This window comes from Leucopleurus acutus, assembly GCF_964270905.1.
Source record: "Leucopleurus acutus genome assembly, chromosome: 9".
Taxonomy (NCBI): Eukaryota; Metazoa; Chordata; class Mammalia; order Artiodactyla; family Delphinidae; genus Leucopleurus; species Leucopleurus acutus.
Genome location: NC_139144.1, coordinates 19,741,651 through 19,813,739, shown reverse-complemented (window position 1 = coordinate 19,813,739; position 72,089 = coordinate 19,741,651). Strand labels below are relative to the sequence as shown.

General features: G+C 42.3%; 1 protein-coding gene across 1 annotated transcript; it reads left to right on the top strand.

Moving 5' to 3' along the window:
- Positions 1-38,511: 38,511 nt before the first annotated feature.
- Positions 38,512-69,190, top strand: PIK3CG (phosphatidylinositol-4,5-bisphosphate 3-kinase catalytic subunit gamma; the record flags this gene model as incomplete). Its single annotated transcript, XM_082845938.1, has 10 exons — positions 38,512-40,518; positions 43,618-43,683; positions 43,796-44,021; positions 45,514-45,617; positions 48,078-48,224; positions 49,615-49,705; positions 50,620-50,750; positions 51,724-51,835; positions 53,045-53,202; positions 68,912-69,190. Exons 1-10 carry the CDS (start codon positions 38,524-38,526, stop codon positions 69,188-69,190), a joined length of 3,309 nt encoding a protein of 1,102 aa, XP_082702064.1. The 5' UTR covers positions 38,512-38,523.
- Positions 69,191-72,089: the final 2,899 nt, after the last annotated feature.

Below are 72,089 nucleotides of genomic sequence, written 5' to 3'. Positions count from 1 at the left end.
AATTGCTTTACAATGCTGTGTTATTTTCTGCTTTATAACAAAGTGAATCAGCTATACATGTACATATATCCCCATATCTCCTCCTTCTTGTGTCTCCCTCCCACCTACTTTTCCCAATTCTTTATGGTAGATACTTAGTGTATATATTACTGTACGTACTTAAATTGGGAAAAGGGAAAAGGAAAAATACAGGAATAAAATAAATATATGTTTTTAACCCAAACGATATCCTACTGCAAGAGGATGCAGGAAATTAGGTAGTATTAGGTCATCCAGACATGACATGGTGGCACCCTGGACTGGGGTGTGGCTGTGCGGCAGAATGAAGTAGATGTATTCTGAAAGTTATTTTGGCATTCGAATCAACAGAACCTGAGGTTGGTTGGGTGCAGCTTGTGAGAAGCAGGAAGGGTCAAAGAGCAGCCCCAGCTTTCTGGCTTATGCATCTGCGAAGATGGCAGGGTCGTTTACTGACATAGGGAACACACGAAGAAGAGGAGGTTTGCACATGAGGAATGATGTGTTCAGCTCTGGACCATTGGTTTTGAGATGCCCGTGGGACATCTCAGCAGACTTCGAGGACACAGCTGCAAATCAGAGGAAGAAGTGGCCAGCTGTACCAGGAGTGACAAACTATGCAGCCCTCTGTTCTCTGCAGCCAGGGAGGCCTCTTAAAGACATACTGACTATCCCACTCCTGGGCACATATCCAGAGAAAACCATGGTTCGAAAGGATACATGCATCCCAATGTTCATCACAGCACTATTTACAATAGCCAAGACATGGAAGCAGCTTAAGTGTCCACTGACAGATGAATGGATAAAGAAGATTAGTACATATATACAATGGAATATTACTCAGCCATTAAAAAAATGAAATAATGCCATTTGCAGTGACATGGATAGACCTGGAGATTATCATACTAAATGAAGTAAGTCATATAGAGAAAGACAAATAACATATGATATTGCCTATATGCGGAATCTAAAAAAATGATACAAATGAACTTATTTACAAAACAGAAACAGATTCACAGGCTTAGAAAACAAACTTACAGTTACCAAAGGGGAAAGGTGGGGAGGAGGGATAAATTGGGAATTTGGGATGGACATATACACACTACTATATTTAAAATACATAGCCAACAAGAACCTACTGTATAGCACAGGGAACTCTGCTCAATATTCTGTAATAACCTAATGGAAGAAGAATTTGAAAAACAATAGATATATGTATATGTATAACTGAATCACTTTGCTGTACACCTGAAACTAGCACAACATTGTTAATCAACTATACTCTAACATAAAATATAAAATAAAATAAAGATACATGCTTCCCTATGTTCATAGCAGCACTATTCACAATAGCCAAGGTATGGAAACAACCTAAATGTCGATCAGCAGATGAATGGATAAAGAAGATGTGATACACACACACACACACACACACACACACACACACACACACACACACAATGGAATACTACTCAGCCATAAAAAAAGAATGAAATAATGCCATCTGCAGCAACATGTATGGACCTAGAGATTATCATACTAAGTAAAGTAAGTCAGACAGAGAAAGGCAAATATCATATGATATCACTTATATGTGGAATCTAAAATATGACACAAATGAACTTATCTAAGAAACGGAAACAGACTCACAGACATAGAGAACAGACTTGTGGTTGCCAAGGGGCAGGAGGAGGGAAGGATTGGGAGTTTGGGATTAGCAGATGCAAACTATTATACAGAGAATGGATAAACAACAAGGTCCTACCATTATAGCACAGGGGACTATATTCAATATCCTGTGAGAAACCATAATGGAAAAGAATACGAAAAAGAATGTATATATATGTATAACTGAATCACTTTGCTGTACAGCAGAAATTAACACATTGTAAATCAACTATACTTCAATAAATTTTTAAAAACATACGGGTCGACTGATTGGTAATTATGTACACTAGAGTGGAGGCATGCATCTCCTTGAATGGCTGTTGCCCGTTAACACACTCTGCAGCCCTCTTTATTTCCACTGCTCTCAAACAAATAGCACATCTGGAAAGATCAAGCCAATTTCCTATCCATCTGAAAATCAAAACTTTGGTAACATGTAGAGTGAAACAAAATGGCACTCAAAGGTGCATAAGTGATTCTTCCATGCTAAGTGACGCTATTCATGCATCTCCGTCATTGCTCATTAACCACAATTCTCAACCCTGGGCTAGGCAGCGCTGTGTCACCTTCCAGGGGAAATCACAGACACAATCAGAAATGGTGCTGATTAATAAACTCATTGCAGTATATCGTCTATCACATCATCAACAGCATTTGTCCCCATTTGATACACTGCCTGACAAAAAGAACCTCCTTTTCTCCTGAAATTTGAAACGAATATAAGGCGGAAAATATTTTGATCACCTTTCTAGGGCAGAGATATCAATATTTCAGTGTTGCAAACCAACCTAAGTTAATTTGATCAATCAACAACTGTCAGATTAGAAGGAAATAAGGTTCTCACCTCTGCAAACTCACTACCAGCTGGACGTTATAATAGAAAGCTCAGACCAAATAATGCCCAGTGGAGCAAAACCTGATAACTCTAAGAGAAGTCCCTGTTCTCTGTCCTGAATAATGTACTCCAACAAGCACCCTGCAAGAAGGGTGCCCTCTGAGGTGGAGGCAATGATAACCCAAGAAAAAAATCAGCAAACCTTCTAGGGCTATCAGGTGGCATCCATTAAGCAGAGACCAGGACAAAGGGTGTTCTAGATCTTGTGTTCTAACTCCAAACATGTTTTCCTGCTGGTCCTGATGATTCTTGTGGTTTACTTATTCAAGGGAGATAGGGTCCATTAAATCTTTCTTACTAACCACATATTTTTTAAACTGTTGATGACACCAATGAAATATTATTCCTAACATCCCCTATGCTAATTAACAAGTTCCATGGTGCATCTTAGATGCCTATATATATAACACTAGTGGGAACCTCCTTGAAATATGGACTCCTAGTTAGTGGGCTTTAGGACTAACTAACCAACCTTGCCTGGAAGGTGTATTTTTAGTTAAAGCATCTCCAAATGTTAGTTTAAGGCCCCTAAGATTTAGGTTAATGTTAACTTAAACCTATATATAATCACAAACTGAAATATTTTAAAGTAAAAATCACACAAAGACAATATGACATTCTGGTTCTTAATTTTGTTATTGCTTTGATGTTAAAAATAAACCCAAAACATCAGAGCATGGGCTATGTTCCAGTTATCTTTTGCTATATAACAGACCATCTCAAAACTTAATGGACTCTCATGTACAGCATGGTGATTATAATTAATAATACCATATTGTATACTTGAAAGGTGCTAAGAGAGCAGATCTTAAATGTTCTCACCACAAAAAGAAATGGTAATTATGTGACCTGATTTATGTGTTAGCTAAGCTATGGTCATCATCACTTTGCAATAGGTAAGTGTATCAATTCAACGCTGTACACCTTAAACTTACACAATATTATGTGTCGATTACATCTGTTTAAAACAACTTGAAGAGTAAAATAACAATCAATTCTTTTGTTCACAAATCTACAGTTTGGTCATGGCTAGTTGGGAGCTGCAATTCCCCTCTGCAATAGGACATCTGGGGCCTCAGCTGAGGAACCGGAAATAATGAAAGGGGGAGGGGTGCTGAAATCCCAGGAAGGCTCCTGGACTCACCGGTTTGGCACCTGGACTTGGATGACTTAAATATGGACTCAGCTGGAACTGCCGAGATGAGCAGCCATACGTGGCCTCACCATGTGTTCTGGGTTTCTGATGGAATGGCAGCTAGACTCCCAGAGGGAGCTTCCCCAAAGTGAGTGCTACAAGAGGCTCAGATACTGCACAGCCTCACTTCCACAATGTTCTACAATGACAAGCGAGTCACAAGCTGTCCCAGATCCAAGGGGGGGAAATTAGACCCCACCTCTAGAAGGCTGGTGGCAGGTCACACTGCAGAAGAGAAGATGGGATGGGAGACGTCATTGTGGCCCACCCATCTTTGGAAAACACAATGTACCACAGGCTAGGACACAAAAATGGGTAACACAGAGTTGCTGGGTCCTTATCCTCAAATAACTCATGATTTAGTTGTGCAAGCAGAAAAATCAATTGATACTTGTAATATGACACAAGATGACAATAGATTGAGGCCAGCAAACTGCAGCTCACTGCCTGTTTTTGTAAATAAACTTTTATTGGCACACAGCCTTTCTTATTCATTTACGGATTGTCTACAGCTGCTCTCATGCTACAATGGCAAAGCTGAGTCATTATGACAGATACCTTATGGCCCACAAAGCCTAAAATATTTACTTTCTGGTCCTTTAGAGAAAAAAATGTGGTAACCCTTGCAGCAGATTCTAGTACAAAATGCTTTGGCAGTATTGAGGAGAGGAAAATTAAACTTTTGTGGGAATTTCAAAGATGTCACACCAAAAAGGCAAAATTTAAACTGATTTTTATTCAATGATTTATTCTTATTTGCCTTGCTTGAGGAAGGATTTAAGGCTGTTTCTAAGGATGTGGAGAGGACAGCAGAGATGTTGGGAAGGGGGCATTCCAGGCTAAAGGAAGAACACACATAAAACATGTCTAAGGAAGTGAAAAGCGTGGTATGTTCAGAGCATTAGAAAGAGTTCCGTGTACTGGACCATGTGGTGGACGTCCCAGGGCCAGGAAGGAATGAGAGGTCACATGAGACCCAGGAATATGAAATTTGAAGCATGGAACCCAAAAACTTTCAGGAGAGCAGTGATGAAGCCTGGACCCAGGCAGGGCCGCTAAGAATGCAGAAGCAGGGCTATGTCCAGACACTCACAGGGATCACTTCCTTACCTGCTCAGACGTCTGTTCATTTGTGACCTCATCAGAGAAGCCTTCGCTAATCACTGTATCTAAACTGGCAGCTCCCTTCTATGAGTTTTTGTCCCCTTACCCTGCTTCCCTTTTCTTCCTAGCGCTTAATACCAGCTATAGTTATTTGTCCACCGCCTATTTCCCCCTATTATACAGAAGTTCTAAGAACTTGGGCTTTATCTGTTTTGTTCATTGCTGTGACCCCAGTACCTGGCACACAATAGACTCATGTGTTGACTGAACAAATGAACGAATGAATAGAAAAATGTCAAAGGGCACAGTAGTCACAATTCAGAGACAAATTAGATGTGGGAGGTGGGCAGAGGAAAGCACCAGGGATCACTCCAAGTTTTCTAGCTCAGGTGGCTGGGTAGATGCTGCAGCCATTAAGCAAGGGGAGAAGACCAGGTTTGGAGGGGAATGAGGCACTGGGTGAAGAGATGCAAGTTTGATTTTGGACATATTGAGTTCAAGCTTCCTCGGAAGCCCCTCCGAGGAGCTGTTCGATAGGCAGCTGGGAATATATTGAATGAAAATGAAGTTTAGGGGAAAGGAACAGGGCAGGTAGATTTGAGATCACCTGAGCACAGGAGACAGGGGATGCCACGAGAGGATACAAGGTCTTGCACAAAAAGGCGTCGAGAAAGAAGAGAGCTGGTGACTGTAGCCAGGAGGAGGAAGCGCCCTTTAAAGGGCTGCCAGAGAAAAAGGAAGCAAGGAGACTTAGGGGACAGTCAGAGAAGAAGGGAACCAGAGAAGAGCTTGTGTCAGATGAACCAAGGGAGGATATTTTCAAGAGAGAGAATGGCCAACACATGCAGATACAGCAGAAGGCTTGTGATAGGAGGACTAGTGAGGGGATGCCCCAAGGAGTTTCTAAAATGTTCCCATTGTGACATGTTTAGCAGTGTTTACAATTCAGAGAATTTGCTGTAATTTCTATGACTTGAGTCCTTGTTTTCTGCCAGCCTTAGAGTAATTAGATCCACAGATCTAGAGACCAAAATTCTATTTCTATAGTTGACAGCCTCTGTGGTCTCTATGAACAGATTAATCCATGGTAAAGGGGATATTAATCCAAGCCATTTTAATAATACCACAACTATAGACTACCCCAGCTGATTATTAGGCTGTACGCTCACTGGCTAATAAAATCCTGTCTTGGGTAATTAACCAAAAAAATGGAGTCTTTGTTTTGAGTATGAATTACAGACGCTAATAGATTGACTTCAATCTATTAGTGTCTGTAATTGACACTAACAGATTAGTTGATTGAAGTAAATGAGGCATTTCAAGGGAGCCAGCAGTGAACTCTTGGTTAAAGATGCTCAAAATTTTCTCGGAATTTCAGCCAATGTTTTTATTCCCTCTCCTTCATCCTCTCCTAACCACTGTCACCTCGATGTGACATCTATCACCCCCTGAAACTGTTCTCTCCACATCAGAACCAAACACTTCTGACCGAATTCAAAGATCCCTTCGAAGTTTTCATTGTCTGCTTCTCACCTGCTTGGCCACCATCTACCTTTACCCTCTCCTAGAATGCTCTCCTCCTTTGGTTTCTCTGATACCAGGTTCTCCTGTTTCTCTATATATTTCTTCTTTATTTCTGTGAATGCCTGGATTTTTCTTCTTCTTCTGCCCCTAACTGTAGTTGTTTCCTAAAATCCCGTCTTCGATCTTCAATTCTTTTCCTAAACTCATCCTTGTCTCCTCTGCTTCTCTCTTCTACAGTTTTCTCCCTGGTCTTATAGTTTATATATTCTTTGAAAGATGTAGTTATACAGAACATTAGCACATATAGTTATTCAATATATTATACACAATGTATTGGTAAGGACGCTGCCTGTTGAAGTCAATGGTCAGTTTAGAGAATCCCTTTATATTGGAATTAAAGAGGATATTCTGACCTAGGATATAGATAAACAAAGCATCTTGAGAGAGGCTATCTGAGGATTATCCAAAGATGAGATTGGGCAGAGTTTAACTCAGACTGAGGACTAGACTAGTTCAATTAAGAAAACACTTATACTCTATTATAATTATATTATACTAAAATTAAATTTTATTAGGATTAAATCGCTAATTTGGGGGCACTATGGTAGGTGCTAATGGACATATATAAAAAAGACAGTCACATTGAAGCTAATTAAAGCATCTCTACAATAGAATTCATCACAGAGGTTAAAGGTACATTATTTATTACACACATTTTCTTTAATAAGAATTTAATTTGTTTAATACTGCATAGGCTTATTTTCCTATGTATTTAAAGTTTATCATTTGCCGCAAGCATGAAGATTCTTAAGTCTTTCAATAAATCTTTTAGAATCTAAAGTATAAGTATACATTATACATTGATAATATTACCAAATTTTCCATCCTTCCTATCAAATACTAAGTTGATCCCAGCACATGCTGTCAACCAATCCCTAGAGACAAAGTGAAACATTTATTTGTTTCAAGGAATGGATGAAGTCAGTTGAGCCCAGTTAAAAATAAACTTGAAGCCCAAATACAGTAAGTGATGTGAAAGAAGTTGGCCCTTCAATTGAATCCTTTTCCAACTTTTCAATTTCTGAGAAAAGTATCATGATTTGACTGGTTCTCAGGCTTGACACCCTGGAGATTCCTTTGCCTCTGCTCACGCCTTTGTTGCTTATCTCTGGCTTGTCTCCAATTACCACTCCTGCTCTTTCTTTATTTTCCGAGCCACTACCTGATCTAGACTGTGTACGTCAACGTGGAGAGTGAAACGGCTTCTTCATAGCCCTCCTGCTCCCAGTCTCCCACTGCTTCAGTTATTTCTTGCCTGGTGAATCTCTCATATGATCGCATAACTCCCCACGTTTAAGAGTCATCAAAGGCTTTCCTACAGTATGACCCAGCAATCCCACTCCTGGGCATATATCCGGAGAAAACTCTAATTCAATAGGATACATGCACCCCAATGTTCATAGCAGCACTATTTACAATAGCCAGGACATGGAAGCAACCCAAGCGCCCATCAACAGACTAATTCATAAAGAAGATGTGGTATACATACACAATGGAATACTACTTAGCCACAAAACATACACAATGGAATACTACTTAGCCAAGTATATTAGGAATATACTTAGGAATGAAATAATGCCAGTAGTAGCAACATGGATGGACTTAGAGATTATCATTCTACATGAAAGAAGTCGGAAGGAGAAAGACAAATACCATACGATATCACTTATATGTGGAATCTAAAATATGACACAAGTGAACTTATTTACAAAACAGAAACAGATTCACAGACATAGATAACAAATTTATGGTTACGAAAGGGGATGTGGGGATAAATTAGGAGTTTGAGATTAAGAGATACAAACTGCTATATATAAAATAGATAAGCAACAAGATCCTGCTGTATAGCATAGGGAACTACAGTCAATATCTTGTAACTTATAATAGAAAAGAAACTGAAAAATTATGTATATATAAATAACTGAATCACTTTGCTGTACACCTGAAACTAACACAACATTGTAAAGCAACTATACCCCAATTTAAAAAAAAGAAAGAAAGAAAGGAGAGCTGCTTAGAGTAGAGCACACAAAGGAACAAAATCCTACCACTGCCACCACTGCTTTTTCCCCCTGCCCAGCAGCCTCCACAGAAAAATCACTGATCGGGAAGATCTCTAAGTTCCTTTCTTGCTGTTGTAATGCTCTAGGATTCTCTCCTGAACTTAGATTCAATGTCCTCTATCACAAGGTCTTGTCTTCCCTTACCAAACTCAGGTTCCTCCATCCCCCTCAGCGTTCAGGACACAAGCCCAAACTGCCCGTGGACAGGGTGGAGATTCAGGCAACTCAGAAGTCCAACCTCATCCAAAGAATTTCTTTCCATTTTTCCAAAGAAGCTACAAATCTGGCTCTTCCTTTTAAAATCTAGAGGGTTGTTTTGATGTTGGTAGCTGTGATGGTTAATTTGTGTGTCAGCTTGGCTAGGCTATGGTACCACATTGTTTAGTCAAACACTAGTCTAGGTGTTGTTATGATGGTATTTTGTGGATGTGATTAACATTTACAGTCTGTTGACTTTAAGCAAAGAGATTACTCTCAATAATGTGAGCGGGCTTCATGCAATCAGTGGAAGGCATTGAGAGCAAAAATCTTCAGTTTCCTGGAGAAGAAAGAATGAGAAATTCTGCCTCAAAAACGTATGGGATGGGAAATCCCATCTGAATTTCCAGTCAGCTGGCCTGCCCTACAGATTTCAGATACCATCCCCACAATCACATGAGCCTATTCTTAAAAATCAGTCAGTCTCTTTATATACACACACATGTATACACACACACAAACGTACACACATCTTGTTAAATAAACAAAATAAGAAATGAAAAAGGAGAAATGTCAACCGATACCGCAGAAATAGAAAAAAAATAAGAGAATACTATGAACGATTATATGCCAACAAATTTGACAATCTGGAAGACATGGGCAACTTTCTAGAAACATACAGGCTACCAAAACTGAATCAAGAAGAAACCGATAATTTGAGCAGACCAATCACTAGAAGTGAAATAGAATCTGTAGTATATACATATTCTTGGTTCAGTTTCTCTGAAGAACCTTGTCAGATAAAGTAACTGACTCAAATTTTTGTCAAACTCTATAGGCCAAAGAAAACATACGCATGAACCCTACTTGCAAGCCACCGCCACGTAACTCAGTTTCCTACGACACAGCCCATCTCCTCGGGAGCCACTGCTTCACACACACCCGGTCGTTGTTACTGTTGTGCCCTTTTCCCACCAGGCCTTTCTTCCCATTTTATCTTCCCAACCAAATGCAATGCTTTTTAAAGGCACTAGGCTCAAGGCTCTTCTCTTTCAGGAAGCTTCTATGGTAATTTGATGCCATGGTGATCTCCACGCCTTACTTTTAATTCCGTCTACATTTAATGTTCATAAATAGGACATACTATGTTATGTTAGATTTATGATTTTTTAAATTGCTCTCAAAATGTTACCCACCTTGTCTTTCAAATAATAATAAAGATCTCACCTTTAGAGGCTGTCTGCCATCATCCTGCAGCTTGAACTTAAAACAAGTCACTGTGGAAATTAGGAGACATGAGTTCCAGTCTCATCTCTTTGGGAAGGTCACCGAGCATCTCTAGGCTGGATTTCCTTCATCTGTAAAACAGGAAAGAGCTAGTTAATGGCGAAAATTTACTTACTGCTTACCATGTGCCTGGCACTGTTCTATGAGCTTAACATATATTCATTCACTTAACCCTGAAAATTTTATGAGGTAGGTACAGTTATACAGAATAAACTAAGACTCAAAAGTAGGAGGTAACTTGCCCAAGGCAGACTTGCAAGCACTGGAACTGGGATTTAGACGCAAGCAGTCTGGTTCCTAAGTCCATGCTCCTAACACGAAACAGACTCATAGTACATATTGCATAATTCCCAGCAGCTCTAAAACACTATGATTCTAATATCGCCTTCAGTGTGCTCTTTATTATAAGCCACAATAAGGACTCATTAAATGTTTATTTAAATGAATCAACTACTTTTCAGTTCATTTGCATTTCATTACCATGATGGCCTGTCACGTTGTACAAGCGTGAGGGAGTAGATTTGACTGAGACCATTTCACTGGTCACTAGTGATACGTTCTAATCACAAGGGCTGACTTGGCCATCAAATGTCCTCTCTATGCTTCATCCTATATGTAGACTTTAAATCACTCATAGCTCAGATTTTTTTTGAACATGACTGTTTCCTGCAACGCAAGACGAACAGATGTCTTTAGAATTAATCTGTGAGCAAGCCTTTCAAAATGCATCACTACTGATCATACAGTCGGGATCAAAATAGGCAGTTCCAGCTGGTAACATAACCGCAGAACAAGAGGTAACTTTCTGCCAATAAGAGCAGAAACAATGACCTTAAGAGATGGGAGTTAACTTGGATATAGCAGACACTGCCAATGACCCACTCGTATGCCCTTGGCCCACCCCCGAGGTCTTCAGGAAATAGTTCCCCAACACCAACAGCTTCCAACCACAGGTACCTGTCTCTCTCTGCCCAAAGACATGCTCACCCCAAGCATGGCATAGGCCAGAAATGCCAAAGAATTGATGTGGCCAGGAGCAACCCTCAACCAATGAGGGATAAATAAACAACTTCCTCCTCCGTCAGTAGGATGGCGAGGGGGCAAGTTCTACACATTTTCTTGGAGCAGCCCAGAGGGTTTGAGCCCCCATGCCCACGGTGGTCATCAGTATAGCGCTTACTGATTTCCCCCCCTACTCTGCCTGCCCATCTCGTTCTTTCACCATGCTTCCTGGGATCATCTTCCAAATAAACTATTTGCACCCAAATCTTTGTCTCAGTTTTGGAGGCTGCTGTTTTGGAGGAACATAAGTTAAGATATTGAACCTTCCATTCCAAGTTTCTTCACTCCATTATCTCGGTTCCTAAGGCTGCAATCTTCAAATCAACATGGCATCATACTCCCCATAGCAGCCGTCTAACAGTCAATCCTTTGAGTCTCCCATTTGGGGAAGCCAACAGTTGTGCATGACAATGCTTTGTGGGGTTTTTGTTTTGTTTTTTAACATTTTCATTAGAGTATAATTGCTTTACAATGGTGTGTTAGTTTCTGCTTTATAACAAAGTGAATCAGTTATACATATACATATATCCCCATATCTCTTCCCTCTGGTGTCTCCCTCCCTACCACTCTCCTTTTCCCACTCCTCTAGGACGTCACAAAGCACCGAGCTGATCTCCCTGTGCTATGCAGCTGCTTCCCACTAGCTATCTATTTTATGTTTGGTAGTGTATATATGTCCATGCCACTCTCTCACTTCGTCCCAGATTACCCTTCCCCCTCCCCATATCCTCAAGTCCATTCTCTAGTAGGTCTGCGTCTTTATCCCCGTCTTGCCCCTAGGTTCTTCATGCCCATTTTGTTTGTTTTTTAGATTCCATATACATGTGTTAGCATACGGTATTTGTTTTACTTTCTCACTTACTTCACTCTGTGTGACAGACTCTAGGTCCATCCATCTCACTACAAATAACTCAAATGCGTTTCTTTTTATGGCTGAGTAATAGTCCATTGTATATATGTGCCACATCTTCTTTATCCATTCATCTGTTGATGGACACTTAGGTGGCTTCCATGTCCTGGCTACTGTAAATAGAGCTGCAATGAACATTGTGGTACACAACTCTTTTTGAATTATGGTTTTCTCATGGTATATGCCCAGTAGTGGGATTTCTGGGTCGTATGGTAGTTTTATTTTTAGTTTTTTAAGAAACCTCCATACTGTTCTCCATAGTGGTTGTATCAATTTACAATCCCACGAACAGAGCAAGAGGGTTCCCTTTTCTCCACACCTTCTCCAGCATTTCCTGTTTGTAGATTTTTTGATGATGGCCATTCTGACCAGTGTGAGATGATATCTCATTGTAGTTTTGATTTGCATTTCTCTAATGATTAATGATGTTGAGCATTCTTTCATGTGTTTGTTGGCAATCTGTATATCTTCTTTGGAGAAATGTCTATTTAGGTCTTCTGCCCATTTTTGGATTGGGTTGTTTGTTTTTTCTGATATTGAGCTGCATGAGCTGCTTGTAAATTTGGGGGATTAATCCTTTGTCAGTTGCTTCATTTGCAAATATTTTCTCCCATTCTGAGGGTTGTCTTTTGGTCTTGTTAATGGTTTCCTTTGCTGTGCAAATCTTTTAGGTTTCATTAGGTCCCATTTGTTTATTTTTGTTTTTATTTCCATTTCTCTAGGAGGTGGGTCAAAAAGGATCTTGCTGTGATTTATGTCATAGAGTGTTCTGCCTATGTTTTCCTCTAAGACTTTGACAGTGTCTGGCCTTACATTTAGGTCTTTAATCCATTTTGAGTTTATTTTTGTGTATGGTGTTAGGGAGTGTTCTAATTTCATTCTTTTACATGTAGCTGTCCAGTTTTCCTAGCACCACTTACTGAAGAGGCTGTCTTTTCTCCACTGTATATTCTTGCCTCCTTTATCAAAGATGAGGTGACCATATGTGCGTGGGATTCTCTCTGGGCTTTCTATACTGTTCCATTGATGTATATTTCTGTTTTTGTGCCAGTACCATACTGTCTTGATTACTGTACCTTTGTTGTATAGTCTGAAGTCAGGGAGTCTGCTTCCTCCAGCTTCGTTCTTCTTTCTCAATACTGCTTTGGCTATTTGGGGTCTTCCGTGTTTCAATACAAATTGTGAAATTTTTTGTTCTAGTTCTGCGAAAAATGCCATTGGTAGTTTGATAGGGATTGCATTGAATCTGTAGATTGCTTTGGGTAGTAGAGTCATTTTCATAATGTTGATTCTTCCAATCCAAGAACATGATATACCTTTCCGTCTATTTGTATCATCTTTAATTTCTTTCATCAGTGTCTTATAATTTTCTGCATACAGGTCTTTTGTCTCCTTAGGTAGGTTGATTCCTAGGTATTTTATTCTTTTTGTTGCAATGGTAAATGGGAGTGTTTTCTTAATTTCTCTTTCATATTTTTCATCATTAGTGTATAGGACTGCAAGAGATTTCTGTGCATTAATTTTGTATCCTGCTACTTTACCAGATTCATTGATTAGTCCTAGTAGTTTTCTGGTGGCATCTTTAGGATTCTCTATGTATAGTATCATGTCATCTGCAAACACTGACACTTTCACTTCTTCTTTTCCGATTTGGATTCCTTTTATTTCTTTTTCTTCTCTGATTGCTGTGGCTAAAACTTCCACAGCTATGTTGAATATTAGTGGTGAGAGTGGGCAACCTTGTCTTCTTCCTCATCTTAGTGGAAATGGTTTCAGTTTTTCACCATTGAGGATGATGTTAGCTGTGGGTTTGTCATATATGACATATATGCCTTTATTATGCTGAGGTAAGTTGCCTCTATGCCTACTTTCTGGAGGGTTTCTATCATAAATCGGAGTTGAATTTTGTCAAATGCTTTCTCTGCATCTATTGAGATGACCATATGGTTTTTCTCCTTCAATTTGTTAATACGGTGTATCACATTGATTGATTTGCATATATTGAAGAATCCTTGCATTCCTGGGATAAACCCCACTTGATCATGGTGTATGATCCTTTTAATGTGCTGTTGGATTCTGTTTGCTAGTATTTTGTTGAGGATTTTTGCATCTATGTTCATCAGTGATAGTGGCCTGTAGTTTTCTTTCTTTGTGACATCTTTGTCTGGTTTTGGTATCAGGGTGATGGTTTCCTCTTAGAATAAGTTTGGGAGTGTTCCTCCCTCTGCTATATTTTGGAAGAGTTTGAGAAGGATAGGTGTTAGCTCTTCTCTAAATGTTTGATAGAGTTCACCTGTGAAGCCATCTGGTCCTTGGCTTTTGTTTGTTGGAAGATTTTTAATCACAGTTTCAATTTCAACTGCTTGTGATTGATCTGTTCATGTTTTCTATTTCTTCCTGGCTCAGTCTCTGAAGGTTGTGCTTTTCTAAGAATTTGTCCATTTCTTCCAGGTTGTCCATTTTATTGGCATATAGTTGCTTGTGGTAATCTCTCATGATGCTTTGTATTTCAGCAATGTTAGTTGTTACTTCTTTTTCATTTCTAATTCTATTGATTTGAGTCTTCTCCCTTTTTTTCTTGATGAGTCTGGCTAATGGTTTATCGATTTTGTTTATCTTCTCAAAGAACCAGCTTTTAGTTTGATTCATCTTTGCTATTGTTTCTTTCATTTCTTTTTCATTTATTTCTGATCTGATCTTTATGATTGCTTTCCTTCTGCTAACTGTGGGTTTCTTTTGTTCTTCTTTCTCTAATTGCTTTAGGTGTAAGGTTAGGTTGTTTATTTGAGATGTTTCTTGTTTCTTAAGGTAGGATTGTATTGCTATAAACTTCCCTCTTAGAAATGCTTTTGCTGCATCCCATAGTGTTGGGTCATCGTGTTTTCACTGTCATTTGTTTCTATGTATTTTTTGATTTCCTCTTTGATTTCCTCAGCGATCTCTTGGTTATTAAGTAGTGTATTATTTAGCCCACATGTGTTTGTATTTTTTACAGTTTTTTCCCTGTAATTGATATCTAGTCTTATAGCATTGTGGTCGGAAAAGGTACTTGATACAATTTCAATTTTCTTAAATTTACCAAGGCTTGATTTGTGACCCAAGATATGATCTATACTGGAGAATGTTCCATGAGCACTTGAGCAGAAAGTGTATTCTGTTGTTTGTGGATGGAATGTTCTATAAATATTAATTAAGTCCATCTTGTTTAATGTATCATTTAAAGCTTGTGTTTCCTTATTTATTTTCATTTTGGATGATCTGTCCATTGGTGAAAGTGAGGTGATAAAGTCCCCTACTATGATTGTGTTACTGTCGATTTCCCCTTTTATAGCTGTTAGTACTTGCCTTATATATTGAGGTGCTCCTATGTTGGGTGCATAAATATTTAAAATTGCTATATCTTCTTCTTGGATTGATCCCTTGATCATTATGTAGTGTCCTCCTTTGTCTCTTGTAATAGTCTTTATTTTAAAGTCTATTTTGTCTGATATGAGAATTGCTACTCCAGCTTTCTTTTGATTTCCATTTGCATGGAATATCTTTTTCCATCCCCTCACTTTCAGTCTGTATGTGTCCCTAGGTCTGAAGTGGGTCTCTTCTAGACAGCATATATACGGGTCTTGTGTTTGTATCCATTCAACCAGTCTATGTCTTTTGGTTGGAGCAATTAATCCATTTACACTTAAGGTAATTCTCGACATGTATGTTCCTATTACCATTTTCTTAATTGTTTTGGGTTTGTTATTGTACGTCTTTTCCTTCTCTTGTGTTTCCTGCCTAGAGAAGTTCCTTTAGCACTTGTTGTAAAGCTGGTTTGGTGGTGCTGAATTCTCCTAGCTTTTGCTTGTCTGTAAAGGTTTTAATTTCTCCGTCAAATCTGAATGAGATCCCTGCTGGGTAATCTTGGTTGTAGGTTTTTCCCCTTCATCATTTAAAATATATCCTGCCACTCCCTTCTGGCTTGCAGAGTTTCTGCTGAAAGATCACCTGTTAACCTTATGGGGATTCCCTTGTATGTTATTTTTTGTTTTTCCCTGCTGCTTTTAATATATTTTCCTTGTATTTAATTTTTGATAGTGTGATTAGTATGTGTCTTGGCGTGTTTCTCCTTGGATTTTTCCTGTATGGGACTCTCTGTCCTTCCTGGACTTGATTAACTACTTCCTTTCCCATATCAGGGAAGTTTTCAACTGTAATCTCTTCAAATATTTTCTCAGTCTCTTTCTTTTTCTCTTCTTCTTCTGGGACCCCTATAATTCGAATGTTGGTGCATTAAATGTTGTCCCAGAGGTCTCTGAGACTGTCTTAAATTCTTTTCATTCTTTTTTCTTTATTCTGCTCTGCAGAAGTTATTTCCACTATTTTATCTTCCAGGTCACTTATCCATTCTTCTGCCTCAGTTATACTTCTAGAGAATTTTTAATTTCATTTATTGTGTTGTTCATCACTGTTTGTTCGCTCTTTAGTTCTTCAAAGTCCTTGTTAAACGTTTCTTGTATTTTCTGCATCTATTTCCAAGATTTTGGATCATCTTTACTATCATTACTCTGAATTCTTTTTCAGGTAGACTGCCTATTTCCTCTTCATTTGTTAGGTCTGGTGGGTTTTTACCTTGCTCCTTCATCTGCTGCATGTTTCTCTGTCTTCTCATTTTGCTTGACTTACTGTGTTTGGGGTCTCCTTTTTGCAGGCTGCATGTTCACAGTTCCTGTTGTTTTTGGTGGAGGAGACTGGTGCCTGTGTTCTGGTGGATGAGGCTGGATCTTGTCTTTCTGGTGGCCAGGTCCACGTCTGGTGGTGTGTTTTGGGGTGTCTGTGGCCTTATTATGATTTTAGGCAGCCTCTCTGCTAATGGGTGGGGTTGTGTTCCTGTCTTGCTAGTTTTTGGCATAGGTTGTCCAGCACTGTAGCTTGCTGGTCGTTGAGTGAAGCTGGGTGCTGGTGTTGAGATGGAGATCTCTGGGAGATTTTCACCATTTGATATTATGTGGAGCCAGGAGGTCTCTGGTGGACCAGTGTCCTGAACTCGGCTCTCCCACCTCAGAGGCACAGCCCTGATGCCTGGCTGGAGCACCAAGAGCCTGTTATCCACACAGCTCAGAATAAAAGGGTGAAAAAGAAAGAAAGAAGATAAAATTAAATTAAATTAAATTAAAATGTTATTAAAATAAAAAATAATTATTAAAAAATTTTTTTAAATAATAAAGAAGAAAGAAAGAGCAACCAAACCAAAAGACAAATCCACCAATGATAACAAGTGCTAAAAACTATACTAAATAAAAAAAAAAAAGGACAGACATCCCTAGGACAAATGGTAAAAGCAGAGCTATACAGACGAAATCACACACAGAAACATACACATACACACTCACAAAAAGGGAAAAAAATATGTATATCGTTGCTCCCAAAGTCCACCTCCTCAATTTGGGATAATTCGTTGTCTGTTCAGGTATTCCACTGATGCAGGGTACATCAAGTTGATTGTGGAGCTTTAATCCGCTGCTCCTGAGGGTGCTGGGAGAGATTTCCCTTTCTCTTCTTTGTTCGCACAGCTCCCGGGGTTCAGCTTTGGATTTGGCCACGCCTCTGCGCGTCGTAGGTCGCCTGAGGGCCTCTGTTCTTCGCTCAGACAGGATGGGGTTAAAGAAGCCTCTGATTCGGGGGCTCTGGCTCACTCAGGCCGGGGGGGAGGGAGGGGCACGGAGTGCGGGGCGAGCCTGCGGCGGCAGAGGCCGGCGTGACGTTGCACCAGCCTGAGGCGCGCCGTGCATTCACCCGGGGAAGTTGTCCCTGGATTCCGGGACCCTGGCAGTGGCGGGCTACACAGGCTCCCCGGAAGGGGCGTGTGGATAGTGACCTGTCCTCGCACACAGGCTTCTTGGTGGCGGCAGCGGCAGCCTTAGCATCTCATGCCCATCTCTGGGGTCCGCGCTGTTAGCCGCGGCTCGCGCCCGTCTCTGGAGCTCCTTTAAGCAGCGCTCTTAATCCCCTCTCCTCGCGCACCAGGAAACAAAGAGGGAAGAAAAAGTCTCTTGCCTCTTCGGCAGGCCCAGACTTTTCCCCGGACTCCCTCCCGGCTAGCCATGGTGCACTAACCCCCTGCAGGCTGTGTTCACGCCGCCAGCCCCAGTCCTCTCCCGGCGCTCCGACCGAAGCCCGAGCCTCAGCTCGCAGCCCCGCCCGCCCCGGCGGGTGAGCAGACAAGCCTCTCGGGCTGGTGAGTGCCGGTCAGTCTTGATCCCCTGTGCGGAATCTCTCCGCTTTGGCTTCCGCACCCCTGTGGCTGTGCTCGCCTCCGCGGCTCTGAAGCTTCCCCCCACCCACCCCCGGTCTCCGCCCGCGAAGGGGCTTCTAGTGTGTGAAAACCTTTCCTCCTTCACAGCTCCCTCCCACTCGTGCAGGTCCCGTCCCTATTCTTTGGCTCTGTTTATTCTTTTTTCTTTTGCCCTACCCAGCTACGTGGGAAGTTTCTTGCCTTTTGGGAGGTCTGAGGTCTTCTGCCAGCGTTCAGTAGGTGTTCTGTAGGAGTTGTTCCACATGTAGATATATTTCTGATGTATCTGTGGGGAGGAAGGTAATCTCCGTGTCTTACTCTTCCGCCATCTTGAAGCTCCTCCCCAATGTTTTGTAAGATTATAAAACTACACATGGTGCACACGCACAGAGGTTGAAACCAAGCAGGACCCGCAGGGCCTTCCCTGGGACAAACCCCTGTGTCCCCTGCCTCTTGTCTGTTGAAAAGCTTTAGCCTCCTAAAGCTTTTCTTCCCTGATTTCTAAAAGTATGTTATCAGAGAAGTAAGAAAATGCGGAAACAAAGGAAAATAAGCAGGACAAAATAATAATAGTTTAGCCATTAAAAGAAAGTCAAGGGCTTCCCTGGTGGCGCAGTGGTTGAGAGTCCGCCTGCCGATGCAGGGGATACGGGTTCGTGCCCCGGTCCGGGAGGATCCCACATGCCGCGGAGCGGCTGGGGCCGTGAGCCGTGGCCGCTGAGCCTGCGCGTCCGGAGCCTGTGCTCTACAACGGGAGCGGCCACAACAGTGAGAGGCCCGCGTATGGCAAAAAAAAAAAAAAAAAAAAAAAAAAAAAAAAGTCAAGGACCTTTAGTTCCTCCTCAAGGACTATAGATAATATTCTGAGCCACGTTCTTTGAGCTGTTTGGCAGGTACTGAAGCCCCCACCAGGTGGAAGAAGTTAACTGTATGCTGCCCACAAGCATGTAGACCCCAGACTGGTTTGAGCCAGAAAACTGATAATTGAGATTTGCTAAACATCACCCTGTTACCTCATACCAATCAATCAGAGGAATGTCCACGAGCTGATCAGGCACCCTGTGACCCTCTCCCTCACACTGTGTTGAAAACTCTTCCCTGAAAGCCATCAGAGAGTTCTGCTCCTTTGAGCATAAGCTGCCCGTTCTCCTTTTGGCCCCAGTTTGGACGCCTTGCAATAAACGCTGTACTTTCCTTCATCCCAACCTGGTATCAGTAGATTGGCTTTATTGTGCGTGGGCAAGTGGACCCAAGTTTGACTCGACAACAGGAAGATGCAAAATAATGTGGGGCAACATTTCCCAAAATGTACTGCAGAGAACAGTAGTTTCTGCAGAATTTTAATAAATTTTACTTGAAAAAACATTTTAATGTCAAATATATTTTGGAAATTCTGGGTTGTTTACAAGGTACGGGAATATATTTATAGACCATGATTCTGTTGTGCAAAGAAAAAAAGGTATCTCGTTCCTATAACTGAATTATTTTGCCTTTGAGCGTCTACTTCCACCAACAGGGAAAAACTAACTTGCCAATTAAAGTCCCTCAGTCTTATCAATTGTAAAAAGTCTCCTTTGGGTAAATATTTAGTTAACTCGAAGCTCAAACTCCCTATCAGAGAGTCTCTCCTCTTGAAGAGTCTCACCATCTCTCACATCCCAAATGGCTTATGGGCACATGGAAGTGCCCTTATCCTCACCACAGAGGAAGGGCAGGGAGGGCATGCTGCCCTGTGCTGGCCTCTGGGGTCCTCTCTGGCCTTTGCTGAGATGGACCCAGCTGTCCACCAGAATCAACTGGAGAGATTGTTAGAAATGCACATTGCCAGGTCCTTTCTCTGGAAGTTTTGGTTCACGGAGACTGGAGTGAAACTAAGAACCCACATTTTGAACAAGTCTCCCAGAGGGTTCTGATGTTTTCTGACCCTTGGATAACACTAGTATAGCCCTGTTTCCTGCCAAGTTTTGAACTTCCTGCTGTCCTGTAAAATAGGAAGGTCTCATAACCTACTGCCTCACACTAAGGTGGATGCAAATGGTTTAGTATTGTCATCATCTCTGCTATCGTGAGGCATTTTGGAGCAGAGGATATAAGGCATCCATGGTGAATCTTGGCACTGGTGGCTAATAGACTGATATTGCAATTTAAATATGGTAATCATAGAATTTTTAAAGTAGAATTGAGGAAACAAAAGAAGAAGAAGAGCCTCTGGTATGAATTCCAGTTATTTCAATACCATTAAGAAGGAGGAGGTTCTAAGAAAAGCCACACAAAATCTCTGAGGAGAAAGAGGAACAGTAGCTTAAAGAAAGACAGAATTATATGAAATCTACTTTTACTAAAATCTACATTGAAACCTCTGATGATTATATCTTATTTTAAAACAGCTAGAAATAGAAATCAGCTACTTTTTGTCTATAACTGTGTAGCTTAAACATTAGATAAAATGTTTGCTCTTTCTCTGATATTTTATATAATAAAGAAGTTTAGGAGGACCTCCCTGGTGGCGCAGTGGTTAAGAATCCTCCTGCCAATGCAGGGGACACGGGTTCGAGCCCTGGTCCGGGAAGATCCCACATGCTGCGGAGCAACTAAGCCCGTGTCCCACAACTACTGAGCCCACGCTCTAGAGCCTGTGACCCACAACTACTGAGTCCGCGTGCCACAACTGCTGAAGCCTGCACACCTAGAGCCCACGCCCCGCAACAAGAAAAGCCACTTCACTGAGAAGCCCGTGCACTGCAACAAAGAGTAGCCCTCACTCGCTGCAACTAGAGAAAGCCCATGCGCAGCAACAAGGACCTAACGCAGCCAAAAATAAATAAATTAGTTAATTAAAAAAAAAAGTTTGGGGACTTCCCTGGTGGTGCAGTGGTAAAGAATCTCCTTCCAATGTAGGGCACGTGGGTTCGATCCCTGGTCGGGGAACTAAGATCCCACATGCCGCGGGGCAACTAAGCCCCTGCTCCACAACTATCGAGCTCGTGTGCCTCAATGAGACAGCCCACACGTGCCGCAAAATACAGAGCCCACGCGCTCTGAAGCCCGTGTGCCATAACAAAAGATTCTGCATGCCTCAAAGAAGATCCCGTGTGCCGCAACTAAGACCCAACACAGCCAAAAAAATAAGGAAAATAAATAAATCAAAGCTAAAAAATGAAGTTTATAGCATCACTTTTGAAGCATTTTAAAATGAAATATTGTATTTTAATGAACAAATAGGACTGGTTCATACCACTTAACGTTGATATCAACAAAGTCTTCCACCCAAAGCAAGTTTAGATTTCAAACCCCATAGAGTGATGTTTAACCTTTTAAAATCTGATGCAAAATCTTATGTCAGCCTATTTTTTCAAGAAGAGCCTTTACCTGATGTAACAGTCAGAACATACTAGGTTGGACTGCAGTTACAAACCACTCCGAGATTTCAGCAGCTTGACTCACCACGAGGGAACTGGAGAGTTCTGCTGATCCCAGTCTTTCAGGGGCCGGGTTGACAAGGTTCCATCTCGACATGTGCTTCCAAGTTCTCCACAGCACAGGGAAGGCAACATGGCAACCTGTGACAGACTTCTGCCCACATTCCATTGGTCAAAGCAAATCAGTGCTCATCCTAACTTCAAAGGGGGTGGGGAATATCATCTTACCGGCCGCCTCCTAGGAGACTGGAGTGTTTGTCACCAGCCCGACTATCACATCTGCTTTTGCCTTTTACCTCCTTTGGACCTTTGCGCCGCATAACAATACACACTATCTATCCCCCTGTTTGGGACCCATATTATCAATCCAACAAATTCATATTGTCAATCCAATGACAACAGAGCATTTCATTCTTTTAGAACCACAGTATTCAAGCAAGGTCTCTGTTGTTTCTTGAAACCATCATCCTTAGTACAGCTCATTTTGTCAGGGCAAGGGTGCTGTGTGTACGTTTAAAGAAAGAGAAGCTGGTAGCCCCACTGTGGCAGAGGTGACGTGCTCACCAAAGACTGATGACCCTCCCTCCACCACATAGGATAGAGTTGCTGAGTTGCAACAGGGCCTGTATTTCTCAGACCCTTGCAATAGGTGGGGTTACATGACTGAGCTCTGACCAATGAAATGGAGATGGAAATGTCATTTACCACTTTCAGGTCCAACCCATAAACATGCACCGTCCACTGCTCTCATCTTCTGGCAGGATGTTGATGCTTGAGGCAACCTAGAAAGCCCCATGTTGGAGGTGGCAGAGCCTTCAGCCTGGTCTTCAAATGACTACACGACCCAGACCTTCCACCAATCACCCACCCTGTTGATGATACATATAAACTTTTTATTAAAAATAGTTTTCTTTTTCAAGTTTATGAAAATGAACTTTTATTATGAGAAGTAAACTCTAATAGTGATGGGGTAGTAGGATAAATGGACAAAACGCTACTCCAAAAATGTGAATTTTTTGGTTGACCTTGACAATGACAAAGTCAGCTAATATAATTCCTTAGCTTTCTACTGATCTCTCCCCAGTCACCTCTGTGTATCCTCTGGATTACTGCCCTGTCTGATTAGAAGAGAATTTCCCAGAGAGTGAAGAAGGAACTGAATTATTATAGAGGAATTTGGAGACAGCAAGAGAGAGAACTGCCAGTTTCTGGTTCTGTAAAAGCCTTTAGTTATCACTAACCACTCAACATAGAAACAAGATATAATCACAACATCAATGACTGCCTAAGGCTGATGGGTCATATCCTAAGTGTCTCATGATAGAAATCATTCATAATGCATGAAATTAGATATACGATAGCACTTAAATTTTATCATGCTCATCAAAGCCCTGTCATCTCTAATATATTGTGGCAAACATAGTGCTATGGCTTGGCCAAACCTACTTTCTTTCCCCCCGGGCACACGGATAGGCTGTATGTCCCAGCCACCCTTCGTGTTATGTGGCTCACATGACAGAGTGCTGGCCCATGGAACGTGGGCACAAGAGATGCGGGCCATTCTCAGACCCAGTGGAGGACTCAAGACCCAAGGCGAGAGCACAGCCATGAGCTGGAAGGAGCTGGGTCCTGAACGAATGCTTAGAATAGCACCTGCCCCACCCAGCCAGCTTGGGGCTATGATGTGAGAAAGAAACCACTGAGATTTTGTTAAAGCGACTAGCACAGTTATCATACCCACATGGATACATCAGGACTGCTGCATTTGCATCAGAGAACCATGGGAAAGGTTAAAACTGAACGGGATGCTGTGTAATCAAGTAACCCTCAATAAAGCTGTTAATCGAAAGAAGAAAGACCAGGGGCCCCTAAAGATGTATTCTAACCCTGCCCCTCCCCCGACCCTGTTAAATATGGCTCTTCCCAATTGTTTTAACACCTTCTCCAGAATGTTTCTTGCCAGGGCCAGGGCAAGAGTACCACGACTTGGCCGCAACTCACCCTCTCTTGGCCTCTTCTCCCATTCTGGACTACTTGAGGAAATGTCATTCTTCTGAGCTTTGACCGCCATATATTATTCCTTCTGCCGGACGGCTCTCACCCCCCACCTCTGCCTGTGAGCTCTACCCGTTCTGCCTACCACCCCGAATGAGGCCTTCCCTTTGGAAGGCTTGGTTGGAAAAGACAGGCTCCTGCTGCCAACTGCTATTACCCTTTTCCTGTGCAGCTCTGAGGGTCCAGCTCATGTTCCCCGCTGCATGATGATGACAGGTGGACATCCTGTCTGCCTGCTAGGTTGCAAGCTCCTTGCAGACAGAAATCCATGTGCCAGCATTTGGTTGACATTCGATAATAAATGTTGAATGAACGCATGAACAAATGGCAATGAACGTACAAGTCAATGAATAATTAAGTGGAATTCCACACAGCAGCTTGGATCAGAGACCCCTTTCCCTCCAAATGAGTCCACATGGGACCATGTTTCCCTTATGACATTCTGCCCTGCCCGAGGGCCCTCCACTATATAAAAAGATGGAGTGTTTGGGCAGAGGTCACTGCTTTGAGAGGCAGACACGATGGTCCAGCACCGGCCTCCAGCTGAAATATCAAGATTCAGATAGAGAGGAGTCTGCAAGAATGTGGAGAAAAAAGAAGGAAATAAACCCCCAGTAATTAAGAAAATAGGGGAAGTCACTTAAACTTTATACATTTTTAAGTAAAAATAATTTCAGGTAAGTACTAATTTTTGAACTTTTACTGATGTATAACACACACACAGAGAAGTGACCAGCCTGGGGACAGTCCACAAATTGGGCACACCATGCATCCAGCACCTCATCAAGAAACAGACCATTATCAGCGGCACAGAAGCCCCTCCCTCTCGAGTCAGTAAATACTATTTTAAAAGAAAAGGAAGGAAGGAAGGAGAGAGGGGAGGGGTGGCCAGGCATCCACTTTAAAAGAAAAGGAGAAATGCTGCGGCGGGTGGGCGGGGAGCCTAGGCGACGCTCGGGGGGGGGGGGGGGGGGGGGGGGGGGGGGAACTCACAGCCTCACTGAGATACACCCATCAGGGCTTCTCCCGATCTGCTGAAAACTGTCGTGGCATTAAACATACCCACAACATGGGTAACTGCAGCAAAAGCTGGCTGAGCTTTGGAAGGAAGAGGATTCCTCCCAGGTACAGAGCAACGGAACGCGTGCCACCGTGTCCCTAGCCAGGAAGAAGCTGGCTCGGGACCCACGCCCCCAAACCCTTCCCACCCCCAGTCCGTGCCCCTCCCTTTCTCTAAACCTGGAGAGGCAGGGCACCCTCTGTGCTTCCTTCCAGTGGGATGTGACTCCTGCCAGACTCTATGCCAGGATCCAGGGCTTTGGAAGGAACAACATCCTGTATAATGGCCAGAGAAGCAGATTCTATTGATAGTTTGTCACCTCTGGAGCCTCAGGACCAGGGCTTTGAGAGCAGGCTCCATCCAAGCCGGTCTACTAAGTCTTCCCCTCTCCTAGGACTCTCTGCTCTGCCCTTGAACAGGAAAAATCCCAGGAATGAAGGAACCGTCCCTGGCTTAGAAACTTCACTCCCTGTTTATTGCAAACAGCTTTGTCTCTGTCAGGATCATGGGACGTGTCGAAGAGGTAGGTAGAGAAGAGGTAGGTGATTGGACAGGTGTGTAGGCAGACAGATTAAAATTATAGACAGTCTGCTGGTAATTCAGAAGGCAGGGTCCCAGGAATGGGTCTGGGTATCCATTATATGGGAGGATTTCTTGCTCACAAGGATGTGGTACAGGCAGTTTTCAGTCTTATATTTCTGTCACAATTAATAAGGGAACAACAAAGAGAACTAATAAACTGGATCAGGCAAAGGGGCTATAAAGGGAATATTTCTCAAGCATTGTATTGAACAGTTCCTTATAATTAACATTAGTCAAACTGGGGTCCTTCCCAAGTTCCATACTCTACACACCATTATCCTCACAAGTTTTCTGTGCTGAGGTTTTAAGAGCAGGTAGATTACAGGGCTTTGGGTTAGGAGTTTCCATGGGAGGGAGGGGATGCCTGGGTTTCTGCTGATCTGGGAGGCTTCAGGGGTATCATCCAATATCCCTGTTGCTTCCTGTAAATTCAAGGGAATCCACTGACTTTCCAAGAAGAGATATTCCCTGCAGATTATCTAATCCACAAATAGTTACTGAGGCCATCACTTTGCATGTGCCAAGCACTATGTTAGGCCTGGGAAATTCCGTGGTGAACAGAGCGCTCACAGCCCCCAAGAACTCACAATCTCGTGGAGGAGGCAGCCCGGTAAACAGCTGTCACCCCGGAGAAGCGCTATGACAATGACCTCTTAGCAGCTGTGGGACCTGGGGCAAGCCACTGAACTCCCCTGTGCCTTACTTTCAACATCTGCCCGTGGGCGTCATAGTAACGTCCTTTTTCTTGGAATGTTGTGAGCATTAAATGAATTAATATTAAAGTGCTTAGAATAATATAAGACACGTGGAAAGAGCTACGGAAGAGTTTGTTCTTGGTAGTGTTGATGTTACTGTTACTTCTGTGGTGATCACAAATGGAGGAAAGCTTTCCTAACCCTAATCTAGAAAGCCCTCCCAGGGGAGGTTATGCAAACTGCATACAGTGGTCTGTCGGTATCCTCAGGGCACCGGTTCCAGGACCCCGGAAGATCCCACACTCCAGGGATGCTCAAGTCCCTTAGAGAAAATGGCGTAGAACAGTCGATAGACTCTAAGGGATAGGTCATAAAGGGTCTGATGTATCACGCCAAGGAATGTGGACTTCTAAAAATCAATTTACAGAAAAATCTTTTCTGGAAATTTGTCAAGGGCTTACTAAACTTTATCAGCCAAGTTGAGCTGAACAAGGAAACCGAGAAAAGTGCCCTCAGTGGTCAATTTCTGATAATAAGAATGGAATGTCCCCACAAGCACCGGGATCTGACTGTAGATCCCTGGGGTTGCACTGACTGTGACTGATTTCCTGTGGCTTCTTTTCTCTAAACTTTTATTATGATTTTTAATCACAGTCTCAATTTCAGTGCTTGTGATTGGTCTGTTCCTATTTTCTCTTTCTTCCTGGTTCAGTCTCAGAAGGTTGTGCTTTTCTAAGAATTTGTCCATTTCTTCCAGGTTGTCCATTTTATTGGCAATATAGTTGCTTGTAGTAATCTCTCAGGATCCTTTGTATTTCTGCAGTGTCAGTTGTTACTTCTCCTTTTTCATTTCTAATTCTGTTGATTTGTCTTCCCCCTTTTTTTCTTGATGAGTCTGGCTAACGGTTTATCAGTTTTGTTTATCTTCTCAAAGAATCATCTTTTAGTTTTATTGATCTTTGCTATCGTTTCCTTCATTTGAAACATCTGAGGCTGAACTAAAAAATATGAAAAGATGAATTCCAATCCTTTGTCAAGCTGCGAGATACCCACATGTCTGAGTCAGATAGCTACTCTACCCAGGAACAATAACCAATAACAGCTTCCCAACAAGTGTGCCTCAAAGGCAACCCAGGCCCTTGGAGATACAGGCATTGTCTCATGCTTTGAGAAACCTCTTCACTTTATCCCAGTGTCACAGTCAGTTCTGGCTGCTATAACAAAGTCCCATAGACTGAGTGGCTATAAACAACAAATTTATTTCTCACAGTTCTGAAGGCTAAGAATCTGAGATGAGGGCACCAAAATGGCTGGGTTCTAGTGAGGGTCCTCTTCTGGGTTGCAGACTGCTATATTCTCCTTGTGTCCTCACAGGGCAGAAACACAGCAAGAGAGCTCTTTGGGGACCCTTTTATAAGGGCACAACCCTCATGACCTAATCACCTCCCAAAGGTCCCCCCCTCCTAATAGCACCACATTGCGGGGTTAGGATTTCAGCATACAAATTGGGAGTTGGGGGGACACAAACATTTAATCCACTGCACCCAGTGTACCACACAAATGTTGTTACTATTTACATGTGCCAAGACATGAAACAAGTTTGAGAACACAGGCCTGCCTTCCTATGTCTTTCCCATATCTCCCAATGCTGTCTTTCAAAAACCCTCCAGTTCAGGGAACTGATCAGTTCACTGTCCCTCAAATACTTTTTGGCTTGAAGACTTTCCCCGCTGATTCCTCTTGCCTTAAATCCTGGACCTCCCCTTGCATATTTAAAATGCTTGAAATCCCACCCCAAGTGACCTCCTCCAGTAAACTCTTGTATTATGTAAGGACCGTTACATAATACACTTTCAAAACCACTCGGCCTATACATACTATCACATTGTACATTATTGTTTTCATCTGCATATCTTGTCTCTCTAACTAGACCACTTTCTCTGAAGGCTGTCACAACGCAGACTTCCTCATAGCAAATAATTCATTCTTCATCTGTTTCTAGACTGTTGTCACCTCTTACTCTGTTCTTATTTTCTAATCTGTTTGATCTCATTGTTCCCATGATGGCTGGATGTGATAAAGATGGTCAGGCTATTTGATTGCATTATTTTCAGTCAAAATGTTGTGTATGTCTACTACATGGAAAGCATGGTGCTGGATGTATGGAGATTCCCAGAAGAGAAAAAAAGAAGAAAAGAGAAAAACACAGTAATAAAACAAGATAGTGATAAGGCTGAGGGGTTTTCTAACCTGAAAAATCTGGGGATACAAGAGGCCCCAACTAGTAAAGAATTCTTCTGCATGGAGGAAACATCCACATACAGGAATGAGAATCTGGCCATTATTTCTCCCCTGAAACATTTACTACATATAGTCAAATTTTAGTGGCTATATTAGGATTTGGGGAAGAGCAGGGTACTTAATCTCAAACCACCAAAAAAGCATGAAGTATCTGCAAGCTTAGTCATAGAACGGACAATCTTTGCATAATTGGACTTAGCTAAGTAGTTCCTACAGAGGCAAGGAGACCCAAGAGCTGGAGTCTAGCATTTCTGAAATAATTAGCGTGTGTGTGTATGTGGCGTCTGGTTGGGACTTGGCCTCCTGGGTGTGACAGAGCCAGGGCAGGGAAGGAATCTGTTGAATGATCTGTGGAACAGAGCTGGACAAGCTCATGGTCCTGTGGTCAGCCCTACCAGCCCCAAACTCCCACCCAGCCCACCCATCCCTCCCATTCTGGGTGAAGTACAGCTTGGCAAACTTCTAAGGTGTGGCTCCCTAGTCCCTCCCTTGAATCAACCAAGAATGCCAACTCTGAGGCTTCTAAAGCCGCCAGTTGCCTAAGCGTGTATTCCTATATACTTTATACTTTATACTGGTATACTTTATACTTTATACTTTATACTGGTATACTTTATACTTTATACTTTATACTGGTATACTTTATACTGGTAAGATCCCTCTAAATATTTGGGAGGGAGGCAACCTTTGAGTTAAATAGTTTGCCTGCTGATGTCAACTATTACAGCACTGTTTGTAGAAGGCTAAAATCCAAGAGGACTACTGTGAAAGGAAATAGATCAGATGAGACAATCATTTATCTTGATGTCAGAATAACTGAGAGCAACTCTTAATTATCCATCTCCAAGAAACCAGTGAGGCCAAGACCATTCTCCCTGTTGTCCCTGGGCCTCAGCTGGAGTTCATAAGAGCCTAGGTTGGAGGATGAACTCTAGTATAGGAAATCCTGGGATGGAGGAGAGGGGATACTGGCTCAGGATCCAGAAGGAACAGAGGTCACCTGGGAGATACAGAGCGGCTGTAAAAGTGATGCAGGATGGCTTTTCTATGGATGCTCTACTCGCCTGGGAATCAGGATCCCATCTCCCAGTGACCCTCTGGCTGACAGTGGGGCAGTGCTCAGCCCCCAATCCCCGGGACACCAAGAAACCTCCTTCTATTTTGTCTGCAGTCAATCATTGCTCTCAGTAAGTCTCCACCCCTGGCAGACACACAAACACATGCACACTGTACTTTCAGTCTGAGCCAGTGATATTTTGGAGACCAAATGCTTTGAAAAAATAGAGAACTGTCTCACCAGCCTAAGGAAGTGAACTTCCAGACTTTGTATTTGAAAACGTTCAGCTTCATAACTCAATCCCCCAGATCACTAGGTTTCTCTTCCCTTATCCCTCTGTTACAGGGATGAATAAGGAGTCACGTGCACTCCCATGAGGGAAAATTAATTGATGGGCTTTGCAGGACTAATGGGTTTAATTTGGCTCTTTAAAAATATTCCCACACCCTCCCCATAAGGATAACAGCTGATCTTTCAGCAAAAACTCTGCAAGCCAGAAGGGAGTGGCATGACATATTTAAACTGATGAAAGGAAAAAACCTACAACCAAGATCACTGTACCCAGCAAGGATCTCATTCAGATTCAACGGAGAAATTAAAATCTTTACAGACAAGCAAAAGTGAAGAGAATTCAGCACCACCAAACCAGTTTTACAACAAATGCTAAAGGAACTTCTCTAGGCAGGAAACAAGAGAAGGAAAAGACCTACAAAAACAAACCTCAAACAATAAAGAGAATGGTAATAGGAACGATATATCAATAACTACCTTAAATGTAAATGGATTAAATGCTCCAACCAAAAGACATAGACTGGCTCAATGGATACAAACCAAGACCCATATATATTCTGTCTACAAGAGACCCACTTCAGACGTAGAGACACATACAGACTGAAAGTGAGGGGATGGAAAAAGATAGTCCATGAAAATGGAAATCAAAAGAAAGCTGGAGTAGCAATTCTCATGTCAGATAAAATAGACTTTAAAACAAAGATTGTTACAAGAGACAAAGAAGGACACTACATAATGATCAAGGGATCAATCCAAGAAGAAGATATAACAATGGTAAATATTTATGCACCCAACATACGAGCACCTCAATATATAAGGCAAATGCTAACAGCCATAAAAGGGCAAATCGACAGTAACACAATAATAGTAAGGGACTTTAACACCCCACTTTCGCCAATGGACAGATCATACAAAATGAAAATAAATAAGGAAACACAAGCTTTAAATGACAAATTAAACAAGATGGACTTAACTGATATTTATAGGACATTCCATCCAAAAACAACAGAATACACTTTCTTCTCAAGTGCTCAAGGAACATTCTCCAGAGTAGATCATATCTTGGGTCACAAATCAAGCCTCAGTAAATTTAAGAAAACTGAAGTCGTATCAAGTATCTTTTCCAACTACAACTCTATGAGACTAGATATCAATTACAGGGAAAAAAAAACTGTAAAAAATACAAACACATGGAGGCTAAGCAATACACTACTTAATAACCAAGAGATCACTGAAGAAATCAAAGAGGAAATCAAAAAATACCTAGAAACAAATGACAAAGAAAACACAATGACCCAAGACCTATGGGATGCAGCAAAAACAGTTCTAAGAGGGAAGTTTAAAGCAATACAATCCTACCTCAAGAAACAAGAAAACTCTCAAACAACCTAACCTTACCCCTAAAGCAATTAGAGAAAGAACAACAAAAAAACACCCCAATGTTAGCAGAAGGAAAGAAATCATAAAGATGAGATCAGAAATAAATGAAAACAAAATGAAGGAAACAAGAGCAAAGATCAATAAAAATAAAAGCTGGTTCTCTGAGAAGATAAACAAAATTGATTTTCTTGACTCATCAAGGAAAAAAGGGAGAAGACTCAAATCACCAGAATTAGAAATGAAAAAGGAGAAGTAACAACTGACACTGCAGAAATACAAGGCATCATGAGAGATTACTACAAGCAACTATATGTCAATAAAATGGACAACCTGGAAGAAATGGACAAATTCTTAGAAAAGCACAACCTTCTGAGACTGAACCAGGAAGAAAGAGAAAATAGGAACAGACCAATCACAAGCACTGATGTCAAGACTGTGATTAAAAATCTTCCAACAAACAAAAGCCAAGGACCAGATGGCTTCACAGGTGAATTCTATCAAACATTTAGAGAAGAGCTAACACCTATCCTTCTCAAACTCTTCCAAAATACAGCAGAAGGAGGAACACTCCCAAACTCATTCTAAGAGGCCACCATCACCCTGATACCAAAACCAGACAAAGATGTCACAAAGAAAGAGAACTACACACCAATATCACTGATGAACATAGATGCAAAAATCCTCAACAAAACAGTAGCAAACAGAATCTAAGAGCACATTAAAAGGATCATACACCATGATCAAGTGGGGTTTATCTCAGGAATGCAAGGATTCTTCAATACACGCAAATCAATCAATGTGATGCACCATATTAACAAACTGAAGGAGAAAAACCATATGATCATCTCAATAGATGCAGAGAAAGCTTTTGACAAAATTCAACACCCATTTATGATAAAAACCCTCCAGAAAGTAGGCATAGAGGGAAATTTCCTCAACATAATAAAGGCCATATACGACAAACCTACAGCCAACATCGTTCTCAATGGTGAAAAACTGAAACCATTTCCTCTAAGATCAGGAACAAGACAAGGTTCTCCACTCTCAGAACTATTATTCAACATAGTTTTGGAAGTTTTAGTCACCACAATCAGAGAAGAAAAGGAAATAAAAGGAATCCAAATCAGAAAAGAAGAAGTAAAACTGTCACTGTTTGCAGATGACATGATACTATACACAGAGAAACCTAAAGAGGCTACCAGAAAACTACTAGGACTAATCAATGAATTTGGTAAAGTAGCAGGATACAAAACTAATTCACAGAAATCTCTTGCATTCCTAAACACTAACGATGAAAAATCTGAAAGAGAAGTTAAGGAAACACTCCCATTTACCACTGCAACTAAACGAATAAAATACCTAGGAATAAACCTACCTAAGGAGACAAACGATCTGTATGCAGAAAACTGTAAGACACTTATGAAAGAAATTAAATGATACAAATAGATGGAGAGATATGCCATGTTCTTGGATTGGAAGAATCAACATTATGAAAATGACTACACTACCTAAAGCAATCTACAGATTCAATGCAATCCCTATCAAACTACCAATGGCATTTTTCACAGAACTAGAACAAAAAATTTCACAATTTTTATAGAAACACAAAATACCCCAAATAGCCAAAGCAATCTTAAGAAAGAAAAACGGAGCTCGAGGAATCAGGCTCCCTGACTTCAGACTATACTACAAAGGTACAGTAATCAAGAAAGTATGGTACTGGCACAAAAACAGAAATACAGTCAATGGAACAAGATAGAAAGCCAAGAGATAAACCCACGCACATTCGGTCACCTTTTTTTTTTTTTTTTTTTTTTTTTTAACTAAACAAAACATTTTTATCTGGTCCATTGGAGCCTGAGTCTGGAAACACCCATGGAGAATCATCCTACAGGGATGGTACTGACAATTGATAAAATAGCCTCTGTGTCAGAAGAGCTGCCGTATGTACAGGGTTAAAAATATCCACAGCTCAGAGTAGAAGGAGGAATATAAAGGAGGCCCAAAGGGGAGTCTAGTGCTCTTGGGTGCTTCTCCAGGTGTAAACCCACCCCCCCGCAAGCCCCATGGGAAGCAAGAGGCCATAGATTTGGCCACCTGCTGCCTAGGGGCTGCAGGGCAGTGAGGCCAGGTGGCCCAGGAAGCCGGCCTCAGTCATCCTGGGGCAGACACAGAACTCAGGGCTGAGCAGCCACAGGGAGGATGCTGGGCTTCTGAGGTGGGGCGGGGCTGGAAGGGGCTACACCCTGCATGTGCCTGGACAGGGCTGGCCAAGGATTTCTCCTGGACTGTTCCTCCCAGCAGAGGTCAGGGGATGCTGAGGACAAACCCCCTCACCAAGCACAGGGCTGGGCCCAGGCTCAGGTCCACCTGACCCGCTGCCACAACCCCAGCCTGGGGCATGGCTTCGATCCTGGCTGGCGCTCCAGGAATTGCATAGTGTCCCTCCCCACCCCTGCTTGAGCCCATGGTCACCAGGCGCCTGCCTCCTGGGACACTGCTGGGACTCCAGGAACCCCTGCTTGCCTCATGAGGGCTTGGGGGGAGATGGGACCTAGGGGCAAACTGGGGAGAAAAGGCTCCTGACCTCGTGCCCCACAAAGGGGGTGGTCCCTGTTCTCACCTGGAGTTCTGGCCTCTGACCTTCCCAAGAGGGTGGTCCTTGCTCTCATCCTGGGGTCCTGGCCTCTGACCCCCCAAAAAAGGGACTGTCCCTGTTCTCACCTGGGGTCCTGGCCTGACCCCACAAGGTGCGGGGGTGGTCCCCGCTCACCTCAGGGTGCTGGCCTCTGACCCCCCAGATTTGGTTTTGTGAATGGAGCTCTTGGTTGCCTCACCCAGGCAGGAGGCCCCAGGCCATGGGAAGGGGCAGTCTTACCTTGGCCCTGGCAGTCTGAGCCAGACCTCAAGGTGGGCTGGTCAGAGGAGCTGGCACACAGCTCCCTCGAGCTAGAGGCCGCTTCGAGGTATTCTGCTTGGTGGCTGTGAGGCCCTGGGTAGGAGGGAGGGGCAGGAAGGAAGGCCCAGGAGAAGCTGTGCCATGCCACTGGCGCTCCCGGGGTGGGATCCTGAGATTCCGGTTCAAGCATCCTGTGTTGGGGTCTCCCTCGTAAAGTGTGTATGGAGGCAGGCAGGGTGGTCACAGGGGCCAGGGCCCATGCAGGCCAGCGACCTTGGGCGTAAATGGGGGGCTGTGGCTGCCCTCGGAGGCCGTCTAGTCACTGAGGGAGACCTGGGCCGCCTTGCAGTGCACCAGGCAGTGGGTGATGGAGAAGCCGGCACACTGTCCTGGGTGCACAGGCTGCCACGCGTGGACACCATGTTGAAGCTGTCTGAGCAGTAGCATTGCACGTGCAGGTAAGACTTGGGGTGCTGGTTCTCCACCACCATGATGAGCCCCACCGAGCCGTGCGTCAGGTCACCTTATCTTTGATAAAGGAGGCAAGAATATACAATGGAGAAAAGACAGCCTCTTCAATAAGTGGTGCTGGGAAAACTGGACAGGTACATGTAAAAGTATGAGATTAGGTCACTCCCTAACACCATACACAAAAATAAACTCAAAATGGATTAGAGACCTAAATGTAAGGCCAGACACCATAAAACTCTTAGAGGAAAACATAGGCAGAACACTCTATGACATACATCACAGCAAGATCCTTTTTGACCCACCTCCTAGAGAAATGGAAATAAAAACAAAAATAAACAAATGGGACCTAATGAAACGTAAAAGCTTTTGCACAGCAAAGGAAACTATAAACAAGACGAAGAGACAACCCTCAGGATGGGAGAGAATAGTTGCAGACGAAGCAACTGACAAAGGATTCATCTCCAAAATATACAGGCAGCTCGTGCAGCTCAATATCAAACAAACAAACAAACAAACCAGTACAGATTTGGGCAGAAGACCTAAATAGACATTTCTCCAAAGAAGATATACAGATTGCCAACAATCACATGAAAGAATGCTCAACATCACTAATCATTAGAGAAATGCAAATCAAAACTACAAAGAGGTATCACCTCACACCAGTCAGAATGGCCATCATTAAAAAATCTAGAAACAATAAATGCTGGAGAGGGTGTGGGGAAAAGGGAACCCTCTTGCACTGTTGGTGGGAATGTAAATTGACACAGCCACTATGGAGAACAGTATGGAGGTTCCTTAAAAGACTAAAAATAAGACCCAGCAATCCCACTACTGGGCATATATCCTGAGAAAACCATAATTCAAAAAGAGTCATGTACCACAGTGTTCATTGCAGCACTATTTACAATAGCCAGGGCATGGAAGCAACCTAAGTGTCCATCATCGGATGAATGGATAAAGAAGATGTGGCACATATATACAATGGAATATTACTCAGCCATAAAAAGAAACGAAATTGAGTTATTTGTGGTGAGGTGGATGGACCTAGAGTCTGTCATACAGAGTGAAGTAAGTCAGAAAGAGAAAAAGAAATACCGTACGCTAACACATATATGGAATGTAAAAAAAAAAAAAAGGTTTTGATGAACCTGGAGCAGGACAGGAATAAAGATGCAGACGTAGAGAATGGACTTGAGGTCACGGGGTGGGGAAGGGTAAGCTGGGATGAAGTGAGAGAGTGGCATGGACATATATACACTACCAAATGTAAAATAGATAGCTAGTGGGAAGCAGCCGCATCACACGGGGAATCAGCTCGGTGCTTTGTGACCACCTAGAGGCGTGGGTTAGGGAGGGTGGGAAGGAGATGCAAGAGGGAGGGGATATGGGGATATACGTATGCATATAGCTGATTGACTTTGTTATACAGCAGAGACTAACACAACATTGTAAAGCAATTATACTCCAATAAAGATGTTTTAAAAAAATAAAAATATAAGTAAAAATCTTCCCACCGGGCTGTTTCTCTAATATTGTGGCTATGAGGCCTTTCCTTCTACTGTGAACCAGCCAGAAAGACATTTTGTGTGTTTGTGTCTCATGAATGTATTTTTGATTTAGCTCTACATCATTTTAATTCATTTCCACTCCCACACTTTTTACAAAATTAGTTCAAAGAGTAAAAAATATAGAGTCAACTTAGCTCACGTTCGTGCTGGGCTGTGTGTGCTTCAACAGGAAATGCATTTCTGACACTTTTTAAATGAGCAATCACACGTATAATCAACTTGGTTAAAACTTCCTTCCTGGTAACTGCAACACTTCCTCTGCATCTGGATGTGAAGGGAGACCCAGAAAAGCGGAAGAGTTTAGAAGCACACTGGGTAGGTTTGAATTTGTTTTGTTTTCAGAAATTAAACAAATGATCCTTCAACATCATCACCTCCGCTGCTTTATCAGGTATTGCTTCCTTCTATTTTTTGCCCTTTGTTGGGTCTGACTCGGCATAGTGACACTTCCTTCTCAGCCAGAAGATTTGTATCTGGAACTGTTGTCGTTCATCTGATGATACTGCCACTGAATGTCTGTTTCATTGTCTAGTCCAGCCCTTGTGTGTGGATATCCACAAGGTTCCGGCAATAGCTTTGCAGGTGCATCGGTCCTTTTTTGTTTTTGTTTGGCAGGAAGAGGGAGGGCACGGGGGGCTGTGTCAGCAGCCTTCACGGTCTTACAAGTGCACTCTTCGCGATTAGTGTACTGAACAGTGTTTCTAACATCTTCTCGTAAAAGGAGAAGCTTCACAGCCTCAACCATGAAGGAAAGCAGTGAGTATTGAGTCAGCCAGTTTTCTTCTGCACCTCGTATCTTGTAAGTCTACTTGATGTCATGGAGGCAGAAGTGATTGCTGTGTATTTGCATGTTGCCTAAACTTGGACCTATTTTATTTCAAGTTAGTGCCAATATTCACATAACTTACAGTTCTCTTCTTTGTTATTATGTAAAGTAGCAAAAGAGCAAATAGTGAAGGTCTTAAGCTGTAAGAGACAGTCCTTTGGGACAGTTGATTTCAGGTATTTACTAAGCGTAACTTCATAATATTTTAAGAGAGGGACTACTGACTTTAAAAGTAAGTTCAAGCTGAGTACAGAAGTTTGGATCTAATGAAACCTGCCTTTCTTACCCTTTAATCAAACTCTCCTTTCTGGTATGTGTCAAATGCTCCACTACCTCTTAAGGAAATAAGTATATATGAGTGTCACTAACATTAGTCCTTTAAGAAGTAAATAATATTTTCTGAAACATTAATTTTTGTTTCACTAGTTGATTCTTATTTAGAACATCTTACAAAATATTAAAGGATACTAAATAGTAAAGTGAAAATACCTTACTCATATCTCAATTTTAAGATGTTTAGCATGTCAATCATTATTTGAAGAGTTTCTTACTGCAATAAGTCACATTTATACTTAAATGCTTTGTGAAGGTACAGTGGCTAAATTGTTGAGAATAAATTGGTGAATTCTCGTTATAGAGATGAAAATATTAGAGCAAAAAGAAGTTAAATAATCGATTGGGGCCCAAAAGCAGGTCCTTCCTTCCATCCTGTGGTTTCTCCAGAGGCAGATGGGATGAACTGGTTACAAAGTTAAAATTATCTGAGTGTTCATATTTGGAAAGTACAGCCCTGGGGACTCCCCTAAGATACTGCCCTAACGGAGCAGTGACAGCCACGATGCTTACACATTTCATGATTCACAGTTTTAAATATCTGCAAATGTTCTTGAGCGCAACTTCACCAATTCTGATCTTTCTGAGTTTTATCAATGAAATGACTACCTCTCCTAACAAGAAAGAAAAAAATGAAAAGAAAACAAAAACAGGAAGTTGACTAGGGAGCAGATACCTGATCCAGAAAGTTTGAAAAGGGACTGAGAGGCCAGTTGGGTAAGGTGTCTGGGTCCCCTAGGAGACAAATGAGACTAAACGAAGAGGAAATAAGTCAAAGGCCTCTTTTCAGAGGGGGGTTTTCAGCACCTCACGTTGCACCTTATAAGCCAGGACATGATCCTTTAACTGGATAATCTGACTCATCCATGCAATTCAGCATGCTTAACAACAATTACCACTGAGAACTACTACAGCAGGTCAGACACAGCGCTAGATCAGTGCTTTACCTCTCTCTTTTAAAATTCAATTTTCAAACGAAATGAAAGCAGAGAGAATGATTAATGACTCCCCATCGACCCATGGCCCATACTCAACAAGTATATCACCTTATTTAACTGTCACCTTACTTACCCCTCTGAGGTACTGCTAACCCCATTTGACAGAGAGGAAACAGGCTCAGGGATGATTTAAAGGGCTCATCCCCCAGATTCTAAGTGTTGGGGACCAGGATTCCTGGGCCCCGACTCCAAAGCGCCGGTATCCTCGTGCGCACGTCCTTGTCATTCGTCTACACCTTCTCCTTCTGCCAGCTCGCGGGAAACCATAAAGGGCAAGTACCTGCCCGGTGACCGAGCCCTCTGTTTCTCTGCTCCCAGGTCGCAGAGGGCATGGAGCTGGAGAACCATGAACAGCACGTGGTGCTGAGAGAGGACAACCGCCGCAGGCGCCGGAGGATGAAGCCACGCAGCGCGGCGGCCAGCCTGTCCTCCATGGAGCTCATCCCCATTGAGTTTGTGCTGCCCACCAGCCAGCGCAACACCAAGACCCCCGAAACGGCGCTGCTGCACGTGGCTGGCCACGGCAACGTGGAGCAGATGAAGGCCCAGGTGTGGCTGCGCGCGCTGGAGACCAGCGCGGCCGCCGACTTCTACCACCGGCTCAGCCCCAACCACTTCCTCCTGCTCTACCAGAAGAAGGGGCAGTGGTACGAGATCTACGACAAGTACCAGGTGGTGCAGACCCTGGACTGCCTGCGCTACTGGAAGGTGCTGCACCGGAGCCCCGGGCAGATCCACGTGGTGCAGAGGCTCGCGCCCTCGGAGGAGACGCTGGCCTTCCAGCGCCAGCTCACGGCCCTCATTGGCTACGACGTCACCGACGTCAGCAACGTGCACGACGACGAGCTGGAGTTCACACGCCGCCGCCTGGTGAGCCCGCGCATGGCCGAGGTGGCCGGCCGCGACGCCAAGCTCTACGCCATGCACCCCTGGGTGACGTCCAAGCCCCTCCCCGAGTACCTGCTGAAGAAGATCACCAACAACTACATCTTCATTGTCATTCATCGCAGCACCACCAGCCAGACCATCAAGGTCTCAGCCGATGACACCCCGGGCACCATCCTCCAGAGCTTCTTTACCAAGATGGCCAAGAAGAAGTCCCTGATGGATATCCCTGAAAGCCAGAACGAACAGGACTTTGTGCTGCGCGTCTGTGGCCGGGATGAGTACCTGGTGGGTGAGACGCCCATCAGAAACTTCCAGTGGGTGAGGCAGTGCCTCAAGAACGGGGAAGAGATTCACCTGGTGCTTGACACTCCGCCGGACCCAGCCCTGGACGAGGTGAGGAAGGAAGAGTGGCCGCTGGTGGACGACTGCACGGGAGTCACCGGCTACCACGAGCAGCTGACCATCCACGGGAAGGACCACGAGAGCGTGTTCACCGTGTCCCTGTGGGACTGTGACCGCAAGTTCAGGGTAAAAATCAGAGGCATTGATATCCCTGTCCTGCCCCGGAACGCGGACCTCACGGTTTTTGTGGAGGCAAACATCCAGTATGGGCAGCAAGTCCTTTGCCAAAGGAGAACCAGCCCCAAACCCTTCACGGAGGAGGTGCTGTGGAATGTGTGGCTTGAGTTCAGTATCAAGATCAAAGACTTACCCAAAGGGGCTCTGCTGAACCTCCAGATCTACTGCGGCAAAGCTCCAGCTCTGTCTGGTAAGGCCTCTGCGGAGACTCCCAGTCCCGAGTCCAGAGGCAAAGCTCAGCTTCTGTATTACGTGAACCTGCTGCTCATAGACCACCGGTTCCTCCTGCGCCATGGGGAGTACGTGCTCCACATGTGGCAGTTATCCGGGAAGGCGGAAGACCATGGCAGCATCAATGCTGACAAGCTCACGTCTGCCACCAACCCGGACAAGGAGAACTCAATGTCCATCTCCATTCTTCTGGACAATTACTGTCACCCCATAGCCTTGCCTAAGCATCGGCCCACCCCCGACCCGGAAGGGGACCGGGTTCGAGCAGAAATGCCCAATCAGCTTCGGAAGCAACTAGAGGCGATCATAGCCACTGATCCCCTTAACCCTCTCACAGCCGAAGACAAAGAGTTGCTCTGGCATTTCAGATATGAAAGTCTGAAGGATCCCAAAGCGTATCCTAAGCTCTTTAGCTCAGTGAAATGGGGACAGCAAGAAATTGTGGCCAAAACATATCAACTGTTAGCCAGAAGGGAGGTCTGGGATCAAAGTGCTTTGGATGTTGGATTAACAATGCAACTCCTGGACTGCAACTTCTCGGATGAAAACGTAAGAGCCATTGCAGTTCAGAAACTGGAGAGCTTGGAAGACGATGACGTGCTACATTACCTGCTGCAGCTGGTCCAGGTAGGCGGGGGGGGGGGGGGGGGGGAAGCACTCATCTCAAGGGATTTATCTGCATATGCACAGGTGCCCCATTCAGCTGTCTTCCAACGCCCCTTGTCTAGAGAGTCACGATAAGTCAAAGGAGATCTAATGAAACTACCTCAAAATTAGTAAGCTGTCCCACTTACTTTTTTACTGTCTTTGAGGGCTTGTTGACAAGCATTTTGATGACATTAATATTGCTGCTTTTTAGGAGAACCGTTCCTGTGGGAATACTTTGTTCTCATTTACTGTATCAATGATAGACTTGACTTATCGAATGCTCCCTTGTGCCAAGGCTGCAGGTGACCTACATGCTTTTCGTGTATTAGCACATTTAACTCTCCCAACAACGATGATAGAGGTCAAGTTAATATTTGCATTTTATATATCAGGAAACTGAGGCACAGAGAGGCTAAGTAATGTGCCCAATGTCACATACTTTGAAAGTCAAATTCAAACCCAGGAGGTCTGACTCCTGGCCCTGCTCTTTTCACTGCGTCCCAGTATCTGGCATCAACCCAGCAGTGTCAGGATAGTGTGTCCTAGAGGAAACACGTCATACTCTCTGATTGTATTTATCACAATTCATAGAGTAACATCTCATATCTGCATGGGACCTTGAAAGCCGCTCTCTTTAGATAGGTCTGGTACTGTGTGTCCACTGCTCTCCACATGCCTTTCCCTGGGGTCCAGAAAGACTAAATCATTTGCTAAACCCTCGACTAAATCAAGGGTTTCCTTAGGACGTTAAAGAGAGGAGGAAGAGTTCTCTTGCTCACGATAGCCATGCTCAAATCATATTGTGCTGCTTGACAAGAGGAAGGAAAGGACTTGGAAGGGAATTCAGTTTTAGAGAGCAGAAGTGTTCATTCATGAATTCAACAGCACAGACTGAATGCTTCCTCGGTTCTGGTTGCTGGATATAGAGCAGTGATCAAAACAGGGCTGGACTCTGCCCTAGTGTAGCCTGTGGTGCATGAAGACCGACACCAAATGAGTACACATACAGGCAGATATTGAGTAACACGTTGTGACAGACACTTTGGGGAAAAGCTACAGAGTGTTATGAGAAAAGAGTCAGGGGTTCTGGGGACACTTGATTGAGACTGAGGAAGCCAGGGACAGTTCTGAGTAGGTGATGTTTGATCTGAGATGGTTAGGATTAGCCAGGCTGAGTGGTGGACACCAAACTGTCTAATCATTATCTATATTTATAGGAAGTTTCTGAAGTTTTCTGATGCGAATTTTGGATACTCTCAACTTTGAATCTTCACCTTCCCATTAGGCAGATACTTGAAACATTATATTTGGCCTTTGCTTTCATCTATCAAATAGAACCGATATTTTTATCTTCCATGAGTTCAGAGGCTGGCATAAACGCTACTGAAAATTTTAGAAAAATCAAAGTCTCCTTAGTTTTCTAGCTCTCCATAACAAAAAGAACATGAAACAAATTTGCACGAGATCTGTTCCAAGTCCCAAGGCGATCATGAATTATTTTCCACTGTCATTTTCACAAGTAAACTTTGCAGAGTTGGAAAATGAATAGTGTTCTTCTTGGAAATGTTTAAATGAAAGAGGTCAATAAGTAATATTAACATTGAATCTGTGGTCCTAAATTTGAAGAAGTAGTCATTTGTAAAACTATTTGAGACACTGCAGATATGGCCAAATGACTCATTCATTCCTAATTAAAATGGTCTCCTGGTTGAGATCTTCATCATCTTTACAGAAGTGAAACACAAAGAATGTCAGAAAGACTCACGTTTGGGTTAGAAACTTAACATTTCTGAAGTGACTACTGGTGGCTAACTAGCCACAGGCTCAGAATGAAGATCTTAGCTGCAGCTACCGTGGCACCAATGAGGGCACACCTCACCTTTGAAAGCATGGGGATAACTGAAATATTATCCAGTTAGGATTGTTCTGATCGTTTCCAAACTGAAAAACCAGAGTAAGGATTGGAAATCATACCCAAAAGCCCCCAGGCCCTAAAACATAAAGTGGAATGGGAATATTTCTTATCTCTTAGGAAAAAAGGATAGACCGTATCTATTTATAAAGGAGACACTCTGAGATATTTAATTTTAAACCTCTCTTTATGCTTATACATGACATCTACCCTATAATTTTATATGTGCATGTCTAATAATCAATTTTTGTTAGTCTTACTGCTTTTAAAATGATGAACTATTGCAGACTTGCAGAAAAGTAGAGAACGGTGTAACAAATATCCAGGCACCCACCAGGATTTAATTCTTTTTTATGTTTTATTTTTAATTGGCTAGGCTGCAGCGGGCAGGGGCAGGGGGTGGGGGGCGAGCTTGGGACAGCCACCCACCTGGGCCCTGTTTTCGGTCCAGCCCCTATTTTTCACTTGTCATTGGTTCTTTTTCCTCAGTCACAGAGCTGCCACCTATGTGAATATCTCTGTTATTAGCCAAGTGATGTGAAAACTACTAAACACTGCTGAACCTGAGGAACCAGATAAAACAAGAGATTTTCAGACCGATAGCCCTGTATGCACTGCATCGTGGCAGGGAGTAATGACCAGTTGCAGTAAGAACCTGGGAGGCAGCACAGTGACTTGCCAGTGAGAGGCCAACCACACAACTTGAGAAGAGAAGCTATAGGATTTTTAGGATCTCCACATCTAACAAACATTTCTCTCCCTGCATGTACAATATCCCCACTGTCTATTTTCTTTCCAACAACTTTCTTCCCTTCCACCTTTATAGATGTGTTACAGCCATCTCCACCTTTCCCTTCTATCTTTCCAACAAATCAGGTAAGCCTTCATGGGAACAAAACCCCTCACCTCTTCATCTCTGAAGTCATCAGAAGCACGTGATTGTGAGTCAGGAGTTCTGGCTTCTAATCCTGGTCCTTCCGCAAGTGGTTGACCCTGGCCCAAACTGTCCTTGAAAAGAAAGGATTGAACTTAAGTGACTGCTCAGATTCTCGTCGCCCTTTGCATACAAACCCACTAAGGCAGAGCACCAGTTTTTTCCCTTTCCTGTTTCCCGATTAATCAATGGAGAATGCAATCCCACAAATGCCAATGTGTTCTTCCTTTAGGCTGTGAAATTTGAACCATACCATGACAGTGCCCTTGCCAGATTTCTGCTGAAGCGTGGTTTAAGAGTAAGTACTTCCATTTTGATAAGAGCATGACATTTAAGAAGTTACAGAGAATTGGCTGATAGATCTAGAGCGTTAGTCGTAATAATGGCAACCTTCTTGTTTTCATCCTCAGAACAAACGAATTGGTCACTTCTTATTTTGGTTCTTGAGAAGTGAGATCGCCCAGTCCAGACACTATCAGCAGAGGTTTGCAGTGATCCTGGAAGCCTATCTGAGGGGCTGTGGCACGGCCATGCTACACGACTTCACCCAGCAAGTCCAAGTAATTGACATGTTACAAAAGGTCACCATGGATATTAAATCACTCTCTGCAGAAAAGTATGACGTCAGTTCCCAAGGTACGGTGGCTCTGTTCTCTTCATTCTCTTTCCAAATGCCTTTGTCTCCAAATGCCATCGTTCCTGTCATCCTTCTTCCTTCTGGAATGCAAGTCACACCTTCCTCAAGGTAGCCAAGGGTACATTTTTTAATCTTCTGTCTTCACGGAGTCAGCAAATTTAAAGTTCCCCCTTTACAAGTTAATATTTTTTAAAACTACATATATATTTTAATGATGAACGTATGATAATAGATGTTAAACTCTTTGAAAACTTAAAACAGCATTATGCAGATGTAAGATGTATTTTTTAAGAGCAACTATGCACACACACAAAAAAGATTAGTTATTTCCAAATATCTTTTCTTCCCCATCTTTCAATACATGCATCTAATTTTCAAGTCCTCAGTCTTTTAAAGTAATGAATTATTGAGAAGTTATTTTAAATTTTTTGTGTATATGTATACATATACATCATATATAGCTATATGTACATATATTTTTTTTATATATGTACTTTCTATAAAAACATATATATCACCTCCTCTGTGTTCCAATGTTGTCTTCTTATCCCTAAGAAATCCTGTCCCTCAGCCCCTGCTTTAGGAAAGTTAATCACTCTTTATCTGTATTCCCATAGGTTTTGGTTGTTACTACATTAAATTAAAGTCATTCGCACCTCTTTCTGGTCTGTTAAACTGTATGAGCCTTGAAGCTAGGAATTATCTCTTATTCACGTTTGTATATCTCGATCCACCACTATGGCTCATATGGACACTCACAAACATACTCAGCGAGTATTTTAAACTTCTGAATATTTTGACTTGCCATTTTTGCCTTTGAATCTTTTCCAATAAACCAATAATGGTCTCTTCTAAAAATAATAATGGTAATAATAATCTTGCTTTTATTTTTATTGTAAGAAAGAAAGAGCAACATTTGTACCAGCCTCCAGTCTGTCTGGTACCCAGGCAGTAATTTTATTTTTTTTTAACATCTTTATTGGGAACAGGCAGTAATTTTTAATTTATGTATTTTGCCTTCACAATTTTGAGACTATCATATTGCCTCCACACAACCTAACTTCCTCTTCTGAAAAGAATTTCCCAAACCCTAACCGAATTCCATTTAATATGGTCTTCCAATACCTGTTTCCCAAATCAAATGGCAGTTTAAAGCTTCACACGTTGGAAAGAAAACTACAGTAATTCCTTACCATTATCCATAAAGCATCCTTCTCCCTCTGACTGTCTGGGTATCCCATATATATTCAGATATTTCTGTCCCCTGTTGTAATGTGTGTACATGGCTCTGTTGCTCCCAGGAAGCCTGACTTACCCTGCCACCCTCAATGGTTAGTTCCTCAAAGACAGAAACCTACCCCCTCTTCTTCTGTTCCTCACCCTACCAAATATGTAGAATGTTGTCAATACCTGCGGCCTCAGGAAATGTTAGAGATGATATTGGTGATTTCTTGAACTCATGTAACTCTTGTGTGCATTTGACAATTACAGTTATTTCCCAACTTAAGCAAAAGCTTGAAATCCTACAGAATTTGAATCTCCCCCAAAGCTTCAGAGTTCCGTATGACCCTGGACTGAAAGCAGGAGCCCTGGTGGTAGGTATCGCGTTGATGTCTCTCCCTGGTCTTTATGTCTTGACGATGGCTCTGCCTGCTTTACTGGGCCTAGTGGATAAAAGCTGACGTTTATAGAGAGACAGGGAAGGTGGAAAGTCCCCAGATGGGCTTCCATCAAGCCCTTCCCTAATTGCTAGATACTAAAAACCTCAACACCAGGCAATCTTCCATCCATTTTGTTTTAAATCAGCTTTCTTGAGAAAACATTTGTATACAATAAAATGTATTCATTGCAAGTGTACAGTTCAAGGAGTTTTGCCAAACGTATACAACCATATAACCATCACCACAATCAAGATATAGAATATTTCCATAGAAATTTATAGAAAAAATTCTTTCATATCCCTTTGCAGTTAGTCCTTTCCTCCTTCCATCCTCCATCCCGGATGACGGATCTGTCTTCTATCATGTAATTTTGCCCTTTCTAGAATGTCATGAAGTGGAATCATATAGTATGTAGTTTTTGTATATGGATTCCTTTACTTAGCATCATGCTCTGAAGATCCATCCATGTTGCTGTGTGTCTCGGTGATCTGTCCCTTTTTATGACTGAGTAATATTCCCTTATATGGTTATACCACAATTCGTTTTCCATTCACCTTTTGAGTAAATATTTAACAGTGAGATAGTTGGGTCAGATGGGATGTGTGTGTTTATAAGATACTGCCAAACTGGTTTTCCATTTTATAATGGCAACCGTGCCATTTTATATTCCCACCACAATGTGTGCAAGTTCTGATTGTTCCACATCCTAGAGAACACTTGTTATCATCAGTCTTCTTAATTTTAGCCATTCAAATGGGTATGAAGTGGTACTTCACTGTTGTTTTTATTTGCATTTCCCTAGTGATGCTGAGCATCTTTTCATGTGCTTTTGATAAGTTTCCATCTTCTTTTGAGAAGTTTCTATTCATATCTTCCATTCACTTTTAATTTAGGTTACCACCTTCTTCTTATTTATGAATTATTTATATATTCTGGATACAAATCCTTTATCAGGCATATAGTTTACAAATATTTTCTCCCAGTCTGCGGCAGAAGGTTTTAATTCTGATTAAGTCCAATTTATCACTTTTTCTTTTATGCTTCATGAATTTCGTGGCCTAAGAAATATTTGCTTCATCCAGTAACCAGGGGTGAACCTCCACCTCCTCCACCAAGGGGTATTTGGTAACGTCCAGAGACATTTTTTGTTTTTGTTTTTGTTTTTTGTGGTACGCGGGCCTCTCACTGTTGTGGCCTCTCCCATTGCGGAGCACAGGCTCCAGACGCGCAGGCTCAGCGGCCATGGCTCACGGGCCCAGCCGCTCCGCGGCATGTGGGATCCTCCCGGACCGGGGCACGAACCCGTGTCCCCTGCATCGGCAGGCGGCCTCTCAACCACTGCGCCACCAGGGAAGCCCGAGAGACATTTTTGATTGTTACAACTGGGAGAATGCTACTAGCATCCAGTGGGTAGAGCCCAGGGATGCTGCGAAATATCCTACGATACACAGGACAGTCCCTGTGTCCCAGTCGCTGCAACAAACAGTTATCCAGCCCCAAATGTCAGCAGTGCCAAAGGTGAGAAACACTGCCTAATTCAATGTAGCAAATATTTTTTCCTAGAAGTTTTAATCTCACATTTAAGTCTTTGATCCATGTTTAATTTTATATACAATTAGCAGTAAACTCGCTCTCTAGCAAAAGCACACACTATCCAGTGTCCTTCTGAAGTTAGAAATTGGTAGGAATAATGATATATTAATACAGCTTCAAATTGTGTTTGTTTTTTTTTTAAAGACCACGTCACATTTTTGATCCTTGGTGAATTCACTTTTGGCTAAAACTCCTAAGATTTTCTCTTTTTGAATGAGTGGCTGCTAAACCACCTTTCTCCCACCTTGAATTTATTTCGACGTATGGGGGTTTGGGGGAGGGGACAGGCATTGTGCTGGAGTGCTAGAGTCTCATCTATTGCTGTTAAATTTCATCTTGTTACATTTGGCCTGGAGTTAGACTGCATCTGATTTTTGACAACCATTTTTAGACACTATGGTAGCAATAGAACTCTTTTTTTTTCAAACTAATTCTTAGAGGGAGGCCAGATATGTATAGACAAATAACAGTACAATTGCTCTTTGTTAGAGGGGACAAGAGTCCTACGGGAGGGGGGTATACAGAGGATGGGATATGCCACACCTCTTAGGCACCTCCACAGATGCTTAGGGTTCCTTGCAACACACTTTGAGAACCACTGATTTAAGTGTTGTAACTTGCTCTCACTAGCATTTTTGGATTTGGTGAAAATGCCTTCTGCATTTTTACCCAAATCATTGAAAATCCTTTTCCAACTGGGACTTTGTCCTAGATGTTTACAGAGATGCTTTGCAAGAGGGTGTGCATCTCCACAATGTGTCTTCAATTGTGTGTGGGGAACATGTGGCTGTCTTCTTACAGATTGAAAAATGTAAAGTGATGGCCTCTAAGAAAAAGCCCCTGTGGCTTGAGTTTAAATGTGCCGACCCTACAGCTCTGTCAAATGAAACAATTGGAATTATCTTCAAACACGGCGATGATCTGCGCCAGGACATGCTGATTTTACAGGTGTGCTGCTGTTAAGGAATTTTTTTTTCAGCTATCTGAAACAAGAATTCTGTACTAGATCTAAAAAAATGCCTTCTACTGACCCTGTTCCATTCTCCTATTTTGTATGATGAACAGTGATCAAAGGTGACATAATAGAGTTTTCACTGGGGGAATATAGCCGTGGACCATTAGATACGAAATCTAGTGAGCCTCACAGTTCTGTCCATTCCTGAGGAGATGCATACCCAGCATTCCCAAATAGCCAGATGCACTTCCCTGCCCTAACCTCTTTCTTATACAACGCATTCCTAGTGTGGCAACATGGAATAGAAACCTATTTTACCCCCAAGTATCCACTTTATTCATATCCACAGACATAGCCACACACTCTCAGATGCTCTCCTTAGATACATCACCTTTGGTACACATCCACATACACAAACTGAAGTGAATGATGTGATAGGAAGGAGGGAGAAGGTGAACAGGTAGGTGACTGGAGAATTTATGCAGTTACGTAACAAGAGTGAACAGATTACTAGAACAGAAGATGGATGGTGAAGATATCAATGCTGATCATTTTCATATTATCTAACATAAACTTTAGCTTTGCAGATTTGTAAAGTAATATTCTCTATACCCTAGTTTAATACTGTAGAAGTAACACCATTTCTAATATTTCATGTGATTTATTTAAAATAGGCAAACCATGGAATCTAAAATATGATACAAATGAACTTATTTGCAAAGCAGAAATAAACTCACAGACATAGAGAACAAACTTACGGTTACCACAGGGGAAAGGGTAGGGGGGATAAATGAGGAGTTTGGGATTAACAGATACACACGACTATATATAAAATAGCTTAACAACAAGGACCTACTGTACAGCACAGGGAATTCTACTCAATATCTTGTAATAACCTATAATGGAAAAGAATCTGAAAAAGAATGGGAAAAGTAATCATACCCACACCAGGGGGTTAATAAAAAGGATCAACATAAAACAGTCCTCGGTGAATGTCAGCTATCATTATCATCGCCGTTACTGTTGCCTTGGTTGTAGCCCAAGAGTGCCTTATGGATAAAAATGTGTAAAGATGTTAGAGTGGAACTTTTTCTATTGTGGTAAAATACACATAACTAGGAACATTTGAATAATAGATAAATCATGGCTAAAACCTACGCCCAGAGAAATCCAACTATTCTCTTCCCCAAGGTGCCTCTCAGGGACCGAAATTAACAGGCTCCCGAGGAAGGGAAACATTAGAGTACCAGGTTGATAAATAAAAGTACATTTGTTACTTACATATCTTATGTTCACTTCAATATTTTGTGTTACCAGAGAAGACTGTTGTTGTTTTTAACAGAGATATTTATAATGGAAACGTTTTTGTGTTTTGATGCCCAGATTCTACGAATCATGGAGTCCATTTGGGAGACTGAATCTTTGGATCTGTGCCTCCTGCCATATGGTTGCATTTCAACTGGCGACAAAATAGGTACGTGGGGACCTCAGAAGATGAATATACTGCTCGTCTCATTTTAAAAGACCGCCATCCCATGGGACTTCCCTGGCAGTCCAGTGGTTAAGACTTTGCACTTCCACTGCAGGGGGCACAGGTTCGATCCCTGGTTGAGGAACTAAGATCCCGCATGCCAAGCGGCCATCATCCCTTCAGTGTTGGCATTTAATAACAGAAAATTTACAATCATAATACATATAAAAAGGAAGAAGACGTTCCAAGGCTGGTGCATGTGACTCAGTTTAATACGGACATGTTGAAAATATATGAATGCCTGATTCAACTCCTTGTGACTGACTGTACATGGAGGTGATTTTAGTGAGAACTTGTTCCTTCCTCTTTACTTCTCCACCGCTAAATTTTCACTCGTTTCATTGCACAGTAAACTTCTCTCTCACAAATAACATTTAAAAGTAGATGGAAAGATCTGTCACTTGTTTCACCATCCCAGACTTTACATTATCAAAGCTATTACATACTCTCCTCTTAGGTGCATTTCACATTTTAATTTCAGTCAAACCGATTTTTAGTCAAGTTTCCAATTTGAGAAGTAGAGAACATCATTCCCATTTGACCCTGAAATGTAAAAAAGGAAAAGGCAAAGGTTGCCAAGGGAAGAAGGATGTGTTTGGCACATTAATGCTTTTGCTTATTCAAAACCAACCCTTTCCTCTTTTCATCCAGGGATAGTGAAAGCAGGTCCCACACAACTTCCCTATCCGCCTCCTTTTCTTTCTCTTCCTCCTAAGAAAACCACCAGCACAAACGTGGAAAATAACCCTGTGGTTAAGAAAGCTCTCTGCCCTCCACTCAACAAAGACACAGCCATTCCTCCTCTGGGTCAGGCACTCAGCCCCAGTTCACATCAGACTCTGTGCATGTCCCCGCAGGAATGATCGAGATCGTGAAAGACGCCACGACGATCGCCAAAATTCAGCAAAGCACAGTGGGCAACACGGGCGCCTTTAAAGATGAAGTGCTGAATCACTGGCTCAAAGAGAAATGCCCTATTGAAGAAAAGGTGGGCTCCTGCTTCTCCCTACTCTGAAGGCTCCTGACAAGTTATCATGATACAGCTGAATAATGACATGTTTTTAAGGGGTCTACCAGTGCCATGCCTCCTGACTCACTGGTGAAGCACCTTCCTCCTGAGCTCCTTGGGGTTTAAGCAATTTCCCCTGGTGACACAGCAGTTCTGTGCAAAACAGAGGTGCTCACTCAGACCTCGCTGAGCATTTGCTTCTCCTTTGATTATCAGGCCTGCTTTGCATAAAATTTGGTTCTGGGAAATAACTTGTTAGCATTTTTTATGACCATCTATTTCTGTCGTTCAGCAGAAAAGTTTAGTTACCACAGATAAACTCTTTACTACCTGGAAACACTACAGACCCTAAAAAGTAATTTATAATTTACCATTGCACCCTAATTTAAATGGTAAATTACGGATGCTCAAAATGTCACTTCCGTTCCTCGGAGGTACATCCGCTGAGTCCTTCACAAGCTGTTCAGCTGCTGGTTAAAATTCTGTTGTAGAGGATTAGCACTTCTCATTTGCGTGGGTCTTTCGGGGAGGAAATATAATTAGTAGCATTTATTAGTCTGTTAAAATGTGGATTTGTGAACCCGTGCGTACTTTTAAGTGGTCACAAGCAAAACATATGTTCACCAACGAAGGAGGAATCATTACAGGTTCTGTATTGGCGTTGGCAAATGATGCATGGAAAGGCAGTGAACCCTTTGATTAAAGTACTGTTGTCCTTTGACTGTCGTTTCCTCCTCATGCTACTGTGATTCATTGTATCTTCACCTAACATGTAAGTAGAGCAATGAGAAAGTTGGCTCCTGATGGATAGAACATTAATGATATCAGGTACCACTAACTTGCTCTCTGAAAATGATTCCCAGAACAGTGTCTTTTTGGGAGTCCTTTGTAATAGATTCATGCTGCTCTTTGTAGTTGGGACACAACTAATATTTGGTTGCATTTTAACTAGTTTCAGGCAGCGGTGGAGAGATTCGTTTATTCCTGTGCTGGCTACTGTGTGGCAACCTTTGTTCTTGGAATAGGTGACAGACACAATGACAATATTATGATCTCAGAGACAGGTGAGTTTATTTTTTATAGAGTAATGTTTTTTGATTGTGGTAAAATATGCATAACATAAAATTTACCCTTTTAACCAGTTTTAAGTGTGTACTCTAGTGGCATTAACTGCACTCACATTGTTGTACAACCACCACCACCATCCATCTTCAGAACTTTTTCATCTTCCCCAATGGGACCTCTGTACCCACTAAACACTAACCCCCCATCCCTGCCTTCCCCAGCACAGAGTAATTTTTAAATGGAGCTCAAGGTTGGAGCAAAGATCTAGAGGTCATTATTGTATAGGGACACAGAGGCTGTGACCACCCTACGGAGGACCCAGGAGTGAGTAACAGAAGAAGATGCAGCAAAGGAGAATTAAGAAGGACAAGCCAGACAGGAGCTAGAAAGCTAGGAAGGTGGGCGTGATCAACAGTGCCAGATGGTGCAGAGAAGCAACAAACAGAGTCACCCTTTCCTGATACCCTCCAATCTGAAATGCCGTGCCTTCCTCACCTACTGCTCCTCACTGGGTCACTGTCCATTCTGACAGTGGTCAGTACTGGCTGCATACCATGACATTTTCCTCTAAGAAATCTGGACCAATTTAAGAGTAGAGTCTGGAAAAAACACCATATCGGGGTAAATCGCTAACTCTCTGTGGGAATCAAGAGATAATGCATTTATGGAACATTCATACGATAGAGAGCTCTGTAAATGAGAAGAGAGGAAGGGAATTGTGGTGGTGATGGTGACAGTGGTAGAAATTGACCCAGAGGAGATTCAAAATGATTTATTTCTAGCCTGCTACTCAAAAATAAAAGGTGACTGCCCCTCCCCCAAACAGCACGAAACATCAGTCTCTCCTGAGTTACAGAAAGAGCCTAAGACAGTCTTGGGCATAATGATGACATATAAGCCAGAGAGTTTTGGTTTATATTTGTAAGAATAATTCTGAGACAAGAATTTTTTTAATGGTGTTTGGCTGTCATTGAAAGAACACCAGAAGGATATCAAAACTACGCTTGTTTCGAAGAGTGCTTTGTGGCCACTACTACACACACCTGCTAAGACAAAATACATCACAAGCAAAGAGTAAAAATAGCTCTCCCACCCAAGATAGCTCATTTTCAGGCAACTTCAAAATATTTCAAGAAATGAACAAACCAGGGTGCTGTTTGCAAGTGCTGAGGCCAGTATAATGACGTCAGACATTTTCTTCTCTTAAGGAAATCTGTTTCATATCGACTTTGGGCACATTCTTGGGAATTACAAAAGTTTCCTGGGCATTAATAAAGAGAGAGTACCATTTGTGCTAACTCCGGACTTCCTGTTTGTGATGGGGACTTCTGGAAAGAAGACGAGTCGACACTTCCAGAAATTTCAGGTAATTGGCCTCCCTCTCGACCACCTACTGGGAACATCAACCAGATGGTGCCTGCAGCCCTCAACTCTGCCCACCCGCTTCGGGTGTGACCCACCCCCTCCCCCCAGTCGCCTCTGTTCCTTCCCCAAGTGCAAAATGATGCTTCTCAGTAAGCCCCTCTCCTAAAACCAGACAGCAAATAGAAGAATTCCATAATCAGTGAGACTGGCAAATATAGAACAGCAGGATGACACAGCCCTGAAGGACAGGGCTTTAAGGAAGAGCTCCTGGCAGGCAGCTTTAGCCTTTGAATATTTACCTAATCAAGACGTTGCCTAGAAGATGCAAATTGTGTGTATATTTTTCAGGACTCGCCAATGATGGCGAGCTTCTCTTGATTTCTGCTCCAGGTGTGTACTTATCAGTTACTGACACAGGAAATGCTTGCTGGTCTCTTTTTGTAGAGGAGGGTCCCTTCTCTCATTTGAAACCTCGTCAGCTCAACTACAGGTTGTCCTGAGAGCCCTGGCTTGTCCCATCTCACCTGTCCACCAGCTCCTCCACTGGTCTCCCAGCTCCCTGGGTGGGGGGCGTCCACATTCGGCTTTCTCTTCCTATTCCTTCCTGGTCTGCATTCACTTCTGACTATCAAATGGTATTTCAAATACCCAAGGAGTAAAATGTTCACTGTTGCAAATTTAATAACTGTGAATGAACGTAACTCAGAAAAGTCGTCATTGCTACCGCAATATACCTATTTTAGAGCCATATGAACACAAAACAGATCAGTCGAGGCAACAAGTGATTACTTTATGTGCACATTTGTCTCGGGCTTCCTTTAAATAGCCCCCTCCCTTAGCGCCTCTGAAACATGGTTTGATTTGTACCAGCATTTCAGGACTGACTCTTCCTCCTGCGTGTCTACTTGAGGACCATGTTAACCTTGAGAGATGACATGCGCCTTGACCTTCAGTGGAACAGGAACTGGGATGTATTGTTTTGAAACCTATCTGTGCTTGTTTATTCTCCTGGCTGATTTTCGTTGTGGTGGTTACCACACTTCCCCTCTCACAGCTCCAGGGGTGGTTGTCAGAGAAACTGAGATCTCTGTGGCCAGATGGTCTTAGGACTTTTAGTGTGCTTTTCTGCGTAAACTCAACTGGGTTTCAGACTATTTCCAGGGATTGGACACGTTTCAGTCCTGTGTTTCTTTAAGGTTAAAAGTCACACATTGTGACAATTTCCTGGAAGAGAAAACTGGTTACATACACACACACACACACACACACACACACAAACCTGGAAGAGTTTTACCATTTAAAAGGGAGGTGGGAAATACTAAATTCTCCTCTCGTGGAGGTGGGGTTCATCTCCTTTGAACAAACACAGCAGCAGTAGTGCCATTTGAACATTCAGGCAGACACGAGGTCTTTTTGGCCAGTGGTTTTCTCCAGAACGACTGCCCATCTGTCCTGTTGTTGACAACATTCCCATAGACCCTATAGTACCCGTGTCACTCCTAAAATCCCAGCAGTACTTCTCCTGTAGTCTTTTTTGTTGTCATATCAAGTTTCAAAATATTCTTTAATGAAAAGATTGGGGTTTGGGGAGGCCCCCCAGAGGTTGCCTCCCCATCTGGGCAGCTTCCGTCCAAAGCAACAACTCTTTGCAGGGAGTCTGTGCTCTCCGTCTGGGAGCATTTCTCCATCCTTTTTGTGACCAAAGCTTGTTTCTTTAGCATTTAGAACCTCTTTCACTAAAGCAACATCTAGGCAGCATGTGTACTGCCAAAAACACACCTTGGTAAATTTTATTGTACTTATATATGTCTATGCTTTGCAGTGTTGGCATACTCTTTGATTGAATGTACAGACTTCAGCCTTAAACACAGATCAGCCCGGCACTGTAGTTGAAAGGATGGGCTTCAGAGCAGATCAGCTTGAGCTTGAATCCTGGCTCTGCTGCTTAATCGCTATGGATGTGATGCAAATTGCTTATCCTTTCAGAACCTTGGTTTCCTCATCTGTGCAGTGGGAATTCTAAGGCCCACCACATGTGGGGTTTTTTTTAGGGATTTTTTATGTGAAATATGTAGAAAGCTTGGCCTAGTGCCTAGTCCACAGCAGGAACTCTATCAACGGAGCTTCCATTGTCATATCCATCACAGGGGGTCCTCAAACTTTGAACACCTTTAGGTTGCGAAGCCCTCTATGAAATGAGACCTCAAGCAGATCTGTAATACATAAAACACAACGAAGTAGCATTGTTCCCGTGGAAGAGCAAGTGAGGGGTTCAGGCTCTTTCTTCCCGACCTGCCCCCTTATCTGCTGGTCTCCAAGCCTTTCCCACCCTCCTCAGTCACATCAGGAAAAAGGCTGAACACATATACATATATGTGTACAATGCTACATCTGCAGAATTTCTAAAGTTTCCAGCTTGACAAAGATGAGCAGCGAGTTTTTTTATCTTTTGACTCAGATCTGCTGACAGTTTTTTGTTTTTTGTGCTTTTTTTACATACTACTAAGCCTTCCAGAAGATTCTGTTTCTTCGTCTTGTGCTCTCTTTTTGAGATGAAGTCCTTCAAGGTCAGGGAGCACGTCTCTCAACTCTCTAAATAGCATAACAAAGCTGCCATTTCTAGGTAGGCTGGAAGATGTTGTTTGAATGAAAGGTATCCTCATTTCCAGCAAATCGCTAATTTTGCATTGATAAGGTTCATGAATGCACGCAGCATATTTGAATCACCTGTTGGGAAGGGTGGAGAAGAGACGGCCCACTTTTTGTTGAGCATGAGGGGAGCCTTCTCCACAAAGACTTAAAAACCTACCCAGCTCGTGGTAAGAGGACAGCGTCAGGGGAACTAAAACAGGAAAGTGTGACTCTGTCCCGCCTCCCTCTTCTTTCCAAGGTAGCTCGGTTAGCCTAGGACCAGATTCATGAGCTATTTCTAAAGAGGGCAGAGTTCACAAACAAGCCATGATAAGACAACAAGACATGAAAGCAAAGGCTACTATTTGAACCCAAGATTATCTGTTGGCCTTTGGAACAGCATCCCGCACACAGGGTGCTAAACAGACATTGCAATGATGATGATTTTGATAAATCAATTCTCTATAGAAAAAAAATCTCTCCCTTACTAAAGAGAGAAAAAATTAAACAATGGTTTTCCCACTGGTAATGTATTTTAGAACCACTTTATTTGAAATGTCCCTGACCAATTATAGAACACACTCACGTGCAAATACATTGATATCATTGGCAAATGAAATTTGGCTTCTCATTTATGTAAGAACGTGGGGGTTTTTTTCCCTCAATTTTAAAAGTAGCAAATGCTTCCTTTAAAAAAGCCAGCAAAATATTAAAAATATCAGGATATAAAATACCCACTATCCCAACTTCCAAAAATGACACTGTCAACATTTTAGTGGTTTTCCTTCATTCTGTAAATATCTGGTCTTTTACCTAAATAAGCTCTTTCATCAGTGGTATCACTGTAGCTTTAAATGTTTCAAACTCTGTACTTCTCACTTGTTGTTTTGATTAGGAAAGGAATGAAGAGGGGACATCATAATTGGAAAGACTCTGAATTTGAGTTTGAATCTGACTTCTAATCCCATTTCAACCACTATCACCTTAAAGACCAAATTAATCAGAATTTGGTTAAAAACTGAACTTAAACAGCAGACACAATGTTACTCCCTTACTTTAAACCATTTAGTGGCTTCCCATCTCGTTTTGAATCATATCTGAACATCTAAGCTCACCCTACAAGCCCCTGCCCCCTCTAGCCTCTCCCCATGGCACCAGCCTTCCTTCTCTCACTGGGTCAGGGCAGCCTTCCTCTGCACCTGCCCCCAGTCCGGGCCTCCTCCCTGGAACGCCCGTCACTGCCCTCTGCCCAAATGTCATCCCTCAGAGCCCTCTTCTAGATGAGGCCCCTCATGTTATCCTGGCCACAGCGCGCCGCGTGTTGCCTTCGGAGCATCCATCACAGCAGGTAGTTCTCGGCACCATCTGCTGCTTGTCTCTCCCTTCCCAGAGGCAGCTCTGGGCAGCAAGGCCACGTCTGACCTGCATCCCGCACGTGGGTCCTGAGACCTAAGATGCCCTCAGTGGGTACCAGTCGGTAGAGGAGCAATTCCTGCCCCCGGGAGGAGATGAATGAGACTAGAGAGCCCCTCTGGTTTCTTCCTTCCCCACAATACATCATATTCTGTGAGTTTATGAAGTGGTAACTCATGCACAGATTGACAAGCTGCCATTGCATGGCTGTTAGTTAATAAGCCTTCAAGATGCGGTTAAATGCCACACATCCAGAGAGGAAGTAAGTCTAATTATGAAATCTAATGTTTTGGTAAATAATACAGACCTGTGTCACCTGGTGCCTAGTCATATTTGTGTGGCGATTTCCTTAGTGACATAAACATTACTTGTTTTTCCCCAGTCAGAGCAGTAGTCATGCTGATGGGACATTCAGGATAAACCTATAGTGTACATTCAACATAGGACAGTTTGCAAGGAGTGTGAAACTTGGCCTTGTAGAAGCAAGCAAGCATTTTGAAGATGTTCTTTGCACACAGTAGGAAATAAGCAAATGTGTGTTGTCGGATGGAGCTGAAGAAATCAGGGGAGTCAAGTAACCTCTTCGCATGCACAGCTCTGCACAGTAGGCGGCGATGAGCGTATTTAAAAGGCATTTGCCCCTAGATGTCACTCTTTATTTTTTTGGTAGTCTTTCAGTTTTTTGGGTTTCTATTAATTTTTTTTTTTTTACATCTTTATTGGAGTATAATTGCTTTACAATGGTGCATTAGTTTCTGCTTCACAACAAAATGAATCAGTTATACATATACATAAGTTCCCATATCTCTTCCCGCTTGCGTCTCCCTCCCCTCCACCCTCCCTATCTCACCCCTCTAGGTGGTCACAAAGCACCGAGCTGATCTCCCTGTGCTATGCGGCTGCTTCCCACTAGCTATCTACCTTACGTTTGGTAGTTTGGTACCTTACGCCTCTCTCTCACTTTATCCCAGCTTACCTTTCCCCCTCCGCATATCCTCAAGTCCATTCTCTAGTAGGTCTGTGTCTTTATTCCTGTCTTACCCCAAGGTTCTTCATGACATTTTTTTTCTTAAATTCCATATATATGTGTTAGCATACAGTATTTGTCTTTCTCCTTCTGACTTACTTCACTCTGTATGACAGACTCTAGGTCTATCCACCTCATTAAAAATAGCTCAATTTTGTTTCTTTTTATGGCTGAGTAATATTCCATTGTATATATGTGCCACATCTTCTTTATCCATTTATCTGATGATGGACACTTAGGTTGCTTCCATGTCCTGGCTATTGTAAATAGAGCTGCAATGAACATTTTGGTACATGACGCTTTTTGAATTATGGTTTTCTCAGGATATATGCCCAGTAGTGGGATTGCTGGGTCATATGGTAGTTCTATTTGTAGTTTTTTAAGGAACCTCCATACTGTTCTCCATAGTGGCTGTACCAATTCACATTCCCACCAGCAGTGCAAGAGTGTTCCCTTTTCTCCACACCCTCTCCAGCATTTATTGTTTCTAGATTTTTTGATGATGGCCATTCTGACTGATGTGAGATGATATCTCATTGTAGTTTTGATTTGCATTTCTCTAATGATTAATGATGTTGAGCATTTTTTCATGTGTTTGTTGGCAGTCTGTATATCTTCTTTGGAGAAACGTCTATTTAGGTCTTCTGCCCATTTTTGGATTGGGTTGTTTGTTTTTTTGTTATTAAGCTGCATGAGCTGCTTATAAATTTTGGAGATTAATCCTTTGTCAGTTGCTTCATTTGCAACTATTTTCTCCCATTCTGAGGGCTGTCTTTTGGCCTTCTGGTTTCCTTTGCTGTGCAAAAGCTTTGAAGTTTCATTATGTCCCATTTGTTTATTTTTGTTTTTATTTCCATTTCTCTAGGAGGTGGGTCAAAAAGGATCTTGCTGTGATTTATGTCATAGAGGGTTCTGCCTATGTTTTCCTCTAAGAGTTTGATAGTTTCTGGCCTTACATTTAGGTCTTTAATCCATTTTGAACTTATTTTTGTATATGGTGTTAGGGAGTGTTCTAATCTCATACTTTTACATGTAGCTGTCCAGTTTTCCCAGCACCACTTATTGAAGAGGCTGTCCTTTCTCCACTGTACATTCCTGCCTCCTTTATCAAAGATAAGGTGACCATATGTGCATGGGTTTATCTCTGGGCTTTCTATCCTGTTCCATTGATCTATCTTTCTGTTTTTGTGCCAGTACCATACTGTCTTGATTACTGTACCTTTGCAGTATAGTCTGAAGTCAGGGAGCCTGATTCCTCCAGCTCCGTTTTTCGTTCTCAAGATTGCTTTGGCTATTCGGGGTCTTTTGCGTTTCCATACAAATTGTGAAATTTTTTGTTCTACTTCTGCGAAAAATGCTAGTGGTAATTTGATAGGGATTGCATTGAATCTGTAGATTGGGTAGTAGAGTCATTTTCACATGTTGATTCTTCCAATCCAAGAACATGGTATATCTCTCCATCTATTTGTATCATCTTTAATTTCTTTCATCAGTGTCTTATAATTTTCTGCATACAGGTCTTTTGTCTCCTTGGGTAGGTTTATTCCTAGATATTTTATACTTTTCGTTGCAATGGTAAATGGGAGTGTTTTCTTTATTTCACTTTCAGATTTTTCATCATTAGTGTATAGGAATGCCAGAGATTTCTGTGCATTAATTTTGTATCCTGCTACTTTACCAAATTCATTGATTAGCTCTAGAAGTTTTCTGGTAGCATCTTTAGGATTCTCTGTGTATAGTATCATGTCACCTGCAAACAGTGACAGCTTTACTTCTTCTTTTCCAATTTGGATTCCTTTTATTTCCTTTTCTTCTCTGATTGCTGTGGTTAAAACTTCCAAAACTATGTTGAATAATAGTGGTGAGAGTGGGCAACCTTGTCTTGTTCCTGATCTTAGTGGAAATGCTTTCAGTTTTTCACCACTGAGGACGATGTTGGCTGTGGGTTTGTCATATATGGCCTTTATTATGTTGAGGAAAGTTCCCTCTGTGCCTACTTTCTGGAGGGTTTTTATCACAAATGGGTGTTGAATTTTGTCGAAAGCTTTCTCTGCATCTATTGAGATGATCGTATGATTTTTCTCCTTCAATTTGTTAATATGGTGTATCACATTGATTGATTTGCGTGTATTGAAGAATCCTTGCATTCCTGGAATGAACTCCACTTGATCATGGTGTATGATCCTTTTAATGTGCTGTTGGATTCTGTTTGCTAGTATTTTGTTGAGGATTTTTGCATCTATGTTCATCAGTGATGTCACTCTTAAGAAGGGTTTGATAGAAGTCTGGAGCCCCTACACGGTGTTGCTTTAATCTAGGAGGCCAGTTTCATCAGCCCCAGCCGGGTCACCACCATGGGCAGGGTTATCCCCAAGCCAGGACGTCCCCAGGCCCCTCATCCAGCAGGCTCAGCCCTGCCCCCAGTCTCTACACAGAGTCCTGGCTCGGATTCCGACGAACCTACATTCAGAGTCCATCTCTGCAGTGGTCTCGCTCTCACCTCAGATGCCAGGCTGTTGTAACTACTTCTGCCTCAGTTCCTCCTATTAACCTATTAACCCTGCCTGTTAACCTGCCCCTAGGCCTGAGGCCCTGCTGCCTCCTGCCGTTCGCCTTGCTGGAGACTCCCGTGCTCTCCCTAACCCAGACACAGGGACCGGGGGGCCACGGAGACTTTACCTCTGACACTCTTCTGGGGTACTCCCCAGTCCTAGGCTCTGACTGCCCTTACTCGCCTGCACGTGTATATACCTCTAACTGCCTGTACCTGGCGCCTGCCTGGCTGGGCTTTCTCAGCCTCCTGCCCCATCCTGTTTGAGTCACCAGACCCTGTTTGTCCCTGTCCAACACGGCACACCCAATTCAACACACGACTACCTCAGAGGTAGTCCACATGAGCCCAGGGAAGGCTCATGTCTTTACAGTTGAATTCCCTTCAGATATGACTGTTCCCTAATTCACCCTGATTTTTTTTTTTTTTCCTTGAGGCACGCGGGCCTCTCACTGCTGTGGCCTCTCCCGCTGCGGAGCACAGGCTCCGGTTGCATAGGCTCAGTGGCCATGGCTCACGGGCCCAGCCGCTCCGCGGCATGTGGGATCCTCCCAGACCAGGGCACAAACCCGTGTTCCCTGCATCGGCAGGCGGACTCCTAACCACTGCACCACCACGGAAGCCCTTCACCGATTTTAAAGCAATGAATCTTGCCCCACATTGACCTTGACTTCGGCACATGAAGCATTCATTCGTCCTGCATTTGCGGATTATCTACGGTGTGGCAGGCACACGGCTGGGCCCAGGTGACGCGAGCAGGGGCGTGGCCCCAGAGCTCAGCCAAAGAGATGCGCACATAGCTCTGTAGTGCAGATTTCACCAACGGTTTGCGGAGGGAGCAGTGATTCCTGTCCTGGAAGGTAGAAGAGGGCCGTGGAGTGAAGGGAATGTTTTTATCGAGGGCCTTAAGGTCCGAGTTCATCTTCATTTTTCCTGGCAGATGCAGGAAGTCAGAAAGAAGAACATGAGCGAGGGCATGACGTTAGGATTTAGTATCAGTATTTTAGGAACAAAGAGTACAGTCGTCCAGAATGGATGGAACCTAGGTATACGTGGGCGTGTGGAGTGGAATTTGAGGCGAGAAGGGAAATTTGGATCCAATTTGAAGCAGTGCATGGGCTGCATTAGGGGGTAGAGAGCCAAGCAAAAAAGTCACTTGGAGCTCAAATGATTAATCACAAATTAATGTAATGAAGGCCTATTATAAGTCAACAGGGAGATGAGTTTGTTGAATTGTTCCTAATATATTGAGTTGTTAAAGGATTTGCATCCTCTTGGGATTTACATCCTGGCCCACTAACGAGGTCGAGCTCAGCCTTCTGTATTCCAGTACTGAAGGCTCCAGTACTTCCTCCTCTCTCCACACTCTCCATCAGAAGCTGCCTTCAGAGAAGTGTCCGCATCAGCCATGGGTAGAAGCTTGCATATGTCGGCGTGATTTCTCTGCCAGAGGCAGACTTGTGTGGGCTTGTAGAATTGTTAGGACTTAGATAAGCTTGCCAAATTTTATCACTTTTCTGGAAAACATATGAGCACAAGACTGGAAACGTGGCCTTGGACTGGATTTGTGCCTTAATCCACCAGCATGCGGTGTCACTCGGTTCCTAAGATTAGACCCCTGTTACTTTTAAACATTTATCGAGATTAACCTTCTAACTGGCATCCTTCTCACAGTGTTTAGTTTCTCTTAGAGAATTGTTTTGTCTTGTAACAGAATATTATCGAGGACATTATTCACCACGTTACAAAGTGTACTTTTTATAAAGATCCTCTTGCAAAAGTTCTATCAGGTCTTAGAAAAGTTGTGCTTCTCCTAAACAAATAGATTTTTTAAATATTCTGAACATTGGATGAAGTAACTGATTCGATTTCCCTTTTGGTTGAAGATACATTTGAAGGCCACCCTTAGCAAGAATATAGGATTTGTGATGTATAGCTTTAGTCTCTTTTCCAAACCCATTGTGGATCCCTTTGCTTTTTCTACCCACTTCTAATTAATGTTCCTGTGACTTTTTTTTTTTTTTTTTTTTTTTTTTCCTGGTACGCGGGCCTCTCACTGTTGTGGCCTCTCCCGTTGCGGAGCACAGGCTCCAGACGCACAGGCTCAGCGGCCATGGCTCACGGGCCCAGCCGCTCCATGGCATATAGGATCTTCCCGGACTGGGGCACGAATCCGTGTCCCCCGCATCGGCAGGCGGACTCTCAACCACTGCGCCACCAGGGAAGCCCTGTTACTGTGACTTTTGTGTATCCAAATATTGCACCTTCAACTCTTTTTGGAACAAGGCACAAATAAACACACACACATACATACAGTCTGTTTAGAACAGTTGACTAAAGTAGAACCGTTTAATTGTACCCTTAGGTTTCTAATGAGCTTCTAGCTAAATACTTGAGAAGATGGCAGTACAGCCCTTCCCCCTGGTAGACAGAGCTAGTCTGGGAATCATTTCTAAGTCCTTAAAGATGGCAATCCTAAGTCAAACTCCACAAATGCACGTCCAAGCGTCGGACACACTCTTCTTTCAGATTTACCAGATTCCAGCATTACTAGGTCCTAATCACTGACCTTCTCTGTTTTGCCAAAATAACTTCTAAAGGCATTGCTTAGCCAACTCATTGATTTTTATTAAAAAAATGAAATTCTCTTTGATAAATCTTATTTTTTCTCCCCTGTCTCTGGGGAAGGAGACAGGGGAGAAAAACTAATAGTAATAGTAATGTGGCAGACAGAGGCTGCATTATTATTTAGGAAAAGTAGGTGGGTGAGGACATTTCTTCTCATTGATGAGTATATGTGAGTGTTGTCTCTCCCTCCTCTCAGCCTGGATTCTTTTTCTGGAGTTTCTCTTTTATGGCCCTGAGGTTACTTCCTCATTTTTGTAGCTGTGTACAGTAATATTTCACTTCCACTTTGTTTCTAGATGAGAATGGAGGTGTTTGGTTTTAAGAAAAAGTAGGACTATTCCACATGACCTTGGACTGTCTAAAGCAGCCACAGTTCATTGGTGGTTAAAAAATTAATAGACTATGCATAGAGAGGACTTTGCTTTCAGTATAGTAAACTGATAAGTTGAGACAGTGAACGAATCAAGTCAAAGTGTTGACCCTGAAATGGTAATAGTTTCCTTTGTTCTTAAGACTTAGGAGAGGGGTAGCTCTGTAAAAAGTAACCTTTCCTTTGGTACTGGTTGCTGTAATTAAGGCATTTGAATCAACTCTGAAATAAAGAGCAGATTGCCTACTATATAGGCTCAATCTACTTATTAGCTACTAATGGGTAGTGGTCCAGCCAATGACAGTAACCATGTTACACTGTTCCCCGCATTCACACTAGTTAACAAGTATCTTAAACCAAGTCCTGGACATCAGGTTCTTCCTTTCCCCCTTCTTCTCTGCTCCATAGTACAGAGCCTCAACCGGCAGCTGAGAAGGACAGGATGAGGTTGCATGTGGTCAGTGGCCGGCAGCCCCGGCAGAAGGGAAAATTCTGTTGCTACAGCCAGTAACTTCTGTGTTCTGTGCTTCCCCCCGAGCTCCCCAAGCCATATCCCCACAGCCCCTCAAACCACAGGCCTCTGCTGAGGCAGCACAGTCAGGAAGCTCAGACAGACCCTATGGCTGAGTCCAAGGGCAGAAATGAAACCCCTGGGGCTTGAGCAGGCAGAGCAAGGGCCCACCTGGGCCCCTCCTAGCGAGAGAACCATCTGCTATGTAGCCAGTGTGCTATATGCTTCCACCATCCCCCTCACCTCCTGGGGCCAGCGTCAAGACACCCCCTCCATTGACTCTGGTGGGAGTGGGGCTCATCTCCGTCCTGCCCTGGCCCAGCCCACCCCTAGGTCTCTGCTGTCTGAGGGGACTTTTTGGACAGGTGGTCTAGATGGCAAGGTGACCTCCTCAGTGATGAGAAGTGTGTGACTTCTTACACTGTCAATAATAATAGCCAACCCTTTACATAGCACTTGAATCTCACCACAATCCCGTGACACGGGTACTGCTGTTATTATTATTCTGATTCTAAGATGAGGAAACCAAGGTCCAGAGAGGTTAAGTAACTTCTCTGATGACAACCAGCTTGTCGATAATAAAGCCACGAGTTGAGTCCAGGCAGTGAGGTGTGACTGTATGCTTTTAACCCCTGCTCCACACACCTTTAAGCAAAAGATAATTAAGTCTGTACCACGTCTCTAAGTCTGCACCACCGAACAGAATTTACACAGTGTGTCTGACCAGTATGGTGCGTATGGTTAAATTTGGAGGTGAAATTTCGTTCTCACAGAAGTGACCCTTGGGTGTGAAAATTAGAATTAACCGAATAAATTCAAGCCAGCAGAAATTCTTTATCTAGGAGAGGTGGCCTTGGAGAACAACAGGACAGTTTCTTCCCTTTCATATGTCTCTCTGTGGCTACAGCGATTGGCGAATCGGTGCATTGCCACTTAAATATTTACTGAGCACTCATGGATTGGTGTTATAATGACTTGACCCCAGATTCATTTTCCTCCTCAAAATGTTCTTGTTAAAGAGTTTGACCACACAGTGGGCTCAGACAGCAGGGGATCTGCCCAGAGCCCCCAGTGTACAGAAGGCTAGAAAATAATTAAAAATCAGAATGTCCTCTAATTCAAAATCGAAAGGCATCCCCATATCTTCCCTTGTGAAAATTGTGCGAGTTGGCCAATTAATGAGACTGTTGCCTGGGGTGAAGTCTGCCCCTAGCCTGTGTAATTGCCAAGAAATGAGAGAGACCTCAGTGGGTCCTAGGGATGAGCAAAAGAAAATGATTTCCGGACGTAAGTGGAATCATTAAGAATGCAAGGGCGCTAATGCACCACAGCCGCTTCCAGGGCGCAAGAGTTGCCTGGACCAAGGCAGGAACAGCCCAAATAGTGCTGAGTCTCCTGCTCTGTGGTAAGTAAGCAGGGAGGAGATGCAGAGTTCATCTCCCCTCCAGGTAGGGAAGGGAGACGACTAACATTTACTGAATGCTCCTTATGTACCACCCTCTATGTTGAGCATTTTATATATATTCTCTGACTTAAAAAATGCCAGAATAGTCCATGGGTTTTTGTACCTGGACAGGGTGATGCGTACACAATCCAGTCTTGACATACAGAATGACACAGGCCTGACCCCCACTATCATTGGGGTTACCCTGCCACGTGCAGGTGACACAGACAAGATCATCTGAAAGCAAAATCACTATTAAATTTTTGACCGGTAAACTTATATTCTTTATTCCTATGTAAGTATTTTGTGTCCATTTACCAAAATGGGATTGTACTGCATGTGGTGTCTCATACCTGCTTTTTAAAACTCGCTTTTACATGCTTATTAAATACTCTTCTACAGGATAATTCTAGTAGTTACAGAGCTATGTAGGTACTTTCATAAACCCTTTTTATCGATCTCCGAGTGTAGGATATTTAAGTTGCTTTCCAGGTTCCACAATGTTAAACAATGTTCTAATGAACATTCTTGTAGATAAATCACTGCAAAATTATCTAAATTTTTTAAAGGTAAATCCCTAGCCTGGAAATTGCTGGGTAAAAGGATTCTGACATTTTTTAAGTCAAGTTTATTGAAGCATAGTTCAGAGAGAACGGAATTCAGCCTTTTCAGGTGTGCAGTGCTTTGAATTTTGACAAAGTTATGTAACCACCACCACAATTAAGTTATATAACATTTATAAGTATTTTAAAGCTCTTGATGCATGTTGTCAGTCGTCTGCTAGGAAAAGTATACCATCTACCATCTAGTCCCATCTACCATCAGGCTATGAAAGGTGAACATTAGAGATTATCCTTAAACATTTAAAAAAAAAAAAAGATTTTCCAATTTGGTATGTGAATGTTTCCATCTCATGTTCAGTTACATTTATTTGATTACTAATGAGGTTGCATATTTTTTCATATGTTTGCTATCTGGTTTTATGTCTTATAGTATGATAATACTATATCTTTGGCCTACATTTCTAGCCCACTGTTTATCTCTTTCTTATTGCTTTGTAAGAGCTATCGGGGGCTAGGGATGAAGAAGTGATCTGTCATGTTGCAAATGTTTTCTGTTGTCATTTGCCTCTTTTAATATTGTTTATAGCTTTTTTTTCTCAAAAATTTGAAGTTTCCGTAATCTATCTTTTCCTTATGGATTCCACCTTGGAAATCAGCTTCAGAAAGTTCTTCCTTTCTCATTCCATGATTATTTAAATATTTTCCCTTCTTCCATTTAAATGTTTAATTCTTTTGGAATTTATTTTGGTATATCACATGGGAGAAACTTTATTTTCCGCCCAAATTATGAGCCAGTTGTACCACCCCTGGTGATCAAATAATCTTTTCCCCCACTAATCTGAGTCACCTTTATTATATATTTAATATGTACTTAGATATGTCTCTGAACTTTCCATTGTGTTCCACAAAATTTCTTATCTTTTTTGGAGAAGAATAGGTACTATATCACACAGTTTTAAATATTATAGTTTTATAATGTGCTTTAATATCTAGGATAGCAAGCACTGTTTTTCGTTACTATATTTTTTCAGAATGTTCTCTCAGGCCCTACTTATCCCAGATGAACTTAAAAACATATCTGGGTTTAAATATCCAATAGGAATTTTTATTCAATTTCATTATATTTATAGATTAATCTGAGAAAAATTTTTATCTTTATAATAGTTTTATCACTGAGGAACATGCCATGTCACTCAACATGTTCAAGTTTTCTTTTACTTACTTCAGTAAATGTTTACAGTTTTTAAAAAATGGGTTCTGCATGTTTTGTGTATCTCAGGAATTTATGTATCTCAGGTGTTTATCTCAGGAATCATGGGGGTTTTGTTACCGTTATTCACAGCATCCTTCTTTTTACTTTCTAACTGGCGGCTCCTACTTATAGCATTCTATTTATTAATTTTATAAAAAGCTAGTTTAATAAAAACTAGTTACAATAGTATTTTAATTTTCTTTGTAAATACTAATTTGTACTAATTTGTAAATACTAATGATTTTACCTTCACTTTTCTGATCTTATACATTTCTTTTTCCCAGACTCATTATTCAGAATGATTGTGACTGGTAATTTCAGATCATTCTTCACATCATTTCATTTTTGTCACATGTTAAACTACATGTTACTTTTATAAAAATCAAAAGTGTGTTTTTATCCAGTACCTTATGATGAGCTACTCTTGCAAGTTTCTGATAAACCCTAGTTGCCTATGGAGTGTTATTCTCGTAACATTTTACTCAGTATTTTATTTGAAATATTTAAACCTGTAATCATTCATTTCAGTTTTCTTTAATATGCCATCTTTGCCAAATTATGATATTAAGGTTGGACTATTCTGATTTTGTAAAATTGGGAACCTTGCAACTTTTTCTTCATGTTGGAACAATTTAATTGGCATGAGCATGCCTGTTGCTTCAGAAGTGGGCTTAACTCACCTGTCACCTACTCCAAGGCTTTTAGAGAAGGCACCAGCCATAGCATTGTTGAAAGCCCTCTCTCACTCACTATTCAGAATTTATTTTAAATTCCCAAAGGTCATTCAACAATTTTGAGAGTCAGACAATGAAAAACTAATTCATCTGTTTTCTTAGTATAGGACACATTGGAAAATAAAGATGAAAACTACCTAAATCTCAAACACCACATTTCCATCCCTTCTTTGGATTCCGTTAGCTCTTGGCAAACATTATTTATGCTTACATAAAGTTATGTGATGCCTGGCTGGTGTTCAAAAACTGACTCATTCCTCTTCAGGGACTACAGAAATTTCCACCCTCATTTGCCTAGAAAAGAGATGGAAGTAAAAAGAGTAAGAAATAAGATGAAACTTACTGTATCAGTTAGTTTTCCTTGAGCACACCCTGGGTGTATGCAACCAAACTACATTTCTTCAGAGATTATAAAAGCAGTCTGTGTTCTCAAGTTTTTCATCTGAGGCAGGGGACCTGCCTTGCTTGTGATGATTTCCTCGCAGGGACAGGATAATGTCATGTAAATTGCAAAACAGCCTGCTGGTCTTCAGCCTACTTCGATGCCATAACAACAGTTAACAGCGTTTTCTTTCCCTTTATCCAGGATGTCTGCGTCAAGGCTTACCTAGCCCTTCGTCATCACACAAACCTACTCATCATCCTCTTCTCCATGATGTTGATGACAGGAATGCCCCAGTTAACCAGCAAAGAAGATATCGAATACATTCGGGACGCCCTGACAGTGGGGAAGAGCGAGGAGGATGCTAAAAAGTATTTTCTAGATCAGATTGAAGTTTGCAGAGACAAAGGATGGACTGTGCAGTTTAACTGGTTCCTACATCTTGTTCTTGGCATCAAACAAGGGGAGAAACATTCTGCCTAATACTTTGGGCTAGAATTTAAAAGCTTTAGATCTGTACGGCGGTCATCAAACTTGATTTAAAATGTCCTAGGACATTATGAAAGCTGCCACTTGAGAAATATAGCTCTTCCTCTAGCTGAACTCTTCACTGGAGAAAAATATTGGCACGTCTGACTGTTTAGGTGATGTTCAATTTCAGCCTTATTTGCAGGTTTGTTTTTTTCTCATTTGTCTCCATGATGTTGGAGAACATTCTAAGTTTAAACAGCCTAATTCCTCCCTCATTGTGGCTGATGTTTTGACTATCATACTATTGAGTACTTCTGGAAATTCTTTAGAGTAATTGGTAACATCTCTTTTCATCTGGGCTTCTTCTCATTTTGGGTTATCCTTGTGTTTCTCAAACTCTTTTCAGAAGAAAAAAATATGAGCATTGTAACCTTTGTCTCATTCCGTAAATGACACTTCCGAACAGCCCCTCCATGGCTGCAGATGTTAGCGATGTGCTAAAAGTAAGCAAAGCGAGCTAGTCTCTTCAGGGTCTTTTGTAGTTAGGTTCTCTTACCACTGAGACTCACAGACACAAACTGGAACATCTGAACCTTTGTGCCCTGGCCCTTCTCCGCTGGTCTGGTTCCAGGGTTAAGAAGAGCAAAACTTGTCTCAACTCTGCCCACAGAGCAAACTTTCAAGTGCAATTATGATAGCCTTCTCAGCACAGAAACAGGAAATAACTAAAGGGACTCATTTGGGGCCTTTATATTTCCCCCCCACACTGCCTCTCTTCTTCTTCACTTTCCACATTCTCACAGCTCTTTATGCAGAGTTGTGAAACCTTCAAGAATACCTTTACCCTAGAACTCAAAATTAGTTGAAAAGAATTTCTCCTCTAGGGATACTAGAATTTTAGGTACTTATTTGTAAAGATGTTTGCTGGAGTTTTTAAAAAGTACATTATTAAAGGAGACATTCCTGAAATTATGGATGTTTCCAAATGCCTTCATTTCAAATTTTGGTCTCAGCAGCTTTTTCTTTCTTTTTTAATGGAAGAAGATATTTAATACCTAAAACAGTTCTCCAAGTTAGGAAGAACACTACTTGCCCTAAGCATCTTGCAGTTTAAAGGACTTCTACACTCCAACACATTCTTCACATTTTCTAAAAATAATTCAAATGTCTTCTTTAGAAACTATTTTCATCTCTTAAATATTTTCTATTTATTGGAAGTGTTAACAGAGAAAGATCATTAAATTATTTATAAAATATCTTAAAATGACCTATAGTTCATACTTGACCTAGAAATAACTCTGTTAATGGTGTCTATGTTTTAAGTTTAATGAGATATAAATATATATTTAATTTTTAAGTTTTCTAAATAGATACCTGTTGGACTTTGGTGTAGCCCAAACCTTGCCTTTTGAGTATGCAAAAGCCCAGTGGTTCTTAACTCTGGCTGCAAATCAGAATCACCAGGGTTACTTTAAAAATGTACCCTGCCTGAGCACCCACCTCGGCTTGTAATCCATTAGTTTGGGATGAGGCCCAGACATCAGTGTTTGCCTAAGTACTCCAGGCGATTCTAATATGCAAGCAGGGTTCAAAAGCCCTGCACGACCCTTGAAGGTGCAGGTGACACTGCTTCCTTTTCTACTGATCCTTTTCCCAGGTCCTAAGGTATCCAGAAAAAGCTCCTCTTCCTTGACAACTCATCCTTTTAAAAATCACACTTATCACTCTGTACAGAGGACCATGCCTGTAATGAAATATTTATTCCTCTGTGTTAATGGAGAATAGACATTTTGTAGCATTTTTAAACCAACTATTCCCCACCATTCTTTTTTTTTTTTTTTTTTTTTTTTGCGGTACACTGGGCCTCTCACTGTTGTGGCCTCTCCCGTTGCGGAGCACAGGCTCCGGACGCGCAGGCTCAGCGGCCATGGCTCACGGGCCCAGCCGCTCCACGGCATATGGGATCTTCCCGGACTGGGGCACGAACCCGTGTCCCCTGCATCGGCAGGCAGACTCTCAACCACTGTGCCACCAGGGAAGCCCCCCACCATTCTTTTGAAGAACAAAAGGAATGATGCTTTCTCATTCAGAAGAGGATGTTTCTTTGTTCTTATATAGCACAGTCAAGCTCAGACCTTGCACGAATTCCACTTGTTATTTGAGTTGCTCAAGAAATCATCTCAATGACAGAAGAATGACAGAGGATTGTATTTATATTTAACCTATTGGTGCATGTGTGTACAAATTTGCTCTTCCAAAGAACAAGTTCTTTTGTTACGCTGTTTTGTATATATATGTGTCACATTGGGGTTGATTCTTCCCTATTCCAGTGAAGGTACAATTTTAACTCTGTAGACATACAAATAAACAAAAATCCCCTTTGTGTGCTTCCTTCATCATCCCCAATGACCCACAACTTCTGTATCTTTGAAAATGTGCTAGAACCTGGGTCATCTTGCTATCGGGAGGAGATGTTGGGGAACTACGCCTACTCTATCTTCAGTGCCAGATGAAAACAGAGATCACAAATCAGATGGTTCAGGTCAAAGCAGCTTATATGTGTATCCAGGATGGGTTACATAATTTGCAAACCCAGGGCAAAATGAAAACACAGGGGCCGTGGTTCACAAATCATTACAAAATTCAAGACAGCAACAGCAGAGCACTAAACCTTCTGAGCGTGCATCACTACCCAGCTCACAAGCCCATGGAGCTGACACTGGGCACGTGTGAACGATGGCTTTGGTGCTCAGCTTACATTTAGACCACGCCTGTGTGAGTGCAGGTTAACGTTCCAGATCAAAATGTTGCTTCTGCTCTAATTGAAATACCTCATCTCTACGGCTGTACGTGAAGTCCTAAAACACAGGCCCATGGCTTTGGAACTGGAACTATGGCCACTAAAGGAAAG